The 72089-nt window shown below is 40.1% G+C and overlaps 1 protein-coding gene across 1 annotated transcript; it reads right to left on the bottom strand.

Annotated features, from left to right (window-relative positions):
* Positions 1–15613: 15613 nt before the first annotated feature.
* LOC100801332 (calumenin-A) lies at positions 15614–19962 on the bottom strand. The gene is made up of 6 exons (XM_014771729.2): positions 19407–19962; positions 18165–18267; positions 17956–18021; positions 17515–17670; positions 17304–17400; positions 15614–15779 (listed from the first exon to the last, which is right to left on the bottom strand). The coding sequence occupies exons 1-6, from the start codon at positions 19909–19911 to the stop codon at positions 15657–15659; spliced, it is 1050 nt and encodes a 349-aa protein (XP_014627215.1). The 5' UTR covers positions 19912–19962; the 3' UTR covers positions 15614–15656.
* Between the last annotated feature and the right edge of the window lie 52127 nt (positions 19963–72089).

Here is a 72089-nt window from a genome sequence, read left to right as displayed (position 1 = left end):
TAGTGGTCGTGTGTTCGCACCTCCGGACCTACCAGTCCAACCCGCCGATGTCAAAGGAAAAGGAAAAGTGGTGGAGGAACAAGATGGCGAAGCACCCCACGCTTCGAATAAAGATATTCCAGCAAAGGGGCCCCCGGAGAAAAAGGATGGTAGAAAGGAGGTGTCGCTAGAGGAAGCCAGCGAGTTCCTTCGGATAATTCAGCAGAGCGAATTCAAGGTCATCGAACAGCTCAACAAAACCCCGGCTAGGGTCTCGCTGTTGGAGTTACTTATGAGCTCCGAGCCTCATCGGGCTCTGCTAGTAAAAGTGCTGAACGAGGCTCACGTGGCCCAAGATATCTCGGTAGAAGGTTTCGGAGGGCTGGTCAACAATATCACTGCCAACAACTATCTTGCCTTCGCCGAAGAAGAAATCCCCGCCGAGGGGAGAGGGCATAATAAGGCTTTACACGTATCAGTCAAGTGTATGGACCATATCGTAGCCAAGGTGCTCATCGATAATGGTTCCAGTTTAAACGTGATGCCTAAGAGCACTTTGGAGAAGTTACCATTCAATGCTTCCCACTTAAAACCAAGTTCAATGGTGGTTCGGGCCTTCGACGGCACTCGCCGAGAGGTTAGGGGAGAGATCGATCTCCCAGTACAAATAGGCCCTCACACCTGTCAAGTCACCTTCCAAATAATGGATATTAACCCCCCTACAGCTGCCTGTTGGGGCGCCCGTGGATCCACTCAGTGGGAGTTGTGCCTTCTACACTCCACCAAAAGCTGAAATTCGTAGTGGAGGGGCACTTGGTCATCGTGTCAGGCGAGGAAGATATCTTGGTAAGCTGCCCATCCTCCATGCCTTATGTGGAAGCCGCAGAAGAATCGTTAGAAACTGCTTTCCAGTCTTTTGAGGTGGTCAGCATTTCCTCCGTGGACTCCCTCTTTGGGCAGCCTTGTCTGTCCGATGCAGCGGTAATGATGGCCCGAGTTATGTTGGGGAACGGTTATGAACCCGGGATGGGTTTAGGAAAAAACAATGGCGGCATAACTAGCCTGATAAATACCCAAGGAAATCGTGGGAAGTATGGTTTAGGCTATAAGCCCACTCAGGCGGACATGAAAAGAAGCATCGCGGGAAGGAAGAACAATGGTCAAAGTTCGCGTTGGAGACAAGAAGTGAAGGAAGCCCGCCCTGCCACATAAGTAGAAGCTTTATAAGTGCGGGTTGGGAGACAAAGGTCAAGCGTTCGCGATATGCGAAGATGATATTCCGAGTACTTTGGATTTGGTACGACCATGCCCTCCTGATTTCCAGCTGGGAAATTGGCGAGTGGAGGAACGCCCCGGCATTTACGCAACAAGCATAATGTAAACCTTTACGGTTTTAAAAGCTCTATAGTTGGGCCTAGGCTTTAGAGTTTTCTTTTGTTAAGGCTTTGTGTCTTTTGTTTTTGAATTTATAATACAAGGATCTTTCTTCATCTGTTCCTGGTCTCTACCCATTCTCATTCATTTGCATGTTTACTTCTTTTTCTGAAACGGCAGATCCGATGACGAGTCCCCCGAAGGTACTAATACCTGGGACCCGTCTATCGACTTCGAGCAAGAAATGAATCAAACGGAAGATGAAGGAGATGAGGATGTGGGACTTCCTTCGGAACTAGAAAGAATGGTCGCCCATGAGGACCAAGAAATGGGGCCTCATCAAGAAAAAACAGAGCTAGTAGACTTAGGAATTGGCAGTGGAAAGAGGGAAGTAAAGATAGGTACAGGTATTACCGCACCTATCCGTGAAGAATTAATAATCCTGCTAAAAGACTACCAAGACATCTTTGCTTGGTCATACCAAGATATGCCCGGTTTGAGTTCTGACATTGTACAGCACCGATTACCTCTAAATCCCGAGTGTTCCCCGGTAAAACAGAAACTGAGGAGGATGAAGCCCGAAACATCCTTGAAGATAAAAGAAGAAGTGAAGAAGCAATTTGACGCTGGATTTCTGGCCGTCGCTCGGTATCCAGAATGGGTTGCCAACATCGTACCAGTTCCTAAAAAAGATGGGAAAGTACGAATGTGTGTAGATTATCGGGACCTGAATCGGGCCAGTCCCAAGGACAATTTTCCTTTACCACACATCGATATCCTCGTAGATAACACGGCCAATTTCGCTTTATTTTCCTTCATGGACGGTTTCTCTGGTTACAATCAGATAAAGATGGCGCCCGAGGATATGGAAAAGACTACTTTCGTCACCCTGTGGGGAACGTTCTGTTACAAAGTGATGTCCTTTGGACTCAAGAATGCCGGGGCAACTTATCAACGGGCCATGGTAGCTTTGTTCCATGATATGATGCATCAAGAGATCGAGGTCTACGTGGACGACATAATTGCTAAATCTAAATCCGAGGAAGAACACCTTGTCAACCTGCGGAAATTGTTCGAAAGGCTTAAGAAATATCAATTAAGGTTGAACCCCGCTAAGTGTACCTTTGGGGTCAAATCAGGGAAATTGCTTGGTTTCGTTGTAAGCCAGAAAGGGATAGAGGTAGACCCCGAAAAAGTGAAGGCTATCCTTGAGATGCCAGAACCCCGTACAGAGAGGCAAGTCCGAGGTTTCCTGGGGCGCTTGAATTATATTGCCAGATTCATATCGCAGCTCACCGCCATTTGTGAGCCGTTGTTTAAACTCTTGCGCAAAAACCAAACTGATCTGGAATGAGGATTGCCAAGAGGCTTTTGGAAGGATCAAAAGTGCCTAATGAATCCTCCCGTGCTTATGCCACCAGTACCTGGAAGGCCTCTCATTTTGTACATGACAATCTTGGACGAGTCAATGGGGTGTATGCTGGGGCAACATGACGAATCCGGAAGAAAGAGCGCGCTGTTTACTACCTAAGTAAGAAGTTCACGACCTGTGAGATGAATTACTCCTTGCTCGAAAGAACGTGTTGTGCTTTAGTATGGGCATCCCATCGCCTAAGGCAGTACATGCTGAGCCATACTACCTGGTTGATATCCAAAATGGACCCGGTTAAGTACATCTTTGAAAAGCCAGCTCTCACAGGACGAATCGCCCGGTGGCAAGTCTTGCTATCTGAGTTTGATATAGTCTACGTCACCCAAAAGGCGATAAAAGGAAGCGCTTTGGCAGATTATTTGGCTCAACAGCCTCTTAACGACTACCAGCCCATGCATCCGGAATTCCCGGATGAGGACATCATGGCCTTGTTCGAGGAAAAGTTGGACGAAGATCGGGACAAATGGACTGTATGGTTTGACGGAGCGTCAAACATTCTAGGTCATGGCGTTGGGGCAGTGTTGATCTCTCCGGACAATCAATGTGTACCTTTCACAGCCAGGCTAGGATTCGACTGCACCAACAACATGGCCGAATATGAAGCATGTGCCCTAGCCGTCCAGGCAGCAATTGACTCCGATGTCAAACTACTCAAGGTGTACGGCGACTCAGCGTTGGTAATCCATCAGCTGAGAGGAGAATGGGAAACTAGAGATCCCAAGCTGATACCCTACAAAGCCTACATCAAGGAGTTGGCTGAGACTTTCATGAGATCTCCTTCCATCATGTTCCCCGCGAGGAAAATCAAATGGCGGATGCACTTGCTACATTGGCATCTATGTTCCAGCTAACACCGCACGGGGACTACCCTACATTGAATTTCAGTGTCGTGGCAAACCCGCACATTGTTGCCAAGTGGAAGAGGAACGGGACGGAAAGCCTTGGTATTTCGACATCAAGCGATATGTCGAAAGCAAAGAATACCCGCCAGAGATTGCCGACAACGATAAAAGGACATTGAGGAGGTTGGCAGCCAGTTTCTTCATGAGCGGAGCACTGTATAAGAGAAATCACGACATGACACTCCTGCGATGTGTGGATGCCAAGGAGGCAAATCACATGATCGAGGAAGTCCATGAGGGCTCGTTTGGAACACACGCCAACGGGCATGCTATGGCCAGGAAGATCTAAGAGCAGGTTATTACTGGCTTACCATGGAAAGTGATTGTTGTGTCCATGTGAGGAAGTGCCACAAATGTCAAGCATTCGCAGATAATGTCAATGCCCCACCACATCCTCTGAATGTCATGTCCGCCCCTTGGCCTTTCTCCATGTGGGGAATAGATGTCATCGGGGCCATTGAGCCCAAGGCCTCGAATGGTCATCGCTTCATCCTCGTAGCGATAGATTATTTCACCAAGTGGGTCGAGGCGGCTTCATATACCAATGTCACGAGGAATGTGGTGGTCAGGTTCATTAAGAAAGAGATCATCTGCCGATATGGTTTGCCAAGGAAGATTATCACGGACAACGGCACCAACCTGAATAACAAGATGATGGGGGAAATGTGCGAGGAGTTTAAAATCCAGCATCACAATTCCACACCCTACCGGCCAAAGATGAATGGAGCCGTGGAAGCGGCCAATAAGAATATCAAAAAGATTATCCAAAAGATGACCGTGTCATACAAGGATTGGCACGAAATGCTCCCATTCGCGTTACACGGTTACCGACTTCAGTGCGAACGTCAACTGGGGCAACGCCGTTCTCATTGGTATATGGGATGGAGGCGTGTTACCGTTTGAGGTAGAAGTCCCGTCATTAAGGATCTTGGCAGAATCCGGATTAAAGGAATCAGAGTGGGCTCAAACACGCTACGATCAGCTCAACCTCATTGAGGGTAAGCGCTTAACGGCCATGAGTCATGGGCGCTTTATACCAGCAAAGAATGAAGAGTGCATTCGACAAGAAAGTACGCTTACGCAAGTTCCATGAGGGAGACCTTGTGCTAAAGAAAATGTCCCATGCTGTCAAGGACATCGAGGGAAATGGGCCCCGAACTACGAAGGGCCTTTTGTTGTGAAGAGGGCTTTTTCCGGAGGAGCCCTGGTGCTTACCAACATGGATGGCGAAGAGCTACCTTCACCCGTGAACTCTGATGTCGTCAAACAATATTATGCTTAGAAGCTGGGGCAATTAAGGATGTCGCTGCATGTTCTTATCTTTATGCGTTTTCTGGATTTCCCCCAGGGATTTCCGTCTGTTGTATCTCTCGTTACAATCTTTCAAAAAATGAACGTGGATTCGAGGCTTTAGTCCTCACGTTAGTTTCAAACCTTGCGTTAATTTGTGATCACCTGAGCCCTTCCGCTCAGTTCATGGGATCCCCCAAGCGCTTAATTAGAATTGAACCTGAACCAACTTTCCCTAAATTTTCTGCGTTTGAAAACATTCATGCATACGCATACGCATACGCATGTATATTGTTGTGGTAAAACAGGGGCAGGATCACCTTGGGCTACCTTCTGGGGGGAGACAAAACATGAACGCAGAAACCAATCAAGGTAGGGTAATGATGCGGTCAAGATTGGCCATACCTGGTTGTTTATTACTTGCAGGTACTTAAGGATGAACGCAAGCGGGGATGGGGTCACGACCGACCGATCGTTGCCCTTCTCTGTGCGAAACAAGCAGGGAATGTCGCTGCAAGGCAGCCCCGTATCCTTTGTATTTTGCAGCTTTCTTTTACTTTTTGTTTGTTTTAAAAGGTAAAAAAATAAGTAATCAACGCCTAATTCTAACCTAAGTAAGTTCAAGTTAGGCAAGATGCTAATCCATGAGAAGGGAGGGAACATGGTTAATATTCTCCTCAAAAAAAAAAAAAAAAATGTGCAGGTTAGCTCGCCTGGGCGAGCCACCCCTGCACCAAATTATAAGAATGACGAAAGGGGGGGCGTTTTAACATTCAAAAACTTCTTTTCCCCCCTTTCAAAAGCCATACCCACGGGATTGACGAGTTTGCAGCCCTAGGGCCATCCTTTTTCGCATTTTTGATTCCGTTTTGCGCTTTTGTTCATCACCAACAAGTAAGTGTTCCATCCCTAAGCTTTCTAGCTTTTCATTGGTGTATTTTGATCTCCTTTTGGTGCTCTAAATTATGGGAGTATGCTCAAATATATAGGGCAATTTTGGTTTGTTTTCTTGCTTGATTAGGTTGAATTAGGGGTGTGTATGGGATGGCCCTAGGCCTATAATGCATTTTTGAACAATGGGACATGCCACATTGTCCCCGTTCTCTTGCTATTGACGCCTAAACGCACGCCCACCAAGTGTTCGGTGAAATGCCTCAATGGCATTAGCGCGTGACTTTTGTAAGGAAACAACCCATGGGGCATTTTGGTTTGTACACATTTTCTTTTTTTGGAATATGTATTCATTCCTGAAAGAGGCTAGAGTAATTGCCCCGCATATATCCTAGGCCTAGGAACTAAAATTTTATGCAAAAAGAACACAAGAGGAGGTGCATATTGGGTAAAGTTACCCTTTTTGGCCAGCAATCGGCTCTGGGCCACACTACAATATTTTCCCTACGCCTAGATGTTTAGGAATTTTGCTCGTCATGAATGTGTAGGTTTAGAATAGGTAGCAAAATACCTTTGGCAATTTACACTTTGGGTATGATAGCAAAATACTTGGATGTATGTACATATAATTTTTGGTAGTCAAAATGTCTCACAAAAAAATATATATAAATGTGTTGCATGTTATGTGAAGAAAACATATTACAAAAAATTATATACCTTTTAATTTGAGTACAATTTTAGTCAGCAAAGGAAAATATACTTGAATTTGCATGCGGCTTTAGGTAGCAAAAACTTGAAAAAAGCATGAAATGTAGCACCTTATTGCGAAGGTAGTCAAGATTCATCATGAAGTTTGTATATGTATAGGTATTAGAAATACCAAGATGAGCGCATGTGCAATTTTTGGTACCCCGAAATGCTTTGAGTATGCATGTATGTAAATTTAGCCAAGGAGGCATGTGTGATGTAAATAACAAATACACCTTGGAAGTACATGTAAATAATCTAGGTAATGAAGCTACCTTGATTGTATATGGGTGCATTTTTCTTAGTTAATAGGATGTCTTGTGCAAGTGAACGTTCGTAGGGAAATATGCGCATAAGCTTGCTCTAAATTTACATTGATGTTTGTATTTATGGGAGGAGGTTGTATGTCATTTTTGTTTTAAGAGTAGTGTCCCACTGGTAAAACTAACTTTCCAAATGTTTGCCTTCGCAGGAAATGGCTCCGAGGAAGCTTGCCTCGAAGAGGTCCAGGAAGGACAAGGCAGCCGAAGGAACTAGTTCCGCTCCGGAGTATGATAGTCACCGCTTTAGGAGTGCTGTACACCAGCAGCGCTTCGAGGCCATCAAGGGATGGTCGTTTCTCCGGGAGCGACGCGTCCAGCTCAGGGACGACGAGTATACTGATTTCCAGGAGGAAATAGGGCGCCGGCGGTGGGCATCACTGGTTACTCCCATGGCCAAGTTTGATCCAGAAATAGTCCTTGAGTTTTATGCCAATGCTTGGCCAACAGAGGAGGGCGTGCGTGACATGAGATCCTGGGTAAGGGGTCAGTGGATCCCGTTTGATGCCGACGCTATCGGCCAACTCCTAGGATATCCATTGGTGTTGGAAGAGGGCCAGGAATGTGAGTATGGCCAGAGGAGGAACCGGTCTGACGGGTTCGATGAGGAGGCCATCGCCCAGCTACTATGTATACCGGGACAGGATTTTGCCCGGACTGCTGCAGGGAGGCGAGTGCGAATCATGCGCACCAACATGACCACCCTGACCCAGATATGGATGACGTTGCTCCTCAGCAACATCCTGCCCACCGATCATAATTCCGACCTCCCCATGCCGAAGTGCCAGCTGGTGTACGCCATCCTGACACGGATGAGCATCCATGTGGCTCAGTTGATCGCTGATGCCATCTATATTTTTGCAGGTATGGCGCCCACTAGGCACCCTTTGGACCCAGATAAGTCCAACAGGGCCCTGGGATTCCCCGCACTGATCACAGGACTCTGCCAGTCGTTCGGAGTCCCCGTTGCGCCTACCAAGGTGATTCGGCCGCCCATCACCCGGGCTTTTATTGAGAAGTACTGTACCCAGAGACAGGCTCAGGGTGATGCTCCACAGGCCGCAGGCGCGCCCCCACCACCTCATCAGGCTGGCCAGGCTGGGGCATTTGACATGGAGCAGTATTTACGGCATTTGGTTCGCCAGCAGGCGGCCAACCACCGAGCACATGTACGGACCCATGATTGTCTGTACCAGATGAGCCTTAGCATGCAGAGCCAGGGCTTCGCTTCTTTTTCATGCCCTACTCCAGACCAGTTCAGGGCAGAGGTTGCATGGCCCGGAGATTGGCCCGAGGCCCAAGCAGGAGAGGCACCCCCAGAAGCTCCCGGCGATGGAGAAGAAGCCCACGAGGATGAGGAGATGGCCGATTTGCTTGACTTCTTGGGAGGGAGTGGAGATACGTGACTGGGAGATCCCCAGATTCATGTTTTCTTTCATATTTCTTTTATCATTTTTATTCTATGACTTGAGAGACTAATGTTTGTTTTTGTTGTTTCGATTGTCATTTGTACAGCGCATACATTTTTGTTTAGATTGTTGCGTTAGTATTTATATATCATTACTATCGATGATGTTTGAAATTCTGGAACCGTGTAGAGTTCTTCGTTTAGGAACATCGTCCAAAAGTATATATGTAAAATAAACAAAAAAATCATGATAAAAATAAAAATAGAAAAGAAAAGAAAATGAAATGGAAAAGAGAACAAAAGGGAAAGAAGAGGGCAAGTAAAGAAAAAGAGAGCAAATAAGAAAAAAAGAAGAGGGCAAGTAAAGAAAAAGAGAGCAAATAAGAAAAAAGAAGAAGGCAAGTAAGGAAAAAGGTGGAAAAAGAGAAAATAAGTTGTCTAGCTAAAAACCGACATGCTTTTGAAAAGAGATGATTTCCAACTCTTCTTCGAAAAAAAATTCATTGATCATAACCGATTTTTGAAGAGAAAAAAGTGTGTCTACACCTGAAGGGTGAATGCTGTGAAATTTCCCCGGACGCCCGAAATGGACCCGGATGAATGCACAAATTGATAAAAGAACATATTTTGGAAACGTTGGGTTGACTAAAATAGAGGAAATGAATCCTGAGCCCTAGCATCACATGACCATAAAAATTTGACACTTGAGCGTCCACATAGGTGCATGCATGACTAGTTTTGCATAAAGTTTCCAAATCATCATTTTTGCATTTGTGTCATGGAAATAATGTGGGGCATCCCTTTTTATCCTTGAACCAAACCAAACCCTGACATGTATCATGTCTAGCCATTCTACAAACCTTGAGCCAAAATCCTGACTCACCATAAACCTTGACCCAGGGTGAGAATGTCAATCCTTACCCTCGGAAGCAAAAAAGAAAAAAAGGAAAATTTCCAATCAAAGAGAAAGCAAAAAAGAAAAGAAAGAAAATTCCCAACCAAAGAATGGGAGAAAGTAAAAAAGGAAGGAAAGAAAGTTCCTGATCAAAGAAACTAGAAGAAATGTGCAGAGAGGTCTTTGGACCGGACAATATCTGAACAATACAGAATTGTCACCAAATGAACGAAAAAAGAAGGAAAGGGAACCACGACCTAAAATAGTCTTCTCCCTTTGATTACCAACCAAAATCCCGTGCGCTAGCGACTTTTTTTTCTCGCCCCGCACTAAACAAAAACAGAAAAAGAAAAAGGCCAGAAAAATCAAAAGCCAAAAACACACAAAAGCCGAAAGAAGAAACCACCAAAAGAACCCATTCCCAAGGGAAGCCCTATTGATCCATGATCACGCGTGCAATTTTTGATTTGATAGGAAATAATTTGCAAAGTCAAGTCATGACATATCTATGGTTCGGAATTAGGATGAAACACTTACCTGTGCGAGATTGATACACTTTGAGTGGATTTCTTCTATTTTTGTCGAACCCAGTGTTTCCTCTAAATGATCATTTAGAAACGAAATGCTAACATCCAAAATCTCATTTATGGTTATGGGAGATTTCATCAGCAGACTCTCCTTCCCCGGTAGACGCATTGTTTTTCACTCAAAAAAGCATATGCTGCTCTAAATCAGTTGGAATATTTGTCTCTTTGCTAAAGCATGTTTGCATTTTAGTGGAGAAAACACCGAGACTTTTTCAAGTCTCACAAGTTATCTAGAACTACGTAGGTCTGAGTTCCTCATTGGAGGATACGTAGGAGCAAGAGCCTCGCTTTTGTCGACCACACCGCCTTTTGTTGCCATGACTCAAGAGCTGGTAGCCCGCGGAGACACCTTACGGTTATCCGCACCTCGTCATTCAGTGACCCCAAGTGTGATTCACGATCAGAGACCAATATGGTCATTTGCGCCCTTTCCGGAGATGTCAGCATTTTCCGATGGAGACTTTTCAAGTCTCACAAGTTATCAAGAACTACGTAGGTCTGAATTCCTCATTGGAGGATACGTAGGAGCAAGAGCCTTGCTTTTGTCGGCCGCCCCATAATCTTTGTCATACTGACCCTGAGGTCATGTGACATGCACCCTTGTATCATCCAGAGGCGGCGGGCCCGATGATACGCGGAGATACCTTACGGTTATCCGCACCCTTTTGTCATCCAGAGGCGGCGGGCCCGATGACAAGCAGAGACCAAGTTTGGTCATTCTGCACCCTTGTATCATCCAGAGGCGGCGGGCCCGATGATACGCGGAGATACCTTACGGTTATCCGCACCCTTTTGTCATCCAGAGGCGGCGGGCCCGATGACAAGCAGAGACCAAGTTTGGTCATTCTGCACCCTTGTATCATCTAGAGGCGGCGGGCCCGATGATACGCGGAGATACCTTACGGTTATCCGCACCCTTTTGTCATCCAGAGGCGGCGGGCCCGATGACAAGCAGAGACCAAGTTTGGTCATTCTGCACCCTTGTATCATCAGAGACCAAGTTTGGTCATTCTGCACCCTTGTATCATCCAGAGGCGGCGGGCCCGATGATACGCGGAAATACCCGAGTGGTTATCCGTATAAACATTCTTTTGCTCTCTGTAAGACAGAACGCTTGATAGCATGCAGAGACTGACATAGTCTTCTGCACCTTTTGTTCCTCCGGGAACAACAAGTCATTTACATGCGGAAATTTCATGGTCGCCCGCGACTCTCGTCAACCGAGAGGAGCCAAATTAGTGTCATACACTGATTTTCGGGGACCTTTGCTTGATGACATGCGACCATTCTTTGGTCCTTGTGAGGTGCTTGGCACCCATCATTAGGCAATTTGTGAAATTTTGGGAACAACAAGTCATTTGCATGTGGAGATTTTATGGTCACCCGCGACTCTTGCCAAATCGAGAGGAACGAAATTAGTGTCTTATCTTTACTTTCCTTTTATCTCCAATAAAAGACAAGTAAAGAGGGGCAACTGTCATACCCTAATTTCGTCCGGGGACCTTTGCTCGATGACGTGCGACCATTCTTTGGTCCTCGTGAGGTGCTTGGCACCCATCATTAGGCAATTTGTGAAATTCCAGGACATGCCGGAAAACCAAAAAAATATTGATGCACAATCCGTAAGTTTCCGTGACACACCGGAAATCAAATGGAAGCATCGTTGCATAATTAAGTAAGGTTCCGTAACATTCCGTAAGTCAAAAAGGGGATGATTATGTAATCCGCAAGGTTCCGTAACATTACGGAAAGAAAACAAGTATCGTTACGAAATTCGTAAGTTTCCGTAACTTTACGAAAAAAGAATCACCAAAAAAACAGCAGAGGGGGGTGTACTTAGTAAAAATGGGGGTGCAAATAGCACCCAGGCCCACTTGGGCCCTCCAGAATATTCCTCCAGAAGGCTGTTGCTTCTGGAGGAAGCAACCTGGCTCGCCTGGGCGAGCTGGGCGGCAACCACCTCCCCTATTTTGCTATAAATAGGGGAGGAAGTGAAGAAGAAAAGGGTTCTGCCCCTTTGGCACTTCTCTCTCTTTCGAATTTGCTTGGAAAAATCGTTTCCGTGAAGAAAATCTAAGCCGAGGCGCTTCCGAAACGTTTCCGTAACGTTTTCCGTGAAGAATTTCGCAAAGGTTTCAACCGTTCTTCGACGTTCTTCATTCGTTCTTCATCGTTCTTCGATCTTCAACGGGTAAGTACCTCGAACCAAGCTTTTCGATTCATTCTATGTACCCGTAGTGGTCCACATTGTGTTTCGTGCATTTTTATTCTCGTTTTGTTTACTTTTTATACCCCCTGTTGACGTGCTTAAGCCATTTTACTTAAGTCATTTCTCGCTTAACTTAAAAATAAAATAAATTTCCACCGAACGTTTGAATTGTATTATCCGTTGACTTCGGTTAAAATAAATTCCGACCGTTCGGTCGTGCCGTAACCACGTTGGAAATCAAAAAGAGGTAAAATAATAATATAATAATCAAAAGACATCTTTAGTAAAATAAAGCGAAAAATCAATCGGGCGTTTTCTCTTTGGGATTTCTCATTCTTAATCGAATTGATTAATAACTAAAGTGAAACTAAAGGCTAAAATAAATTCGCCTAGTCAAGCTCGTCCATAAAAATAGGCTTTTGAAGTTTGTCATTTCATTTTCTCGCTAAGTAAAATGGATCATTTTTAAGGTCCAAACGCCTTAAAATGATCACCTCTTAAAGTAAAAAAGAATCACTTGATAAAAAAGAACTACGTAGGTCTGATTTTCTCATCCCAAATTGAGGAATACGTAGGAGCAAAGGGAAACACCCTTGTCGACCACAAAAAGAGAAAATATAAAAAGGGTATAAAGGATATAGAGACATAAAAAGGGAACATAAAAAATCAAAGTCATGTTTGCACATTCGATTAAAGGCTGCCGTCCCTTGGGGCGGACGTGTGGGGTGCTAATACCTTCCCCGTGCGTAAATACAACTCCCGAACCTTTCACTTAAAAGTTCGTAGATCGCGTCTTTTCCGGTTTTTTCGACGTTTTCCTCAAATAAACGTTGGTGGCGACTCCGCGCGTATTCCTTTCGTGGAACACGCATCCCGCGAGTCTCGCGTCGCCCTCCCGCCGAAGGGTAGGTTGCGACAAACAGTTATCAATTAGTTGCTCCAATGGATAACAAAGAATACACTACAGTGTTCTATTTGATAGAGGGTCAGAGTTAAAGATTTTCAATTTAAACTAAAATACAACTAAATCATACAAAGAAACATATAGAAGTGAAGCACATTCGCACAAACCAGTCAAAGCGAGGCTTTCTCAGCCCAGAACTTAGAAGCAGAGGCCATAAACTCTGAATCAAATCCATTATTGTTCCCAAAAATGCTTTTCCTCCATCATCGAGCTCCACCATGCGGCCACGCAAGTGCATGATCTCCTCTATCGTGACGTCAATCTGGTGCTGGAGGCATTTCTCCTCCGCTAGCCACGCGTTCCAATGCGAGGCAAAGAACAAGGGGGTGTGTGGTGGAAGCACATGAAGAAGAAGGTAGCAGTGGTGATGAACGAGGTTAGGATTTGGAGGAGAGGGGGTGTGAAATGTGGGGTTGTTTTGGGAGGAGGGGCTCTAATGCAATGTAACTTAAATGACGAGGAGGAAGAGAGAAAGGGAGGTGGTGATGAAGGAGAAGGAAGACGATAACGGAGTGAAGGAGAAGGTCCTGTGGAAGAAGTAGTGAGTGTGAACATTCTTTGAATACTTGAGGATTAAGCGTCACAATGAGGATATACCAACAATAAGGCTCATGCTCGAGAATGACACTAATTTCAAAGACGGTTTTCTTAAAACCATCTTTTTTGAATACTTGATTTTTAAGACGATTTTTCATTGAACAATCATTTTTAAGACGATGTTGTTAAAACCGTCGTCGTATGTATTTTGTTATCTACAAAATTGTCATTGCTTTATATATTAAGATGGTTTTTCGAGAACCGCCTTAAAAAGCGCATTGTAAAAAATTATTTTTTGGTAGTGTTGGTAAATGCATATTAGTGGGAATTTATTATAGCATTTGTACCGTGTGGTTGGTACCTGTGATGATCGCGAACATTTGTTCGTGGGAGTAGATGAGCAGAAGTAGGTGATGTTGGGGGCAGATTCTTTTGTTGGAGTTGTCAAGCCAACGTGATAACGTTGGAATTTATTTTGGGAAAGAGTTGTATTTTGTTATCAACTCTTCCTTAGTTGGCTCCTTGATTCTTTTTTATTGGATATGTAAATCTCTAGTTTAGATACATGTATAAACTGAATTGTTTTGACATGTGAATGATGTATAATGGTTATTATATATATATATATATATATATATATATATATAGACACACACACACACATGTAATCATTTACGTATTTGTGCATTGTTTGGTGAGTATATGTATTGTAAAAAAAATTTAACCTCGTTTTCATAATTAAATTAATGGAGTTTTCATTTAAAATTGAAATTACGCTTTTTAGAGTAGTGATATCATAACGACGAGGCGGGTCGTTACAGAAGTGACAACGATACCAAGGTTTCGAAATTGAAATTTGGGGAAAATGAAGCCAAGGTTTTCAATTTTGGTTGGACTTTGAAATTGAAGACCAGAGATAAATGGTGTTAAGCATAGGTGCGACGAAAATAAGAACAACGAAAGGGACTAATGAGCCTGTGTTTGTCTATTTGCTCACTTAACATACATTGAAAAAATAGTCCACGTGTTATGTTATTATTGGAGAACAACACAAATAGTACATAAGGTGTTGTTTATAAGTTTTGCCCATTAAAAAAATACGTTCAATTTACAAATTGTCAAACACTTCTGTAATTGATGTATTCAAATCGCCTTTAACGAAAAAAATGCAATTGGCATCAAAACAAATAAGACTATTTTGTGAAATAGTAAATAGAAAAGGGAGAGGGCATGAAGATCAAATGTTGAATATCTCTCTCCATTATGCCTTCTACTCCACTCTTTGCGAGAGCCAGGACAATAATCAAAATGAAAAATCATTGAAGCAAAAGCATTCAGGTGATAACAACCCAATAGAAAAAAAACTAAAACCATAGATGCAGTTTAACTATGCTAATCCACCATTATACTATGCTAGAATCAATTATGCATTATGTTTCAAAGAAATAAAAATAGTTACAAAATTGATACCTTGAGTTATTTGAGCAAAGTCATCGATTGCAAAGTTGAGACATTATAAGGCCTAAGGCAAAATTTACATTTAAATTTAAATATTCATCAAATTTTAATATTTAAATATTTATAATATTTTATTTTCAATATATAAAATGAAAAATTCAATCAACTTATTTTTTGACATAGGTAATGTTATATAAGATTTAAATAATTTTAGTTTTAATTTTTTTAGACAATAATTATAGTTACAAGTATTATTAATAATATTTTAGGAAACGACACATTTTTAAAAAAAAGATAACTTTTTTATATAATGTAATACTTTAATTATAGTATAATTTTCTTAGTATGCATTTTTGCATTGTTTTTAAAAACAAGTCAAAGAGTAATATATTGTTTTTCAATTTTTAGAATTCAAATAAAAAGTTAAACATGATTTCATATTTGAAAATGTATTTAAATTGACTTCCAATTAAAGATGTACACTAATATAATAAAAATACAAAATGACTGATACAAGTATAATTTTAGTTAAATGTATGACTTCTATATTAGAATTTGTTTGACTTCTATATTTTACAAAACCAAAATAATTAAGCAAAACAACTAGATCACTACTTCATTTATATGTTAACGTTAGACTTTTCTGGTAACTAGGTTCATACATCAAAGCTCATCATGATCATCATCACTTTCTTGGTGACCATCTGCATGAACTGTGTTGTAGAAAGTAAACTCATGATCAAGCATCTCTTGGAGTGTCAACTTTCCATCTCCATTATCATCAGCCTGCATCAAACAAAACAAATAATCTCACGTATTGAAAACTACATTTTACTTAACTTAAAAGTAGAATTAGATATTGCAAATGTTGGACCAGCGACCTCAATAACTTAAGAAGGGGTGAATTATTTTTCCACTAATAAGCTTTTAACCCCCTTCTAAATGATAGACTCTGAATGCAGAAGAAGCAGCAATCAATTTAATAATGTTCTTTAAACATACAAGACAAAATTGATTGCAACAAAATAAATGAGATAAGGGAAGAGTGTCAACTTTCCATCTCCATTATCATCAGCCTGCATCAAACAAAACAAATAATCTCACGTATTGAAAACTACATTTTACTTAACTTAAAAGTAGAATTAGATATTGCAAATGTTGGACCAGCGACCTCAATAACTTAAGAAGGGGTGAATTATTTTTCCACTAATAAGCTTTTAACCCCCTTCTAAATGATAGACTCTGAATGCAGAAGAAGCAGCAATCAATTTAATAATGTTCTTTAAACATACAAGACAAAATTGATTGCAACAAAATAAATGAGATAAGGGAAGAGAGAAACGCAAACTCAATTTATATTAGTTCGGCCACTTCTCGTGCCTACGTCCAGTACTTAAGCAACCCACTTGAGATTTTTCACTATCTTTGTAAAACTCCTTTTACAAAATCTGAACCACACAGGGATAACCCTTCTCTTGTGTTCAGAATTCCTTACAACTTATGAGACCCTTAATCCCTTAAACAATCTCTTTGTATAAGAAGAAACAAGAGGAATTCTCTCTTGAAGAGAAGGATATTACAATTGAAGTTCATGGATGAACTCTTAATGGATTTGCAAGTGTTTGTCCAAGAGTTTCTTTTGAGAAAGCATTTGGCAATGAAGTTCTCTTGGAATATCTCTCTCATTGCTTTTTGAAGTCAGACACACACATATATATATAGGTCCTTCGTGCCTTTTCAAAATGGTTTGAAGAGATGTGTCTTTTCAAAAAACTTTTTCTGAATTTCTTCACTGGTAATCGATTACAGGTTTCTGGTAATCGATTACACAATTATATTTTGAAGGGTCATGACTTTTGAATTTGAATTTTAGGAGTTTCGTTGCTGGTAATTGATTACAGACATATGGTAATCGATTACATGTTCAAAATTTAAATTCAAAACCCTTTTCAACAGCTATTTCTCAAACTTCCCTTCTGGTAATCGATTACCAGGAATGGTAATCGATTACCAGAGCCTTGGATGACTTTGAAACCCTTTGTTTTGAGACAAGACTTGATCTTGAAGAAATCTTGAAGCAAGGCTTTGTTTGTTGAAACAATCTTGTATTAATCTTGAAGCAAATGTAACAGTCTTATTTGATTCTTCTTTGGCATCATCAAAATCATGTATACATACATTCTCAGCAAATAATTGGTAATATGTAAGCATGTTATATGTTCCATCCCTATTTCTAGTGATTCTTATTTCACTTCAATATGTATTAATACAATTAACAACACCATGTCAATTCATAGGTAGTTAACTAACCTCATTCATTAAGTAACATGTGAAATATTTAGCATAAGCTTCCTCTCCCGGATACAGATAAGAAAGTATCGGTATCAATTCTTCTGGTGACAAAAATCTGCAAAATATATAGTAATAGTAAATAAGCAAAAGCAACAATTCCTAAACACTTAACCATTAATATTGAATTATTTGGAAAAACATATTTTTAGGTAAAAAAAGAAAAACTTACTTGTCTTTGTTCACATCAAGCTTAACAAATTTATCTTTTGGAGAAGGTACATGTCCTCCATTAATTTCAAAGTTCATATAACTTTCATATGTACTATATAGACGGCCTTCAAATTCATTGAAGTTTAGTTTCCCATCATTTCCATTGTCCATGCGCCTATATCATAAACGAATCAATGTATAAGCTAAGCCAATTTACACATGTATGTAGTTCTATAGGAATTTCAGGAACTTAGAATGTTGGGAATTGCATTCCTCTATTTTCCACAAAGTTTAATTTAGTCCCTTCCTCATTCACAGTCAATTATGGGAATTGAAATTGTGACCATTGCAATACTATTTCTACTTTGATAATCCAAAGTGATTATAATTATAAGCAGAACGACGAGATTTAGAGGTAAAATACAAGAGCTTCCAAATTTATTTAAAAGAGAAAGCTTACATTAGTCTATCTTTCAACATCCATTTCAACATTTCTTGATTTTTGCTATCTTCGGGGTGTAAAAAACTACAAAATGAGACAAGTTTCTTATGATCAATTTTAGAGCATAACTTGTAAACAATTTCAACAAGACGTAACCCACAAATGAATATTGAAAACAACAAAGAACGGAGAAAGAAAAAGAAAAAAGTGATCAATATTATTTATACTCTTTAAGTTCGGTGAAGTTCAGAAGCCTATTGTGATCAATGTCTGCAACTTCAAATCTTTCCATCCACCATCCTGCTTCGCCATATCCCATTTCTTTTTTCTCTGTTTTAGCATAAATTAAGACTTCAATATCAAATCTCTCATTGAATTTATCAGTTATGGTTAGTTGTTCACAAGGTAAACCCATTCAAAAAGATAAAGCAAAAATATTTAAAAAGGGAACCTACAAAATTGTAAGAGGAACCCATTTTCATAAGCATAATAAATTTGGGGTAAAAATTTCAACCTGTCATTCTACTAAATTTTAAGTCTATTAGATAAAATTCCAAATTTTGTTAGCCAAGATTAATTTTGCAACAAACTTGGCTTGCCTATCGCTTTTGCTAGTGTGTTTATTTTATAGGGGTTCTTCCCTATTGTTCATGATGCAAGACATTATTTTTGATCTAGTTATTTTTAATAATATTTGGGATTACGGGAAAATGATTTTCAATCCTCTAGGTGCCAGCTTAGTTGGGGATTGTTTTGATGCTTTAGTAATCCTAGTTTCATAAAAATAAAGAAGAAAATAAAAGTCCATGAATTTATTTATATAGCTATTTAGGCCTCTCGTGTAAGAGTAAGCTCACTTAAGTATTAAGGATAGAACTTTTGACAATTTAATTACATATACTTTTACATCATATCATTACTCAAGTAAAACATAAATTAATTTATTTCATAAAATTGGCATTAATTAATTTAGTCAATAATGATACAAAATAGTAAATTTAGTTATGGATTCTATAATTATAAGACAATTTAGTCTAGCTGTGTACGAAAAAGTAATTCAATCTTGAATTTTATCAATAATCATTTATCAGAAATCAAATTAACTATTAAATAACCAATTAATAAACTAAATTGACTAACATATAATGTTATAGACATAGTACAGGATACCACGACAACCTAATTAATTACATGTTGGCAAAATTGGTGACTGAATTTTTTTTGTTCTAAAACATTAATCAAAATGAATTGTGATCTTAACTATTAGATATTAAATTAATGTTTTACTTTTAAAACTTCAAAAGGTTTAAACTATTAAATAAAAAGTGAAAACTAATAAATGAATAATTTTACATCTCCTATAAGAGATATATTTGATTACCTTAATGAATCTCTCTATAGAAAACTGACTAATTAACATCAAAGTAGTTTAATCAAAGAAGAAAATCCCAATCACGTAAACATATTACCCATATCCTTTTCAGAAAACTGAGGTAAATACTCCTTAAACGAGATGGCCAAATCCCCGTTCTTGTCTTTGGAATCCAACTCAACTTGCGTGAGATAATCTAATCTCTCTATTGCTCGTTGAGTAATCCACGCCTCTAACTCATTGAAACCAATCACCCCATCTTTCGGTTCTCTATCTAACAAAGGGAACAAAATGATCAAACGTAACGTCGTGTTCAATTTACCACCCGAGGTAAGATATTGGTATGTCTCTATAACATCACTAACCGATGTGGTGCTATCCAAATTGGACAACATACGAGGAGCAGGTTCATGATACATTTTCTTTTCAATCTCTTTCTCGATATTTGTCACAAGAGGGTCCAAATTCGGTGCTCGCTCAAGTAGTTTGTACCCAAACCTGCGATTAGGACGACCCTTTGGCTTCTGGAGATTCAATGGGGACATGAATATGAAGAACAACACGGCGGTGGCTATTAGGATATAAACCACCGCCTTTGACATCTTCAGGTGCTTATTGAGTTTTGAGGCTCAAAGAAGAAGAAGTTATGGAGAGGGGATAAAGAAAAATATCCAGAGAAGAATGAGAGGGAAAATAGGTTATTGAAGGTTGGAGGGAGTTTAATTAGGGGTGCACAGAGCACTTGCCAAATGTGAACACCTAAAGTTGTCATATTTTCCAATGTTTATTTATATAACAAATTAATTTGCAAGTACACATGGATGGCTTTAAATTCTTTTGCTTGCATTAGCAATGTGGAATTTACTTCATTAATTTTTTAGTTTATGCTATCTACGTATATATTTTACTCATCAATTTGTAATATTATAACATTTGTCAGTAAGAAAAAATAAACATTTTTTATGAGTTTATATTTCAAATTTTCACTTGAGAAGTTCTACTCCCACCTTCGAAGGACATATTAGTATTGAGAGAAAAAACAATGAGTCAAAATTATAAAGACTTTACATATCTTTAAATGTAAGTGTTTGATTTATATGAAACTTATCTAGTTTTATAATTATTTAATTAACTTTTACATATCATTCTTCAATGTAACATGTGACTTTTCTCATAAGTATCTCATTATTTTCATTTTTTTAATTTTTTAAATACTATTTCGATTATTAATTTTAAAAACTTTATATTAGGGGAATTCACGAACGGAATTGGATTGGTTTTAATGTGATAATCCAATTAATTTTATTTTAAAATCTAATTCAGATGATCCAATCAAATTGATTTTAATTTGGATAGGATTGATCCTTATTTTTGAAAAACAGTTTACAAATATTAAAATAAATGATTAAATATCAACAGCAAACATTAACTCATAACATAGTTCAAAATATACATTCAAATTATAATAAGTTAAAGATAGTTTTATTATCTCTAAAAAAATCACAATAGTAAATAGATTCCTTATTCATGCAGGTTCTTTAATATTTGAAGATGTAACTAATTTTTTAATAATCTCGAATACACAACAAAGTTCTGTTGAATTTGACTTGAATTGATTATTAACATAAAATCTGAAATTCAATCCAAAAAAAAAACTTTTTTTTTTCAATTTTTCATTTTTTATTTATTTTCAATTTGTTCAGTTTGATTAGTGTCATTTGCATTAGATTGGATAATATTGAATGAGACTTTATATATCTAAAAATGTAAGAACCTGATTTTGATATACTATCAGCCTAGAGTTTTCTATACTCTTAACTAATTAAATAACATTCTAATGACTTTTATAATAATTATGATAAGGGGTTAAGTATATTTTTAATTCCTATAAAATCAATAAATTTTGATTTTAATCTATGTAAATATACTCTCAATAACATAGATTTGTAAGAATTAATGTCTCATGTGAGAGGCATGTGACTTAGTAGGGACTAATAAATAAATAATTAACGATTAAAGGCTAAATTGTAATTGGGCTTAATAGGAGAAGTTTCTAGGTTGACTGCTACTTGATGGGAGTAGTGGTTATAAAAGGGGCTTAATACCCACTAACGTGAAATAAGGTCCCCTTCCTGACCAGAAAAGTGTTCTCTCTCACTCATAGCCATCACTAACGGAGAGGGGCATAAAAGAAAGGTCAAAGGAAGTGAAATCTTATTTCTCTCCTCTTTCAAGGAAATCAAAGTGCACCGGAGAGAAGTTCCTATGGAGAAAGGTACAAGTCTTCCTATGGAGAAAGGTACACATCATTATCTATTATTGTTTATTGATTGTTTGTGAGAACCATAGGTTTCAAGATCCTGTTGTTTCCTATCATTGATAGTCTAGGAAACCCCTTAAGACTTTTTACATGTGGTATCAGAGCATGTGTTATGAAATTTATGATTCTCCAAGAATGATTTAATTTCTCCCAATTATGTATGAACCCTAATTATGAAATTTAGGGATAATTTAATTTCTTCCAATTATGCATAAATCCTAATTATGAAATTTAGGAATTTTATTTTCCGCTGCATGTATTGTTTTATTAGCAATATTTTGTTATTGTTGAATACCAATTTTTGGAGAAAGATTATTTGAAAACTTATGATTATCGGAGAGAAAGCTAGAAAGCTACACGACATGTATATATTAAATTTGGAGAAAGTTTTTACTTCTAATGGTGAAAGAAAGGAAGCGTGCCATTAACGTAAAGATTCAATTCCAATTTTGAAAAGCTGCACAGGTACGTTTATTGTAGGGAAGAATATGAAATTTTGGAAATTGCTATTTGCAACCTTATGTTTGCTATTTCCAATCCCACTTGATCCTTTTTTTTCTTTTTTTTTTCAAAAAAAATTATTGTTGAAGGTGATTAAAGGATTGAAAGTTTATATTTTGTAATTAAATTAATGTGAATGTTTTGCAATTATTGGTAGCAGTAAATATATGTATATGCTACTTATTTGCTTGAACGTGTTTGAATGCAAAAACACAAATAAATGCAAATATTATTTTATGGCCTGGAATGAAATTAATAGAATGGCTATGAATTGCTAATAGCAATAAGTATGTGCAGACCATACATATTTGGTTAGAATTAAATGTATGTTGAATTTGTTAGTCACCAAAGTGGCCAAATTTGTAAGGTTATTTAATTCCAAATTAATGATTATTTCAATTATACTTGGTTGGAATTAAATGTATGTCGAATTTGTTAGTCACCAAAGTGACCAAATTTGTAAGGTTATTTAATTCCAACTTAATGATTATTCCAATTACTCATAGAATAATGGATGCTAAATTATATGATTATTGGTTTATGGGTAATTGAAATTCATTGTTATAAGGCATTTATGGATCGCCCAAAGGTTGATTAGTTGTTCTTATAATTAATGAATATAATTGTAGGCAATTTGTGTGTATCATTAGTTTTATTTATATGCCCAAAGGAAATAGATATTACTAATTGGTGCATATTTAATTGTCAAATAATGTTAAAATTTTATTAGCATCATTATGTTTGTATGTTGTGTGTTGGTGTATCACCCAAAGGAGAACATCAATATACATTAACCGTTATCTGAATGAATCATATGTATGACATGTATTTTAAGTCTCAAAACACTTATGTGAACTTTATTATGTAATACATGTTTTGAATTCATTGGATTCTTATGTATCATCTGAGCCAATCTTAATAGGCTTAACTTTTCTGACTGAAATGAGCAAGTCCAATTTCACCTTAGTGTTTTGGATCATGATCTTGCTATGTTGGAAGAGAAGTTTGTTACTTTTATTGATGCTAGTAGCAATGAAGAGAAAGTCCATTATAAAACTTGGGAAAGATCTAACAGACTCAGCCTAATGTTGATGAGAATGACTGTTGCAAACAGTATTAAGACAACTCTCCCTAAAATCGAAAGTGCTAAAAAGTTTATGTGATTAGTGGGAGAGTGTTCTCAAACAGCTGATAAGTCTGTTGCTGGGACATTAATGAGTACATTGATCACCATGAAGTTTGATGGTTTACGTACTATGTATGAACATGTCATTGAGATGACAAACATTGCAGCAAGACTTAAGACCTTGGGAATATAATGGTTGTGAATGAGAACTTTCTTGTTCAGTTTATTCTAAACTCATTATCGTCTGAGTTTGGCCTGTTCTAAATGAACTACAATACCATGAAAGATAAATGGAATGTGCATGAATTGCACAGTATGTTAGTTTAGGAAGAAATGAGGCTTAAGAATCAAGGAAGTTACTCAGTTCATTATGTAAGCCACCAAGGAAATCAAGGAGCTTGAAAAGAAATTTATGAAGAAGCATGATAAAGGCAAAGGGTCATTAAAGAACAATGACGACTCTTTGCAAATCCAGAAGAAGGGTATCAAAGGGCAATAATTGTCAATTTTGTGAAATTAAGACATTTCCAAAAGAATTGCCTAAAGTGTAAGTCTTGGTTCAAAAAGAATGGTGAGCTTAATGCTCATGTATGTTTTGAATCAAACTTAACTGTAGTTTCTCATGATACATGAGGGATTAATTCTGGATGTATGACTCATGTTTCTAACATTATGCAGAGATTTCTTACAATCCAAACCATAAGCCCAAATGAGAAGTTCATTTTTATGGGGAATGAAGTGAAAGCTCCAGTGGAAATAGTTGAGACTTATTGTTTAAAACGCAACACTGGACATCGTTTAGATTTACTGGAAACTCCTTATATACCTAGTTTATCTAGGAATTGAGTTTCATTATCTAAACTTGATGTTACTACATACTCTTTTAATTTTGGTAATGGATGTTTCAATTTATTTAAGCATAATCATCTCATTGGTAATGGTATTCTTGTGATGGTTTATATAAATTGGAAATAGACAGTTTGTGTGCTGAAACTGTTTTAACTCTGCATCATAATGTTGGCACTAAACATAGTTTAGTGAATGAACGATCTGCTTTCTTGTGGCATAAACGTTTAGGTCACATTTCTAGAGAAAGGATGGAAATATTAATAAAGAATGAAATTCTTCCTTATCTAGATTTTACGGATCTAAATATTTGTGTGGGTTGTATTAAGGAAAAACAAGCAAAACATACAAAGAAAGGAGCTCAAGAAGCACTCAGCTTCTTGAAATTGTGCATACTGATATTTGTGAACCTTTTGATGTTAGTTCTTTCGGAAATGAATGATACTTTATCACCTTTATTGATAATTATTCATGCTATGATTATGTCTACTCACTGCATGAGAAATCTCAGGCAGTGAATGCTTTGGAAATTTACTTGAATGAAGTAGAAAGATAATTAGACAGAAAGGTGAAAATTATTAGATCTGATAGAAGTGGTGAGTATTATGGAAGATATGATGAAACTAGGCAACACCCAGGTCCATTTGCTAAGCTCCTTCAGAAACGAGGCATTTGTGCGCAATACACAATGCCTGGTACGCCACAACAAAATGGTGTATCAGAAAGGCGTAACAGAACTTTAATGGATATGGTTAGGAGTATGTTAATCAATTCAACCTTGCATATATCTTTGTGGATGTATGCTTTGAGAACTGCCATGTATTTGTTAAATAGGGTTCCTAGTAAGGCAGTTCCAAAGACACCTTTTGAACTATGGACAAATAGGACACCTAGTATAAGGCACCTGCACGTTTGGGGTTGCCAGGCAGAAATAAGAATTTACAATCCGCAAGAAAGAAAATTGGATGCAAGAACAATCAGTGGATATTTCATTGGTTATCCAGAAAAGTCAAAGGGGTATATGTTTTATTTATCCTAATCATAGTATGAGAATTGTCGAAACTGGAAATACAAGGTTCATTGAAAACGGTGAAATCAGTGGGAGTACAGTTCTACGAGAAGTGAAAATTAAAGAAGTTAGAGTGCAAGTCATTTTAACTTGGGCCTCTAGCAGTAAGGTGATTGCTCTTTTTAAATTGTTGTTACAAAATTAATGAAGAGGAGCAACACAATAATGAACCCATGATGCATAATGAACCTATTATGGAAGAACCACAAGAAGTAGCATCAAGGAGGTCTCAAAGAGAAAGAAGATCAGCTATTTCGAATGATTGTGTGGTATACCTACATGAAACAGAAACAAACTTAAGCATTAATGATAATGATCCTGTTTTGTTTTCACAAGTTGTAAGTTGTGATAGTTCTGAGAAGTGGTTAAATGCCATGAAAGAAAAGATAGATTCCATGGAACATAATGATGTTTGGGACCTTGTAGAATTACCAAAGGGTTGTAAGAGAGTTAGTTGTAAGTGGGTCTTCAAGACTAAACATGACTCTCATGGCAACCTTGAACGTTACAAGGCTAGACTTGTTGCTAAGGGATTTACTCAAAAAGATGACATTGATTATAAAGAGAAGTTTTTACCCGTCTCACGAAAGGATTCTTTCAGAATTATCATGGCATTAGTAGCCCATTATGACTTGGAGCTACATCAGATGGATGTGAAAACTGCCTTTTTGAATGGAGATTTAGAGGAGGATGTTTATATGGACCAACCAATGGGATTCTCAGTTGAAGGGAAGGAACACATGGTGTGCAAATTAAAGAAATCAATATACGGTCTTAAGCAAGCTTCCCGCCAATGGTATTTGAAATTTAATGATACCATTATTTCCTTTAGATTTAAGGAAAATACTGTTTATCGGTGTATGTATCTGAAGGTCAGTGGGAGTAAGGTTATTTTCTAATTTTGTATATTGATGATATCTTGCTTGCAGCTAACGATCTTGGTCTTCTTCATGAGACTAAAAAATTTCTCTCTAGAAACTTTGAAGTGAAAGATATGGGTGAGGTAAGCAATGTGATAGGGATAAAAATATTCCATAATAGATCACAAGGATTGTTAGGCTTATCTCAGAAAGTATATATATCGATAAAGTGCTAGAGAGATTCAAGATGGAAAAGTGTTTAACATCGCCTATTCTAATTTAGAAATGAGACAGAGTTAGTCTCGCATAATGTCCTATAAATGATATGGAACGGAAACAAATGAAAGTAATTTTGTATGCATCAGTTGTTGTTGCATCTGAAAGCTGAATTTGTAGTATGTTTTGAGGCTACAATTCAGGCTAATTGGCTGCGGAACTTTATTTCAGGGCTTGGAATTGTCGACAGTATTGCTAGGCCGCTGAAAATGTATTGTGATAACTTCGCAGCAATATTTTTTGTAAGAACGACAAGTACTCTAAGGGTGCTAAGCATATGAAATTGAGGTACTTTGTCGTGAAGGAAGAAGTTCAGAAACAAAGAGTGTCAATAGAACATATTAGCACAAACCTTATGATAGTTGACCCTTTGAATAAGGGATTATTGCCCAAGACATTATAGAACATGTTGAAAGTATGGGCATTATTATTATTGATGATCATTAAGTGTAATTTACCTTATGTAATTTTGCTGACACTCTGAGCTCAATTATGATATGTTTTTGATTACCTGTTCTCTATGTTTGCATGCATGTTTGTGTTAGAGTAATGTTAACAGGTTTTGTCTTGAAAAAAGACATTATGTTGGACCAATTATGTACTCCTAACTTATGGTCATATTAAGGAGAAGGCTAATTTGTAGTACATGGGAGGGACTATGTCGATTAGATGATGTACAACCGCCATGACTCGAATTGGTTCTTATTCTTAATCATGAAATTATGATGTACCCAATGTATAGAACAATTTAGTTAATTTTAATGCGCATTATGTTAGTTAATCTATTTATTTATTTAGTCCATAATGTTTATTAATGTCACATGAGCCAAGTGGGAGAATGTAAGAATTAATGTCTCATGTGAGAGGCATGTGACTTAGTAGGGACTAATAAATAAATAATTAACGATTAAAGGCTAAATTGTAATTGGGCTTAATAGGAGAAGTTTCTAGGTTGACTGCTACTTGATGGAAGTAGTGGTTATAAAAGGGGCTTAATACCCACTAACGTGAAATAAGGTCCCCTTCCTGACCAGAAAAGTGTTCTCTCTCACTCATAGCCATCACTAACGGAGAGGGGCATAAAAGAAAGGTCAAAGGAAGTGAAATCTTATTTCTCTCCTCTTTCAAGGAAATCAAAGTGCACCGGAGAGAAGTTCCTATGGAGAAAGGTACAAGTCTTCCTATGGAGAAAGGTACACTTCATTATCTATTATTGTTTATTGATTGTTTGTGAGAACCATAGGTTTCAAGATCCTGTTGTTTCCTATCATTGATAGTCTAGGAAACCCCTTAAGACTTTTTACAAGATTAACTGCTTATGTATCTAATGGAATGTTGCATGACCATCCTAGTGACACCCAGTAATGCTTGTGGTTCCATCCATGTTTCTTACAAAATAGTGACGACTAAAACTTGATTTTAAAAGATATACAATGGTAATTTTTATCCGTTATTATTTCAAATTAATTATTTTAAAATTTAAAAAACACTATTATTTTCAATGGAGAAATGATCAAAATAAAACTTTTAAAAACATAAATAATAAAAATAAAACTTTTAGAACTTAATATACCAAAATAAAAATACTCAAACATAAAGGATCAAAAGTGACATTTAGTCTATGATTTATCTTTTTTTAAATATTATTTATTTGTCCAAAAAAAATATTACAAATTAAAAAAATATTTTCAAATTTTGAAATTGTGAAAACCAACTTTTTTATAGAGACCAAATTTATGATTTTAAATTTTAAATATATGAAAAAGAAAGTATTAGCAACCAAAACTAAAATTGATTCATTTTACATGAACTAAAAACATAATTTGATACCAACATAAAATTCAATTTTCAATAATTTTACAACCCAACATTTCCCTGAAAATTTTAGACTTGGAATCCATCCAGATACATCGTGGTTAATTTTTTTTTACAAATGATTAAAAATAAATGAACATGGGTGCATATAATTATCGATATATGGTTAGCAGTATTGTGATTTGTGAGGTTACTCAAATGCTTAATAGTAGTTAAATTTGTATCACAAGTGCTTAATAATGTCGAGTTATATTGACCATCACACGTGATTAATTAAGTGTGTAAATTAATTGCCTCACAAGTGGTGAATAGTGTTATGAAGTTATTGACTACAACACGGGATTAATTATATATGTAGATATGATTAACTTTGTCTCAGTTAAGAGTAAATTAAATGAATATGATTATAACAATTATCAATATGTGATTAATAGTGTCATAATATTATTGAAATGTTGAATAGTAATTAATCACTTACAGAACAAAATTAATTATAGTTACCTGTGTAATTCACCACATGTGCTACATGGACATGCATATGATTTTCTAAGTGTAAAATAATCAATACTCTTTTATTTTAACAAGTCTCACTTATAATTTTTTAGTTTTTAAATTTTTTTAACTAATAATGGTTGCCTCTATTTTTGTATGAAAACTATTTACTATGACCAGATGTAACACCCTAATAGGTATTTCCCTCAATATTACATTTTAATCATCAAAGTGGATAACATGAAATACAAATGATATCATTACTCAATAATTCAAGGATCAAGAAAGTCTACATCATCCTTAAGTAATTACATCATATGCAAAAGAGATGTGACCTTACAAGGAGATACTACATCAAAATGTATAAGTAAATATGTATCTAATCAAGTATCTAAAAGACATTAATAACAAAACATAATGTCTTCAAGGTTTCGTGTTGCCATTCTTCAAACTTGTTCAATTTGGAACATAAACACTAAACTAAACTAATGAGATGAGGTCTTAGTAAGTGTTAAAAACATACAATATGTCAATGTAAGTGTCATAAATTTATTCTAGAGTAAGATCACAAACAACTTCCTCATTTATCTTAATTATCATGAAATTTAACATAAACTATATATTTCTTAATTTGACTTTCATTAATTTCTTCTGTCCTATAACATCTATTAAACTCAATATAATGAAAGGTGTCCCTTTCCTTTTATTCCTTGGACTCATATTATATTCCTCCAACCCTGGGAACTGCACCATAACTTTAAAGGATAAGAAGTAACAGAACGAGTCCCGCTTACCTTTTAAAGAGGGTGTATTTATCTTTTAGGCAAAATTGTAAATTTGGTCCCTTATTTTGTCTCCAATTTCGATTTTGATCCCCCTTTAAAATTATTGACAAATTTTGTCCTCCTATTTTATTCAATCATGCAATTTTGATCCCCTATTCCAGAATTGAACGTTGACCATTAGCAACTTACATTGACTGACATGTGTCAACATCAGAGAGGTACATCAAACGATTCACGATTTTAACTCAGTAACATTTTTACCCCAACCCTAAATGGTAATATCGAAGTGATGCTTTAGAACTGCCCCCTGAAAATCCAAAATTGGAACCACAAACCATAAAGGAAATCTCGTGTGCATGAGATGTCACTGTTGATTGTTCACGATGGTATTCATGTGCGTGAAGTGTCGTTGTTGATTGTCGTAGGAAGATGGAAGTGCCTTTTGTTTGCAAGTAAGTTAGGTTATTTTATTGAAATTTTGTTTATATTATAATGGCGGATAGTTGTGGTCCATTTGTGGGGTTTGTTTGTTGATGTGGTCCACAGAGTGTTTTCCAGTGTGAATTTGTGTTGAGGTTTTGGGGTCCATGAGGTGTTTAGTGGGTTTTTGTTTGTTATGGTGGTCCCTTATCTCTTCGTTGGTGGTGTGGTCCCGATTTTGTCTTTGACGGGGTGTGTGCTGATTTTTTTTTATCAAAAACCCTTCATTGGTTATCGTTTCACCTGGAAACATGAATGGTGCTTTTTTTTTTGTTGTGGTGGTCCCCGATTTTGGCTTTTGTTTTTCTTTTGTTCTGAAAACCTTTGGTGGGTGTTGTTTTTATTCATTTTTTGGGCTTTGTTGTCGTTCATGTTTTTTGCAGGCCAACCGAAGAACAAACAGTGAGGTTAAAGATTCACCATGGAGGGATGTTTATTTATAATCCATTTATTGTGTATGTCAATGGTCAAATCGTTGAAGAAGAATGGGGTTGGGATGTGGATATTGTGTCGTATATTGACGTCACGAAGGTGATTAACTCTCTCGGGTACAAATCATTCAATGTGCCTCTATGAAATGTGATTAACTCTCTCGGGTACAAATCATTCAATGTTGACAACATATTCATTTATTGTCTATCCATGTAATAGACTGAACTTATGGTCTCCTTTACAAACACCAGTGATGCTTCGACCAGTGATGAGGAGAGCCCCTGGAAGACCAAAGAAAGCAAGGAGCAAGAGAAATGATGAGTCTACGAATAGGTTCAAGCTACCAAGACAGTCAAAAATCAGTTGTTTGTAAAAAATGTGGGAGAATTGGTCACAACAAAAGGACACGTAAAGGAAAGACATTTGCAGATAGGAACATTCCAAAAGGGGGAAATAAGGTAATTTTCCTTCAATATGTGTTTTCCATTGCATTTAACAGAGCTTGTGACTTTCACCATTCTTATAATATTTGTGTTCAATATTAACAGAACTTGAAGAGACAAACAACATCTCCCACCAATGATGTAACAAAGAAACAAAAGAATGTTTCATGCACAAGTTAGACCACATCTGCAGGAATTCAAGGAGGTGACAATATCAATGAAACACAACAATCACAAATCAGTTAAGGCAACCGACTAGGAGGACTTGAGCACAAATGGATTATTAGTTTAAGATTTTAGGATGCAGAACTTATATATTTTGTGGCTCTGTTCAATGAGGCTTTGTAATGCACTCTTTATGTTATTAATTACTCAGTTTATGTTTAAGTAACTATTTAAAGAGGCTATGTAATGCACTCTTGTGTAATTATGTTTAAGTTTTTAGGATGCAAAACTTATATATTTGGTGGCTCTGTTCAGTGAGGCTTTGTAATGCACTCTTTATCTAATTAATTATTCAGTTTATGCAGAACCTATATGTTTTGTTGTTTAGTTCAAGTTACTGCTTTGTTTAGTACAAAAAACCAATGAAATTTCAGTGAAAACCAACTGTACAAACTACTAACGAAACATAATTTGTCAAATTTCAATGAAAACAAATTTCAAGTTACTGCTTTGTTTAGTTCAAGTTACTACTTTGTTTAGGCTTTTGGAACTTGCTTTTAACTTATCTATACAAAAAACCAACTGCACAAACCACTAACGAAACATAATTTGTCAAATTTCAGGGAAAACAAATTTCAAAGCTGAATACCAAATCAATACCAAACTTCAAAATCAATGAAATCTTCTTTCATTGACATAATTCAGCAATTACAGTGGGCATACGAAAAACCAACTTATCACCATTACTTTCAAACTAAACCATTATAGTGGGTAGAGTACAATAAACCAAATTACCACCAATAAATCACATTCCCCTGCAACAGAATAAAAACACCGGCAAGCAAACACAGACCCAAGAAAAAATCAATCCAATTCCTAAAAATTTTCCCTTCATCTTCATGTCACTGATCTTGGTTTGCAAATCCTTTTCCCTCAAGTTCAATTCATCAACCTTCTTCATCAATGCTACAATGATCCTTTTCTAACGGCTATTGACAACTGGATCGTGCCACTAAAAATAATTACACCTTTTCCTACTTGTAACCTATATGCCCAAAATAACCAAAAATAATCAACAAATAAACCATAACATAACCCCCACGATATGCATTATTCCTTACCTTGTATAGACCACAACCATAAAAATGCCTCCCTGGATTATCCTCAATCCACGATGTCACCAGTGGAGCCTCTATGTTACACAAACACATCACGCGACTTCGGGCCTCTGAGGTGTACAATGAGGAACTCCTTTCCATGGGAATGACGATGTGCTTCAGGGGTTTTAGGGACGACACCCAAACAGGACGAGACTCTAGCTTCTAAAAACCAACCAAGCGACGACGAGGAGGTAGCGACAACGAGCAGGCAGCGACGCCGAGGAGGCAGCGACGAACAACAAATGAACCCACAACGGTGCTTCAGGGGTTGTGATTGCTCGCGAAATCATGCGACAATTTTGAGGTCACCTCCAACAATCCATAACCTTCGTGAGCTTCGTCTTTGCCATTGGTCGCATAACGTTTTAGGGATTTCGTGGTATGAGACTTTTAGGTTTTAGGGTTTTTTTTAGGGTTACCCTAAATAAAAAATTTATCACACTCAATTAAAAATCACGAACCATTTGACGTACCTCTTAGACGTTGACACGTGTCAATCAACGTAAGTTGCTAATGATCAACGTTCAATTCTGGACTGGGGGACCAAGATTACGTGATTGGATAAAATAGGAGGACAAAATTCATCAATAATTTTAAAGAGGGACCAAAATCAAAATTGGAGACAAAATGGGGGACCAAATTTGCAATTTTGCCTATCTTTTACCTTAATTTACTTGTCTTCGTATACTTTATTGTTGAAGTTTCAAGTAATAAACTCATTTAAACCAACATTCATACAAGCATAGTAATAAGGGAAAATAACTTGGAGGTTCATAGAAACAAACATGATATTCTAGGAGTCAGCGCTTAAACAAGTTTAACCCAAGCTTAAGCGGCATGAAATGTTAAGAATTTTATGATTCCTAATTAATAAATATGGGCTACATATTATATTATAACATTTATATTATTTATTTACATTTAGATGGGTTCAATATAAAGTGATCTAATTCAATGAGCCCATTAGACTGCCAATAGAAAATTGATATTGGCTTAATGAGCGGAAACAAGTTTGGCCCATTAGGGGATAATGGGAACCCTAATAGATTAAAACCTAAGGCATGGTTATGGTCTCCAAGACACCAAATCAAGAAACAGTTTCTCCTCTCCCCATCTGAAGAGAAAACAAAGGTCCCATAAGGAAGAAGGTGATTTGGTTGTGAGGAATGTCATTAAACCAATTGTTCGTGACCGCTGTAAGATTTCCCAGCGTGTTGATCAAGCTCTATGGATTCAGGTATTCCTTAAAACCTCTTGATAATCTGACGTAATGTGTTTTGGTGCTCATTTGGTATTTTATAAGGTTTATTAAAAAATTCCAACAAGTGGTATCAAAGCCACCATTACTGTTAAATTATTGGGATTTAAAGTTGTTGATATGTATTATATCTGGATCGTTTTAGTTATATGAACCCTAATTTTATTTTGGGGAGAAACTATTTCGATCAATAAAATTGTAAAACCCTAAAATTTTTTGTGTTATGGTCGTAAAGTTTTTTTTTCCAAATGAATAAAAGGCTTCTGCATTTGATTTACGGGTTTGTACACAGTTTTTTGTTTGTGTCGCGTGTGCTTACATATTATTCTATTTGGGATAAAGGTTCTACGTATCCGGCGTTGGTTTTCTTGAACAATATATATTTCGTGAGCAAGAAAGTTTTTTTTATACATATATGGTTTTCGAAAACTCTTTACGTCGAATACAAAGCTATAGGGACTTATATTTTTATATAAGGTACTTGTGTGCGATTTGTGAATCTATACGTATGCCATTATCATGATGTTTTATACGTGGCACAATTTCATATATATATATATATATATATATATATATATATATATATATATATATATATATATATATATATATATATATGAATTAGTAATAAGCCAATGGTCTTTTGTCTTATATGAATAATTTATTGTTTTTCTTTTTTTTGCCAACTGTTTTTCCTTCATGAATCGGTGATAGGCTGATAGTTTATGATATTCTTGTGGTTAGTATAAATTTGTGATAGTACCGTGGTATGTTCGTTTTGGATGCGTAATTAGTTTACCATGATGTTGTTCTCAAATATTTACTGCTATCATAATTTGGTGCAAATTTAACCATTACGGATCCTTTCCATTTATTTGTGTGTCCGGTAATTTTAATTAAATTGATTGAACCATTATGTTGCCAAATTAACCTCTATTGTGTAAATTGATTTAATTAAATTGCATGGATGTTAGTATGGAATTGTTTATGCGAATTGTGTTCGGCCCAAAGGAAGACACAATTTGGCCAAATAATAACATACCTGCGATGATAAATATGTGACAATTATAAAGTTTTTTTTCATGAGAATAATAGTCGGTCCAAAGAAAGGCTATTATTAGTCAGAACTAATTGTCAATATTTAATCATTGCGTTGAAAGTACCAATTACAAATTAATTTCTCTGTCCAAAGACTAGAATTAATGTTGTACTGGGTATCTTGTGATGGATCTGTTGTGGGAAATATTTGCATGTCTTGTTATATATAATTTATATGACTTGCTTGATTATTTGTGAACATGTTATTAGTTTTTGTTCTCTCTTTAGTTAATATTTCCAGTGCTACAAATGTTACAGCCCAAGTGAATTCTATCCCAATGCTAAATAGGACAAATTTTAAGGTCTGGAAGAAAGCTGTAGAAATTGTTCTTGGCTGTATGGATTTGGACTTGACACTGAGGACGGAACGACCCATTTCCACTCTGGAAACCTCTAATAAGATAAAAATTGAGAAGTGGGATCGGTCCAACCGAATGAGCCTTATGATCATGAAGTGCTCTATTTCAGAGGCGTTTCGGGGCTCTATTTTTTAGGGTCAAAGTGTAAAGAAATTCCTTGAGAAAATTGAGCAATACTTTACCAAAAATAAAAAAAGCGGAGACGAGTAACCCTTTGGCTAAACTTATCTCCATGAAGTATAAAGGCAAAGGGAACATAAAGGAGTACATTATGGAGATGTCCAATCTCGCATTGAAACTCAAGTCACTTAAGTTAGAGCTTGGTGAAGACCTACTCGTGCACTTGGTTTTGATCTCGCTTCCTGCACACTTTGGGCAATTCAAAGTGAGCTATATCACTCAGAAAGAAAAATGGTCCCTCAATGAGCTTATATCTCACTATGTGCAAGAGGAGGAGAGGTTGCAGAGAGATAGGACTGAAAGTGCTCACTTGACTTTGACCTCTCAGAATAAGAAAAGGAAGAAGACTAAGGGTGTTGCGGAAAAGACTTCTCAGAAAAGGAAACAAAAGAAGGATGAGGAATTTACCTGTTACTTCTGCAAGAAGTCGGGACACATGAAGAAAGAGTGTCCCAAGTATGCCGCATGGCATGTGAAGAAAGGTAAATTTCTTACTCTAGTTTGTTTTGAAGTAAATTTGGCTTTTGTACCTAAAGATAATTGGTGGATAGATTCTGGTGCTACTACTCACATAAGTATGACTATGCAGGGTTGCCTATGGAGCCAACTGCCAAGTGATGATGAAAGGTTCATCTTTGTGGGTGATGATGAAAGGTTCATCTTTGTGGGTGATGGCAAGAGGGTTGAAGTGGAAGCTATTGGAACTTTTAGATTACAGTTAAAAACTGGATTTTATTTGGTTTTATTTGAGACTTTTGTTGTACCATCCTTTAGACGGAATTTGATTTCTATTTCTAGTTTGGACAAATTTGGATTTTCTTGTACATTTAGAAATAATAAAGTTAGTCTCTACCAAAATTCAAATATGATTGGTTCTGGTTCTTTAATTGATAATCTTTACATGCTTGATGTTGTTAGTTCCTATAATGAAATACTAAAAATAAGTTCACGTGGCACAAAATGAAAGTTGAATGAGAATTCAGCCACCTTATGACATAAGCATTTAGGCCATATCTCTAAACAGAGAATTCAGAGACTTGTGTTGGATGAAATTCTTGACCCTTTGGATTTATCGAATTTTGAGGTCTGTGTTGAATGCATAAAGGGAAAATGAACAAACATAAGGAAATTAGGTGCCGAAAGAGCTAAAGACGTCTTAGAACTAGTGCATACAGACATTTGTGGTCCTTTTCCTACAACTTCTTGGAATGGAAAACAATATTTTATTACGCTCATAGATGACTACTCTAGATACGGTTACCTATATTAGATACATGAGAAATCCCAATCCCTAGACATTTTTAAGACTTTCAAGGCTAAGGTTGAACTTCAACTTGGAAAGAAAATTAAGGCTATCAAATATGATCATGGTGGTGAGTACTATGGCAGATATGATGGATCAGGAGAACAACGTCTAGGACCGTTTGCGCTTTTCCTCAAAGAGTGTGGAATTGTTCCGCAATACACTATGTAGGGCAAACCTAGCATGAATGGTGTAGCAGAACGAAGAAATCAAACTCTTAAGGATATGGTGAGAAGTATGATTAGTCATTCCTCTTGTAAAGCAGTTAACAAAACCCCTTATAAACTTTGGACTGGTAAAAGATCAAGCATTAAACATTTGCACATTTGGGGTTGTCTAGCTGAGGCACGACCTTATAGGCCACATGAAAGAAAGTTGGACTCAAGAACAATTAGCCGCTATTTTGTTGGCTATGTTCAATGCTCTCGGGGCTATAAATTTTACAATCCCACCTTAAGATCCTTTTTTGAGATGGGAAATGCGAGATTTCTTTAGAAAGTTGAATTTGGGAAGGAAGAGAACATAAGGAATGTTGTCTTTGAGGAAGAACCTATTATTTACAGTGATTGATGAGGACATGACCAAGAGCAAGGGCAAGGATCCACTTGAAGGACTTGGAGGACCTATGACAAGGGCTAGAGCAAGGAAAGCCAAGGAAGCTCTTCAACAAGTGTTGTCCATACTATTTGAATACAAGCACAAGTTTCAAGGAGAAAAGTCCAAGGTTTGAGTTGTATCATGGCCCAAATGGAGGAGGACTAAATGGCACCACTTTGTCTGACTTTTAGAGTGTTTAGTTTGTCTAAATAATGGCCCAATCCTTGTAAAGTTGGCTGACCAAAAATATGTTTTGGGTTAATCAACTAAAATGGATTTAGTCAGGTTTAGTTCAAGTTGTAATAAGGGTCCAATTGGTAACCTAGGCATCAGCCTTTTGGGAGATCAAATGGTGGCTGACTTGATGGCTATTGCGGGTGACTTTTGGTTGCCACAATTTCAGTTACACTCAGCCATTAAGTTCTTTTAATTCCTTAGGTTAATGGCATTAAGTTCTTTTAATTCTAGGTTAGTGGATCATTACTAAAATCTGATGTAAAGCTTCTATATAAGCTGAACCATTTTATCAATAAACACAAGTTGAGTTTTATTCAGAAAATTAGAGTTTATCTCTTTTATCTTAGTGAGAGTGATTCTCCTAAGTTCTTGAGTGATTCAAGAACACCCTGGCTATATCAAAGGACTTTAACAACCTTTATGTGTTGCTCTCGCCGGAAAGAGTGATTCTTTCCTTCTTTTCATCTTCAACCTTGTTCTATCAAACCACAATTCCAAAAAATCCACTTCTGCCCAGAATTATTCCGTGGCCATAACTCCCATTTTATGTGCTCAAATTAAGTGATTCTTGAGCCTAAATTGAATTTCAAAATGAGATCTTTCACCTCATTTTGGAATCACCTCATTTGGAGCCCTGTAGCTTGAGTTATTGCCATATCTATATTTTTGTCCAGTCACCACTTAACCTACGTTTTATTTTCATTTCATTCTTCCATTTTATGCCAAGAACCACCTTATTAAGGCCCACGAAATTAGCCACCGCCCAACCCTTAAATCTTGCCAATTTTCCATCCTTTCCTTAATCAATTTCCGCATTTTCCATCAAGGTTTAATCCTAGACGATCCTAAGTCAGCCTTTGTGCAATGAAGGTTCATATCATTTGGTAATCAGAGCTCCGGTTCTAGGATCAACACTTCCTTTGTTGGAAATATTGGGTAACATCCTTCTTTATTCTCTTTGCCATTTATATTACCTTCTTATTCATATTTTTTTTAGGCTGAACCATTGCAAAAGTTAAGCCTTTTGATCTCTTTATTACAAAAAAAAAAAAGCAGAAATTCGTATAAGCAAATTTAAAAAAAAAAATTGGGCTGAATGGTTCATGCTTGAAGAACTTTTAAAAACAAAATCTCTTTAAGGTAATATATTGGTTGTATGAAGGATTGTTACTTGAATTCCTAAATTCTGAATTTTATTTCCTTCATTTGTGCCTAAAAACATTGTTAGCCTTTTTCTTGGTTAACCTTTTCCTTGTCTCTCTAGCCTTACCTTACACATATAGGTGAATTGTTCTTTGTTGTGGCCATAATCTCTTGAATTGCCTAAGAACTCAAGGGGAATTAGAGTGGTAAAAGGCAAGAGTGTTTTCATTAGAGAAAAGCCATAATTGTGTGATAAACTTGAGTGAGTCAGGTATTCAAACAGCAACTATAATTGTCTTGTTATGTTTGATTTGTTTGTTTGAGATGGCAGGAACAAATCCTAATGATGGAGTGGGGCTTTCGCAATTCCAAATGCAAGCTTTGATGCAACATTTGGAGAGGTTAATGAAACAATGAGATGATGTGCTCCATGAGAGGTTGGATCAAATGGAGAATAGAGATCATAGTGGAGAAGAAAGGAGGAGAAGAGGGAATGATGGTGTTCCTAGACAAAACCGAATTGATGGTATTAAACTCAACATTCCTCCCTTTAAAGGAAAGAATGATCCGAAGGCCTACTTGGAGTGGGAGATGAAAATAGAGCATGTTTTCTCATGCAATAACTATGAGGAGGACCAAAAGGTGAAGTTTGCCGCCACGGAGTTTTCCGACTATGCTCTTGTGTGGTGGAACAAGATACAAAAGGAGAAAGCAAGAAATGAAGAGCCAATGGTTGATACATGGGCGGAGATGAAAAGGATCATGAGGAAGCGGTATGTGCCGGCTAGTTACTTAAGGGATTTGAAATTCAAGCTCCAAAAACTATCCCAAGGCAACAAGGGGGTTGAGGAGTATTTCAAGGAAATGGATGTGCTCATGATTCAAGCAAAGATTGAAGAAGATGAAGAGGTAACTATGGCTCGATTTCTTAATGGTTTGACTAATGATATCCGTGATATTGTTGAGTTGTAGGAGTTTGTTGAAATGGATGATTTGCTTCACAAAGCAATCCAAGTAGAGCAACAATTAAAAAGGAAAGGAGTGGCTAAGAGGAGTTCTACCAACTTTGGTTCTTCTAGTTGGAAAGACATAGGAAAGAAAGATGGGGCTGCTACTTCTAGTAGTTCCACACCTACCCCATTAAAAACTCGCTCAAAGTCCCAAGAGGAACCCTATAAAAGGAGTAGAGATGTGAAGTGTTTCAAGTGCCAAGGCCTAGGACACTATGCTTCTGAGTGCCCTAACAAAAGGTCCATGGTTCTTAGAAATGGAGAATATATAAGTGAATCCGATGTTGAAGTGGAAGAGGAGAGTGAGTACGTAGAGGAAGAGGAGACTTTGGAGGGAGATTTGTTAATGATTAGACGGTTACTTGGTGGTCAATTGAAGCATGAGGAGGAGAGCCAAAGAGAAAACATCTTTCACACTAGATGTTTAATCAATGGCAAGGTGTGCATGGTGATCATTGATGGAGGTAGTTGCACCAATGTGGCTAGTGCTAGATTAGTGTCAAAGCTAAATTTAGCTACTAAACCACATCCTAGGCCATACAAACTTCAATGGCTTAGTAAGGATAGGGAGGTACAAGTAAGGCAACAAGTTGAAGTGGACGTTTCCATTGGGAAATACAATGATAAGGTACTTTGTGATGTTGTTCCTATGGAGGCCAGTCGCTTACTTTTGGGGAGACCATGGCAATTTGATAAAAGAGTCAATCATGACGGTTACACCAACAAGATCTCTTTCATGCACCAAGACAAAAAGATTGTGCTTAAACCATTGAGTCCACAAGAAGTTTGTGAGGATCAAAAGAAAATGAGAGAAAAACTTCTTCAAGAGAAAAGAGAAAAGGAAAAAGTGAGCAAAACACTTGAGAGTGAGAAAAAGAGGGAAACACTTGAGAGGAAAATGAGTGAACAAAAGAAGAGTGAAACACTTGAAGTGAGGGAGAGCTATTTAGTCACAAAAAGTGAGGTCAAGAGGTTGTTTCGTGCTAAACAGACACTATACATCTTGTTTTGCAAAAATCAGATTTTGACCACTAACACTTTTCATGATTTTGAAGTGCCTTCTAGTGTTAAAACTCTTTTGCAGGATTTTCAAGACATGTTTCCATCAAATGTGCCAAGTGGACTACCACCTTTGAGGGGAATTGAGCATCAAATTGATCTCATTTCGGGAGCATCTTTGCCCAATAGGCCAGCCTATAGAAGTAATCCACAAGAAACCAAAGAGATTCAAAGACAAGTGGATGAACTCATTAGCAAAGGTTGGGTAAGAGATAGTTGTTGGATCAAATGGCCTCAAAATAATTAAGAAGGGGGGTTGAATTAATTATTCCTAAACCTTTACTAATTAAAAATTTACTCTTCTTAGGCTTTTACTATGTTGTTAAGAAAATAATGAATAGAAAAGAAACTTAACCAAAAGTAAAAGCGGAAATTAAAGTGCACAGCGGAAATTAAAAGAGTAGGGAAGAAGAAGACAAACACACAAGAGTTTTATACTGGTTCGGCAACAACCCGTGCCTACATCCAGTCCCCAAGCGACCTGCAGTCCTTGAGATTTCTTTTCAACCTTGTAAAAATCCTTTTACAAGCAAATATCCACAAGGGATGTACCCTTCCTTGTTCTCTTTGAACAACCTAGTGGATGTACCCTCCACTAGAACTGATCCACAAGAGATGTACCATCTCTTGTTCTCAGTCAACAACCCAAGTAGATGTACCCTCTACTTGTACCACAAAAGATGTACCCTCCAATGTGTTAAGACAAAGTTCTCAGGCAGTTAGTTCCTTGAAACTTTGTGAAGGGGGAAACAAAAGAATTCTCAAGCGGTTAATCCTTTGAAATCTTTTGCTTATGGGAAAGGGAAGAATCAAAAGAATTCTCAGACTGTGTCGTTTTGAATTCTTTGAAAAGGGAGAAGGGAGGCACAAAAGAATTCAGGCGGTTAGTCCTTCCTTCTTTTGGAAAAGGGAGAAGAGAGACACAAAAAGAATTCAGGCTGTTAGTCCTTGGCGAATTCTTTTTGGCAAAGGGAGAAGAGAATGAAAAAGATGAATAGCACAAGTTTTTTTTATCAAAGAACATTTCTTGAAAGAAAAAGTTTTGAACAAAAACTTTTAGAAAGATGAAGAGAAATGAAACCAGAAAGTTCTGTTGAAAGAAATGAAAGAAGATGTTGAAAGATAGATTGAAAGATAGAATGATTGAAAGAGATGATTGATATGAATGTAATTGTTGTTCTTTTGTTTCATGCCGAGGTCACATATTTATAGTTTCTTGATGAATCAAGTCAAAACTTGTAAGTCTTGGCAATTCCTTTAAAAACTAATCACTTAAAAAGATATGGCTTTTGAAAGAATCTTCAAAAACAAGTCACTTGAAGAAATGTGACTTTTGGAAATCAATTTTTCGAAATCAATCACTCGTAATCGATTATCATAAAGGTGTAATCGATTACACATTGTCATACCCTAATTTCGTCCGGGGACCTTTGCTTGATGACATGCGACTTTTCTTTGGTCCTTGTGAGGTGCTTGGCACCCATCATTAGGCAATTTGTGAAATTCCAGGACATGCCGGAAAACCAAAAAATATTGATGCACAATCCGTAAGTTTCCGTGACACACCGGAAATCAAATGGAGGCATCGTTGCATAATTAAGTGAGGTTCCGTAACATTCCGTAAGTCAAAAAGGGGATGATTATGTAATCCGCAAGGTTCCATAACATTACGGAAAGAAAACAAGTATCGTTACGAAATTTGTAAGTTTCCGTAACTTTACGAAAAAAGAATCACCAAAAAAAAGCAGAGGGGGTGTACTTAGTAAAAATGGGGGTGCAAATAGCACCCAAGCCCACTTGGGCCCTCCAGAAGATTCCTCCAGAAGGCTGTTGCTTCTGGAGGAAGCAACCTGGCTCGCCTGGGCGAGCTGGGCGGCAAGCATCTCCCCTATTTTGCTATAAATAGGGGAGGAAGTGAAGAAGAAAAGGGTTCAGCCCCTTAGGCACTTCTCTCTTTCGAATTTGCTTGGAAAAATTGTTTCCGTGAAGAAAATCTAAGCCGAGGCGCTTCCGAAATGTTTCCGTAACGTTTTCCGTGAAGAATTTCGCAAAGGTTTCAACCGTTCTTCGACGTTCTTCATTCGTTCTTCATCGTTCTTCGATCTTCAACGGGTAAGTACCTTGAACCAAGCTTTTCGATTCATTCTATGTACCCGTGGTGGTCCACATTGTGTCTCGTGTATTTTTATTCTCATTTCATTTACTTTTTATACCCCCTGTTGACGTGCTTAAGCCATTTTACTTAAGTCATTTCTCGCTTAACTTAAAAATAAAATAAATTTCCACCGAACGTTTGAATTGTATGATCCGTAAACTTTGGTTAAAATAAATTCCGACCGTTCGGTCATGCCGTAACCACGTTGGAAATCAAAAAGAGATAAAATAATAATATAATAACAAAAATATACCTTTTAGTAAAATAAAGCGGAAAATCAACCGGACATTTTCTCTTTGGGATTTCTCATTCTTAACCGAATTGACTAATAACTAAGGTGAAACTAAGGCTAAAATCAACTCGCCTAGTCAAGCTTGTCCACAAAAATAGGTTTTTGAAGTTTGTCATTTCAATTTCTCACTAAGTAAAATGGATCATTTTCAAGGTCCAACGCCTTAAAATGATCACCTCTTAAAGTAAAAAAGAATCACTTGATAAGAAAGAACTACGTAGGTCTGATTTCCTCATCGCAATTGAGGAATACGTAGGAGCAAAGGGAAACACCCTTGTCGACCACAAAAAGAGAAAAATATAAAAAGGGTATAAAGGATATAAGGACTTAAAAGGGAACATAAAAAATCAAGGTCATGTTTGCACATTCGATTAAAGGTTGCCGTCCCTTGGGACGGACGTGTGGGGTGCTAAAACCTTCCCCGTGCGTAAATACAACTCCCGAACCTTTCACTTAAAAGTTCGTAGATCGCGTCTTTTCCGGTTTTTCCGACGTTTTCCTCAAATAAACATTGGTGGCGACTCCGCGCGTATTCCTTTCGTGGAACACGCATCCCGCGAGTCACGCGTCGCCCTCCCGCCGAAGGGTAGGTTGCGATAGTTGGCGACTCCATTGGGGACTGTTTTTAGAGAGTTAGGCCATTTAATCTTGTGCAATGTTTTACCGTGACTTATCCCTTTGTTGGTTTCCCTTCATTATGTTCTTGTGTATATAAATTCTTTGTTGCTTTTAGTGCGTTTTAAATGTATGCATGAGGTAAATACTTATTCATTTGATGCACACAAACACCAACACTATTTGCACACACTGTGAGTGAAAAAGGGCCCTATACCCGGGTTCATGGGAACATAAGGAGCGGAGGTGAATCTGTGATCATGCTAGGTCTCCGACTTGCTTAATTACAGTGAACCCTCATCTAGAGCTTTTCTCTTTGAAAACTTATTGTTGCTAGTAGTCCCTACTGCTGCAATATGTTCTTCGAAGAGAATGATACCTCTAGAAACTATCAAAAGAGATATGACCACCTTGGGAATTATCACTAAAAGCCTTGTTAGCTCCCTCCCATATAGGTCCTTTGAATAGGGGCACAGAGCAAACATGCTGCGTGCCATTTTTCACACTGCCATGCATAAGTATCATATACCCTTTTGCTTATATTTGTTTGTGAATATTGTCGTACTATGTACATCCCCGTGTTGTGCCTTTCGCATATGCATCATGCGTGGGTTTCGTCTTTGATCCCTTCACTTTAGCAAACCGACGGAGGGTCCGTGTCGCCTTCTTAAAAACATATGTTGGGTGCCATGCTGCCCAAACGTTGTATCCAAGAAGGAAACAATTTCTCGGGCTCCCGTATTCGTAAATTGCATCTGTGTCATATGCATTTCTTCATGCATTCATCCATTCCACCCATGATAGATGTCGGAGTTTTGATTCGCACTAGATTTTATTTCACTTTAGTAAAACATGGGATCAAGTCAAAAGCCTTCGCTTAAAAAGAGGTTCTATCAAGTCAAAATCAAGAGCTTAGAGGTCACTAGTTTACGAGAGTTGGGGCAATTAATGGGTCAACTTCAACGGCAAGCCTTCCGCAAAGCCTATGGTAAGATTTGGGACCTAGCTAGGGTAGAAGTCTCCATGGAACCGATTGCATCCCTTTCCCAGTATTATGACCAGCCCCTAAGGTGCTTCACATTTGAGGACTTCCAGCTAGTGCCGATTGTGAAAGAGTTTGAAGAAATCCTGGGATGCCCACTGGGAGGAAGGAAGCCATATCTTTTCTCTGGGTTCTATCCCTCCACGACAAGAGTTGCCAAGGTAGTGAAAATCTCAGCACAAGAGTTGGACCGTGTAAAGCAAAACAGAAATGGAGTAGTCGGAGTATCAAGGAAGTGTTTGGAGGAAAGGGCAAAGGCCTTGGAAAATCAAGGCGAATGGGCTTTCTTTTATTGACATCTTGGCGCTTTTGATCTTTGGAGTTGTCCTATTTCCGAATATGGAAGGGTTAGTGGACCTAGCAGTGATTGACGCTTTCCTCGCCTTTCATCATGGCAAGGAAAGCCCGGTCGTCGCCATTTTGGCCATGTATGACACGTTCGACCGGGGATGTGAAAAGAGCGACGCAAGAATTTTTTGTTGTGCACTGGCTCTCTATGTGTGGCTGGTTTCACACCTTTTTTCTCCAAGAAGGTAGGCCCGTCTATCCGCTACAAGGTCATCGCTCGTGCGTCGAAAAAGGAAAGGCGAATTGGGACCAACTCTTGGCTAGCATGGAGGGGCGTCTGTTAATTGGTTCCCTCGCTAGAAGGAAGGAAGAATCAGGATTCTATCTTCATGCGAAGGATGTCCAAATGTTCCCTTGATGGGAACAAGGGGTTGTATTAATCCCGTCCTCGCCATAAGACAGCTTGGCTACCCCATGAGAGGAGTGCCATCAGACGAAAGCATCACGCCTTTCATCGCACGGGGTTTCAGTGACCACAACGCGAGGGTACTCCAAGGAGTTCGCAAGGCATGGGATGCGGCGTGAAGAAAGGACAGAGAGCTTAGGGGAAGCAGTAATGGGATCATCGGCGGCTATCATAAGTGGCTAAGAGTCCGGACACAAGGATTGGATTGGCTCCCAAATCTAAAGACTGTGAGAGACAATGAGGTTAAAGCTTCGGAAGAAAGTGATGAGGTACAAGCCCTAAAGGCAAAGCTTGAAAGAGCTCGGGTAGTCAAAGAGAAGTTCAAGTCCATAGCCATCAAAGTCTGAAGAGAGTATGATGAACTAAGGGACGTCAATATGGCCACCGATGAAGCCTTGGAATGAGAAACCAAGAAGGCCCGAAAGGAAGAACACGACCAAAACAAGTTTTGAGGGGCTTTATAGGGCAGCAATAGTGAGCTCAAACTCCGAAGAGGTGAAAGGAATCATCACGGGTCAAAGGAATGATCTGGAAGGACGAGCTAAAGGCTTGCCTTAGGTCGAAAAGAAATTTGTCCCAACAGTTAAAGTGAGACTGAAGGGAATATGTGGGCCATCATCGATGAGTGCAAAGAGAAGCTAAATCTAGCGGCGACTCACGAGCAAAGGCTAGAGGATGAGTACGCCAAGATATCAGCAGAAAGGGAAGCAAGGGAAATGGTAATTGATTCATTGCACCAAGAGGCAACAATGAGGATGGACCGATTTGCTCTTACTTTGAATAGGAGTCAAGAACTTCCCCGATTGCTAGCCAAGGCCAAAGCAATGGCGGACACCTACTCCGCCCCCAAGGAGATCCACGGACTTCTCAGCTATTGTCAGCATATGATAGACTTAATGGACCATATGATTAGAAACCGCTAGGAAGTTTGTATTGTCGCTCAGATCTTGACTAGTTATAAACTTTCTGAATAAAATGAGTTTATCCCACGTTTTTACTCCAAAAATCAGTGCGAATCAAGTCACTCCCACATTTTATCTCTAGCATGCATTGTATGTTGGTCTCGTCCTTTGTCACGGGAAGCCGGAAGGTCCATATCACCTTCTTAATTGTACACATGGGGCACTGCGCCCCCAAATGCACAAGTAAGAAGAGATAATTTTCCGGGCTCTCGTGTCCGTAAAATGCATTCATATCATGCATCACATAAGCATCTCTTCATAACATCATAATGAACATATCGTTCCTGCATTTGTCTGTTATCATATTCCAGCCTCACATTTTGCATGAGTCATTGCATCATCATACATATGCGTTCAACATACTTTTTGTTCTACAAACTGCATACCTTTTGTTTTCATGTTTGCTCATGCATGAGCCTTGCATTTTCCTCTACAAAACAAAAACAAAAAAGGAAGCATGAAAATTCATGATGCATTCTTGGTTGCATATATTCGGTACCATGAGCCAACCATGTTGGGATCATAAACCCGTTTCACTTAAAAACAAAATGAGTGAACATGGTACCTAATGCATAGTTAACTAAGAAAAGATGTTTCTTCGGGCATCTCAATTTGATAATTACATTCTCCATGCATAGTATGCGAATTCTCGAGTCTTTCATCCCTATGAAATGTTGTTGAAGTATTGGCGATCAAAATTGCCATTCCCTGGGTTATGGGGTTGAACCAAGCTCATGCTTTTTCGAAAAAAGTTCATCAAGTCAAGTTGAAGTATGGAAGTAACTATCTTGCAAAAATTGGGGCAAAAGATGAATCGAGTCACATCACTGCTTCGTCTACTGCCAAACATATTTAGGATTGTTGATGTCCTTGTTACTTCCAGTTTCACCTTGACAAAGATGTCATGGACCATGTTGAAAATCTAAATTGATTCAACCCCGTATCCTGCGTAAAAATTTGCAATACTTCAACTGTACATCATTCGCATACATCCATGCTTTTCATTGGTTGCATTGCTCATTGCATTCTGTCATACCCTAATTTCGTCCGGGGACCTTTGCTCGATGACGTGCGACCATTCTTTGGTCCTCGTGAGGTGCTTGGCACCCATCATTAGGCAATTTGTGAAATTCCAGGACGTGCCGAAAAACCAAAAAAATATTGATGCACAATCCGTAAGTTTCCGTGACACACCGGAAATCAAATGGAAGCATCGTTGCATAATTAAGTGAGGTTCCGTAACATTCCGTAAGTCAAAAAGGGGATGATTATGTAATCCGCAAGGTTCCGTAACATTACGGAAAGAAAACAAGTATCGTTACGAAATTCGTAAGTTTCCGTAACTTTACGAAAAAAGAATCACCAAAAAATAGCAGAGGGGGGTGTACTTAGTAAAAATGGGGGTGCAAATAGCACCCAGGCCCATTTGGGCCCTCCAGAAGATTCCTCCAGAAGGCGGTTGCTTCTGGAGGAAGCAACCCTGCTCGCCTGGGCGAGCTGAGCTCGCCTGGGCGAGCTGGGCGGCAACCACCTCCCCTATTTTGCTATAAATAGGGGAGGAAGGCAAGAAGGAAGGGGTCCAGCCCTTTAGGCACTTCTCTCTCTTTCGAATTTGCTTGGAAAAATTGTTTCCGTGAAAAAAATCTAAGCCGAGGCGCTTCCGAAACGTTTCCGTAACGTTTTCCGTGAGGAATCTCGCAAAGCTTTCAACCGTTCTTCGACGTTCTTCATTCGTTCTTCATCGTTCTTCGATCTTCAACGGGTAAGTACCTCGAACCAAGCTTTTCGATTCATTCTATGTACCCGTAGTGGTCCACATTGTGTTTCGTGCATTTTTATTCTCGTTTTGTTTACTTTTTATACCCCCTCTTGACGTGCTTAAGCCATTTTACTTAAGTCATTTCTCGCTTAACTTAAAAATAAAATAAATTTCCACCGAACGTTTGAATTGTATTATCCATTAACTTCGGTTAAAATAAATTCCGACCGTTCGGTTGTGCCGTAACCCCGTTAGAAATCAAAAAAAGGTAAAAAACAATATAATAATCAAAAAGACATCTTTTAGTAAAATAAAGCGGAAAATCAATCGGACGTTTTCTCTTTGGGATTTCTCATTCTTAATCGAATTGATTAATAACTAAAGTGAAACTAAAGGCTAAAATCAATTCGCCTAGTCAAGCTCGTCCATAAAAATAGGCTTTTGAAGTTTGTCATTTCAATTTCTCACTAAGTAAAATGGATCATTTTTAAGGTCCAACGCCTTAAAATGATCACCACTTAAGTAAAGAATCGCTTGTTCCGAAAGAACTACGTAGGTCTGATTTTCTCATCCCAAATTGAGGAATACGTAGGAGCAAAGGGAAACACCCTTGTCGACCACAAAAAAGGAAAAATATAAAAAGGGTATAAAGGATATAAGAACATAAAAGGGAACATAAAAATCAAAGTCATGTTTGCACATTCGATTAAAGGCTGCCGTCCCTTGGGACGGACGTGTGGGGTGCTAATACCTTCCCCGTGCGTAAATACAACTCCCGAACCTTTCACTTAAAAGTTCGTAGATCGCGTCTTTTCCGGTTTTTCCGACGTTTTCCTCAAATAAACGTTGGTGGCGACTCCGCGCGTATTCCTTTCGTGGAACACACATCCCGCGAGTCTCGCGTCGCCCTCCCGCCGAAGGGTAGGTTGCGACAGTTGGCGACTCCACTGGGGACCTTTTTTAGAGAGTTAGGCCATTTAATCTTGTGCAATGTTTTATCATGACTTTCTCCTTTGTTGGTTTCCCTTTATTTGTCTTATGTTCTTGTGTATATAAACTATCTGTTGCTTTTAGTGTGTTTTAGAATGTATGCATGAGGTAAATATTTATTCATTTGATGCACACAAACACCAACACTATTTGCACACACTGTGAGTGAAAAAGGGCCCTATACCCGGGTTCATGGGAGCATAAGGAGTGGAGGTGAATCTGTGATCATGCTAGGTCTCCGACTTGCTTGATTACAGTGAACCCTCATCTAGAGCTTTTCTCTTTGAAAACCTATTGTTGCTAGTAGTCCCTACTGCTACAATATGTTCTTCAAAAGGGATGATACCTCTAGAAACCATCAAGAGAGATATAACTACCTTGGGGATTATTGCTAAAAGCCTTGTTAGTTCTCTCCCTTATAGGTCCCTTAAATAGGGGCACGAAGCAAACACGCTGCGTGCCATTTTTCACACTGCCATGCATGAGTATCATATACCCTTTTGCTTATGTTCGGTAAATATTGTCATACTGTGCACATTCCCGCATTGTGTCTTTTGCATAGGCATTGCATATGGGTTCTGTCTTGATCCCTGCTGTAAACCAACCAACGGAGGGTCCGTGTCGCCTTCTTAAAAACGTGCGTTGGGGCATTTCGCTACCCCTAGACGTCGTATCTAAGAAGGGGACAAATTCCCCGGACCCCCGTATTCGTAAATTGCATCTGTGTCATATGCATTTCTTCATGCATTCATCCATCCCACCCATGAGATATCGGAGTGTTGATTTGCACCAGCTTTTGTCTCACTTTAGTAAGCATGGGAACCAATCAAACCGGCAAGAGGTTCTACCAAGTCAAGGTCAAAAGCCCAGATACCACCAGCATCAAGGAATTAGGGCGGTTGATGGAACCCCTCCAAATGCAAGCCTTCCGCAAGACTTACGGAAAGATCTTAGAGTTGACCATAGCAGAAGTGTCCATAGAAGCTATTGCATCACTCACCCAATACTACGACCAGCCTTTGAGATGCTTCACATTCGGAGACTTCCAATTAGTACCAACCATTGAAGAATTTGAAGAAATTCTAGGATGTCCTCTCGGGGGAAGAAAACCATATCTTTCCTCCGGATGTCTCCCCTCCTTGAGCAGAATTGCAACTGTGGTCAAGGATTCCGCAAGAGGTTTGGACCGCATAAAACAGACTCGGAACGGCATAGCGGGCCTACCACAGAAGTACCTAGAAGACAAAGCGAGGGGTATGGCCAATCAAGGAGAATGGGTCCCGTTTATGGATGTGTTAGCTTTGCTAATTTTTGGGGTCGTCCTCTTCCCAAACGTGGATGGTTTGGTAGGCCTAGCAGCAATCGACGCTTTCCTTGCCTACCACCATAGCAAGGAAAGTCCGGTGGTAGCTGTCTTGGCAGATCTATTTGACACATTTGACCGAAGGTGCGAGAAGAGTAGCGCACGGATCATCTGTTGCTTACCCGCCCTCTGTGTTTGGTTGGTTTCACACTTGTTCCAACAAGACACAAGACATCCATGTCCGCTCCTGAGCCATCGCTCGTGTACTGAAAAGAGGAGAATGGATTGGGACCAGCTCTTGGCCGGGATAGGAGGTAGAACAATCAGTTGGTTCCCCCGATGGAAGGAAGGAAAAGAAGGAGTCCTTTTCTCATGTGGAGGATACCCAAACATTCCGCTGGTAGGAACGAGGGGTTGTATTAACTACAATCCCGCGCTCGCTATAAGACAACTAGGGTACCCCATGAGGGGAGCACCGACGGAAGAAAGCATGTCTCCTTTCCTTGTGAGGGATCTCGGCGCACAAAGTTCCAAGACTATACAAAGAATCCATAAGGCCTGGGAAACCCCGTTAAGGAAAGATCAAGAGCTTAGAGGCATTCGTAATGGCATCATTGGTGGGTACCACGAATGGCTGAAAGTTCATATACGAGGTTTAGATTGGCTCGCCAAGTTAAAAGTCGTCAGCGAAGAGAGTTTTGAAGCACCGGAAGAGGACGAAGAAGTCCAAACTCTCAAAAGCGAGTTAGGAAAGGCAAAACTTGCCAAGGAGAAGTTCAAGTTGGCCGCTACACACGTTCGGAAGGAGTGTGCCGGGTTACGGGAAGAGAATGCAATTACTGCAAGAGCCCTTGAACAAGAGACCAAGAGGGCTCGCAAGGAAGAGTATGGCCGGAACAAAATTCGCGGAGCTCTATGGGGTAGCAATAGTGAACTCAAGTTGCGAAGGGAAGAAAGGGACCAGTCGCGAGCACATAGCATGGTTCTGAAAGAGGAGTTGATTGCTTGTTCAAGGTCCAAAAGAAGCTTGTCTCAGCGTTTATGCGAGATAGAGACCAACATGTTAGCTATCATCGCCAAGTACCAAGAAGAGTTAGGTCTAGCCACGGCCCACGAGCATAGAATCGCGGATGAGTATGCTCAAATATATGCGGAAAAAGAGGCTAGAGGAAGGGTGATCGACTCTTTACACCAAGAGGCAACCATGTGGATGGACCGGTTTGCTCTTACCTTGAACGGGAGTCAAGAACTTCCCCGCTTGTTAGCCAAAGGCCAAGGCAATGGCAGACACCTACTCCACCCCCGAAGAGATTCATGGGCTTCTCGGCTATTGTCAGCATATGATAGACTTAATGGCCCACATAATTAGAAATCGTTAGGAAACTTGTATGGTCTCTCAGACCTTGACTGGATACGACTTCTTTTTTGAAATAAAATGAGTTGGTCCCATGTTTCTACTCCAAAAAGCTTGTGCAAATCAAATCACTCCTACATTTTATCTTTAGCATGCATTGTATGTTGGTCTCGTCCTTTGTCACGGGAAGCCGGAAGGTCCATATCACCTTCTTAATTGTACACATGGGGCACTGCGCCCCCAAATGCGCAAGTAAGAAGAGATAATTTTCCGGGCTCTCGTGTCCGTAAAATGCATTCATATCATGCATCGCATAAGCGTCTCTTCATAACATCATAATGGACATATCCTGCATTTGTCCGTTATCATATTCCAGCCTCACATTTTGCATGAGTCATGGCATCATCATGCATATGCGTTCAACAAACTTTTTGATCTGCAAAATTGCATACCATTTGTTTTCATGTTTGCTCATCCTGGCGTTTTCCTCTACAAAACAAAAACAAAAAAGGGGGAAGCGTGAAACTTCACACTACATTCTTAGTTTCATGTGTTAGGCACCACGAGCCAACCATGTTGGGATCATAAACCCGTTTCACTTTAAAAAATAATTGAACATGGTACCTAATGCATGGTTAACTAGGAAATGGTGTTTCTTCGGGCATCTCAATTTCATAATTACATTTTCCGTGCATAAGCTTAAAGTATGCCCGAGTCATTCATCCCTATGAGATGTTGTCGAAGTATTGGCGATCAGAATTGCCATTCCTTGGATTATAGGGTTGAACCAAGCTCATGCTTTTACAAAAAGGTTCATCAAGTCAAGTTGAAATATGGAAGTAACCGTCTTGCAAAATTGGGGCAAAAGATGAATTGAGTCACATCACTGCTTCGTCTACTGCCAAACATATTTAGGATTATTGATGTCCTTGTTACTTCCAGTTTCACCTTGACAAAGATGTCATGGACCATGTTGAAAATCTAAATTGATTCAACCCCATATCTTGCGTAAAAATTCGCAATACTTCAACTGTACATCATTCGCATGCATCCATGCTTTTCATTGGTTGCATTGCTCGTTGCATTCTTTCCTTGAAAAATAAAATAAAATGAACTTAATCATTGTTATAAAAAAGAAAGGGACACGCTTTACGACGCCCTTACCGAACTCGTGCTAGAGCTAGAATAATGGGTGAAGTAGAGGAGATACAAGAGAAGATGAAGGCCGACATGGAGGCCATTAAAGAGAAAATGGCCACAATGATGGAGGCCATGATGAGCGTGAAGAAGATAATGGAAGCCAATGCGGTTGCAATTGCCGCTACCAGCGTTGTTGCTAAGGTGAACCCGACGTCCCCATCCGGCCTCAAGCAAATGAATCATCCAACCTCAAATATGGTAGGCAAAGATTTAGGAAGTACGGGCGGCCCCCATGATGTGCAAATTCAAAACGAGCACGCCTTCCCGTCATATGGCTTGCCTCTCAACTATACGCCACCCAATGTGGCGTACACTCCCAATAAGAATGTCAATAACTCCACTCCTATACCCATTGAAAGCCAGCAACCCCAAACTGATCATGCACATGTCTCTTAAACCGTGGAAGAGACTCATGAAATTCCCCATCACAATCTAGCCGACTTCGAGCCTTGGCTTGGATATACCACTGAAGGGCAAGCAGTTGGTGGTATACCCCTACAAAACCCTTTGGAGGGCCCTCAGTATCACCCACAACTGCACCTCTTGCATTCCACAGCGGTTAAAAACCCTCATGACTATGGCAGGAATGGGAAAGTTGGATCATCTAGAGGAAAGGCTCAGGGCCATTGAAGGAGGTGAAGATTATGCCTTTGCTAACCTAGAAGAGTTGTTCCTAATACCCAAACATGGTCATTCCCAAGTTCAAGGTGCCGGACTTTGGCAAGTACAAGGGGACTACTCGCTCCAAGAACCATCTAAAGATGTACTGTCGGAAGATGGGGGCATACGCAAAAGATGAGAAACTGCTGATACATTTTTCCTGAGAAAGTCTTACTAGGACAACTGTTGCCTGGTATACTAACTTAGGAACCTTCTTGAGTCCATTCTTGGAAGGACCTAATGGTTGCCTTCATTAAGCAGTGTCAGTACAATTCTGATATGGCTCCGGATAGGATGCAACTACAAAAAGTGTGCAAAAAGGGGGCACGAATCTTTCAAAGAATACGCCCAAAGATGGAGAGACTTGGCAACTCAAGTAGCACCCCCAAAAACAGAGAAAGAGATTATCATAATGATAGTAGACACGTGACCGGTGTTCTACTATGAAAAAAATGGTGGGTTACACACCTTCAAGTTTTACAGATTTGGTCTTCGCCGGCAAAAAGATCGAAGTGGATCCGAAAAGAGGCAAATTTGATCATCCTACTAGGACGACTGAGAAAACTGGGGCAAATGAAGAGGGTGAGAAAGAGGGAGAAACCCATGCTGTGACTGCCATTCCTATACGGCCAAGTTTCCCACCAACCCAACAATGTCATTACTCAGCCAATAACAAACCTCCTCCTTACCCCACCACCCAGTTATCCACAAAGGCCATCCCTAAATCAACCACAAAGTCTGTCTACCGCACTTCCAATGACGAAGACCACCTTTAGCACAAACCAAAAAAAAACACCAACAAAAAGGAATTTTGCAGCAAAAAGCCTGTAGGGTTCACCCCAAATTCCGTTGTCATATGCTAAACTTGATCCCATATCTACTTGATAATTCAATGGTAGCCATAACCCTAGCCAAGGTTCATCAACCTCCATTTCTCCGAGAATACGACTCGAACGCAACGTGTGCTTATCGTGGAGGAGCCCTGGGGCATTCCATTGAGCATTGTATGACCCCGAAGCATAAAGTGTGAAGTCTAATTGATACGGGCTGAAATTTGAGGAGAATTGCGTGTAAATCCTGACATTGACAAGAAATGCCACACATGGGGCAATTTTGAAAGCTATTGTTAGGTGTCCCTAATGACTCATCAGGGTTTCCAAGTTTATGCCATTATTGTAAACCACAGCTACAATGTTAAATGAAATGGATAAAGTTGATATCTTTGTCCCTCATCCTCTCACAAACGCATGTTTGCTTATTCAACTTTCACCGGAATGTGGGTGTAAGCCATTGGTCTGTTTGCTCAAGCAACCTGCGCTCCTGAGTGTTGACTTCCAAGACCGTTCAATCAGAGATTACTCATCTTGCATGTTGGTGGGGGTGCCGTAAAACAACGAGCAAAGTTCAAAAAAATAAGTTTCAAAATAAAAAATAAAAAGGCATTTGATTGACTGTGTTTTCAAGTAAAAATATAGACGTTCATGTGACCTCATTTTGTCTTTTTAGAGAGAAGTGAGTTATCAAGAATAGGATGTTGGACAAATGGCCTCAGTTACCTTAAGAAAAAGGGGGGTTGAATTAAGATGCAAAGACTATTCCCCAATTGAACTATCAATCTCTCTTTTCGGATTAACAATGCACACAGGGATAACCCTTCCCTTGTGTTCAGGAATCCTCTACAACAAGAGACTCTCAGTCTCTTAATCCCTTTTCAGAAATAAGAAGAAGAAATCTCTCTTAAAAGAGATAGATTGTACAATGAAGATCAATCAAAATTCCTTATTGAATATGCAAGTGGTTGACCAAAGAATCTTTTTGAGAGGATAAGACATTTCAGTTCAGAAAAACTCTCTTAATCTTTTGAGAGGATAAAACTTTTGGGCAATGAAAACTCTTTTTAATGGCCATAGATGTGACCCTTGGAAATTATTTTCTGAAAATCCCCTCTGGTAATCGATTACAAGACTTGTGCAAACGATTACAAATTTTCAAAAAAAAAAAAAAAAAAAAAAAAAAAAAAAAAAAAACTGTTGGTAATCAATTACCACCCATGTGTAATCGATTACACATTATAAATTTTGAGTTCAAATTTCTAGTGACTGTTATAAACATTTTCAGCTGCTGGTAATCGATTACCAGAGAGCAAATCTCAATTTGAAATGATAGAATTCTTTGGTCAAACCTTTTGTTTTTTTTCAATTTGGAAACTTCTTCCAAAAGATTCTAGAAATCAACTTGATCATATATCTTGACTTTCTTGGATTCTTGTCTTGAATAAAACTTAGAAGCACTTGATCCTTTAGCATCATCAAGACATCAAAACATCTTGCTTCTACATAGGAGTCATTTGACTTAATCTATCAGCTGAAAAATCCTTCAACTATTTCTCGTCCTTGGAAAATTCTTTTTGCAAGAATCAATTGCGTCTTTCATTCTTCCTCACTACGAGGTTATGAAAACAAGACAACAATTGGTACCTCTAAGCCCTACACTGGGGCAATGAAAGGCCCCATGCATAAACCTCAAACGAACCTAGGGGCAGATTAGAAGTTCTCACTCAATAGGTTCCCAGCTACAAGGTCATGACGAAAGACAACGATTGGTACCTCAAAGCCTTACACTGGGGCAATGAGGGGCACCGTGCATGAGCCTCAAGTGAACATAGGGGCCGATCAAAAGTTCTCACCCATCGATGTTTTTAACAAAAAAAAGGGGACAAACCCTAGGATTTCAATGGATTTATTAAACATCAAACGACTCCATTGTCGTCACTCCAAAATGGTCAAGTGACTAAATCAAAAAGAACACACACTCTGAGGGAGTTCCCGGAGAGATTAGCAAAAAGATAGGATGAGGTTGCATGAATTATCACCTTTTTCAAAAGGGCAGTCAATCTGTGTTTTCCAAAAAAAAAAAAAAAAAAAAAAAAAAAAAAAAAAAATCAAATCAAAATCACAAAATAGGGAAAGAATGCCATGAACATTGTACAACTTTCCATTACATTGCATTGTTTCATATAAAGTCCGTATTTACCCAAATTTCACAACAAAGGTTGCATGCATTTGCATCCCTCAAAATCATGTTAACTACATAGATTCCCTACATCTAAATGTCCAAATCTTTTGAATTAGGGATGACCGACTCTCTCGATGAGTCGATCTCTTGCTTTCTCATAAGGATGGACCCTCGGGTACTAGTACCCTGGTCTTCAGAGGACTACACTCCTCGCCAACAGAGGGCTGCACGCCCTCACCTTAAGAGGACTGTGTGTCCTCACTTTCAGAGGACTGCATGTCCTCACCTTCAGAGGGCTACACGCCCTCGCCATCAGAGGACTGCGTGTCCTCACCTTCAGAGGGCTACACGCTCTCGCCATCAGAGGACTGCGTGTCCTCACCTTCAGAGGGCTACACGCTCTCGCCATCAGAGGACTGCATGTCCTCACCTTCAGAGGGTTACACGCCCTCGCCATCAGAGGACTGCATGTCCTCACCTTCAGAGGGCTACACGCTCTCGCCATCAGAGGACTACATGTCCTCACCTTTAGAGGACTACACATCCTCGCCAACAGAGGGCTGCACGCCCTCACCTTTAGAGGACTACACGTCCTCGCCAACAGAGGGCTGCACGCCCTCACCTTGAGAGGACTACACGTCCTCGCCAACAGAGGGCTGCACGCCCTCACCTTGAGAGGGCTACATGTCCTCACCTTCAGAGGGCTGCACGCCATCACCTTCAGAGGACTACACGTCCTCGCCTTGAGAGGGCTACACGCCCTCACCTTGGGTACTAGTTACCCTCACCGTTGAGAGGACTACACGTCCTCGCCATCAGTGGGCTGCACGCCCTCACCTTCAGAGGACTACACGTCCTCGCCTTGAGAGGGCTGCACGCCCTCACCTTCAGAGGACTACACGTCCTCGCCTTGAGAGGGCTACACGCCCTCACCTTGGGTACTAGTTACCCTCACCGTTGAGAGGACTACACGTCCTCGCCTTGAGAGGACTACATGTCCTCACCTTCAGAGGGCTACATGTCCTCGCCATCAGAGGACTTCATGTCCTCGCCATCAGAGGGCTACACGCCCTCACCTTGGGTACTAGTTACCCTCACCGTTGAGAGGACTACACGTCCTCGCCTTGAGAGGACTACATGTCCTCACCTTCAGAGGGCTACATGTCCTCGCCATCAGAGGAGTTCATATCCTCGTCATCAGAGGGCTACACGCCCTCACCTTGGGTACTAGTTACCCTCACCGTTAAGAGGACTACACGTCCTCGCCTTGAGAGGACTACATGTCCTCACCTTCAGAGGACTACACGTCCTCGCCTTGAGAGGACTACACATCCTCGCCAACAGAGGGCTGCACGCCCTCACCTTCAGAGGACCACATGTCCTCGCCTTGAGAGGGCTACACGCCCTCACCTTGGGTACTAGTTACCCTCACCGTTGAGAGGACTACACGTCCTCACCATCAGAGGGCTGCACGCCCTCACCTCCAGAGGACTACATGTCCTCGCCTTGAGAGGGCTACACGCCCTCACCTTGGGTACTAGTTACCTTCACCTTCAGAGGACTACACGTCCTCGCCTTCAAAGGATCATGTACCTTCAACTTCAGAGGACTACACGTCCTCGCCGTCAAAGGGTCATGTGCCTTCACCTTTGTAGGGCATGCCCTCACCTTCAGAGGATTGCACGTCCTTGCCATCATAGGACTACACTCCCTCGCCTTCGAAAGGTGACACGTCCTGAACTTCAGAGGGCTACACGCCCTCGCCTTTAGAGGACTACGCGTCCTCACTTTCAGTGGGCTCCATATCCACACCTTAAGATAATTTAAGGTCCTCTGTCCTTAAATGCTTAACCGAGACTTGCACTCCCGGTTAAGGGACCAGTAGTTTCCTTTTAAACGGTTCCTGGGCCACCCCCTGATATTGGAGGAGGGCCAACTGTGCGAGCACAACCAGAGAGGGAGGCTATCACACAGCTACTATGCATACCGGGGCAAGATTTCACCTGTGCCGCTGCAAAGAGACGAGTGCGGATCATGCGCACCAACATGACCACTCTTACGTAGATATAGATGACGTTGCTACTTAGCAACATTCTGCCCAGCGACCGCAATGCCAATCACCCGCTGCAAAAGTATCAGTTGGTTTGTGTCGTCCCGACATGGGTAAGTATGCATATGGTTCAACTGATTTCTGATACCATCTATTGTTTGCAGGAATCGCACCCACAAGACACCCAGTGGACCCGGAAAAGTCCCACAGGGCCCTGGGGTTTCCAGCTCTGGTTACGGGCCTCTATCAGTCCTACAGGGTGCCCGTACCCCCCCGGCAAGGTCACGTCATCATAGGTAAGTATGCACATTGCTCAACTGATTTCTGATTTCATCAATTGTTTGCAGGGATCGCACCTGCAAGACACCCAGTGGACCCGAAGAAGTCCAACAGGGTCTTGGAGTTGTCAAGCGCTAATTACGGGTCTCTGTCAGTTCTACAGAGTACCTGTAACCTCCAGCAAGGGCATCAGGCCCCCTACTGATCGAGCTTTCATCAAGAAGTACTGCGTCCCTAGGCAGGCGCAGGGCGAAACACCACAGCAGCATTGGGATGGCTGGTAGCGGGCAATAGACACACCACCACCACCTCTAGAGTTCACCTCAGCTCATCCGCAAAAAGGTTAGAGCGTTGCCTACGACACATGGCCGACCAGCAGGCTACCAAGTCCAAAGCCAAAGGTAAGCAAAGTACTAGGTCAGTGACTGACAAGTCATAAGGCGTCCAGCTAAAGACGTTAAAGAAGCGCTACTAGGAGGCAACCTAGTACCTTTTGAATCTGTGCTTGTTATTTGATCACTTTTCATAGTAAGACACACCTAGTTGCTCATGATCCTAGGAATTTAAATAAGACGAGCACAAGCTCGGAAGGTAGTCATACCTCACAAAATATATATATGTATGTTTAGGTAGTGAAAGATACCTTAGATATGCATGTATGTAAACAAAAAAATACTTCACAAAATATATATATGTATGTTTAGGTAGAGAGATACCTTAGATGTGCGTGTATGTAAACAAAAAATACCTCACAAAACATATATATGTATGTTTAGGTGGCAAGATACCTTGGATATGCATGTATATAGCAAAAATACCTCACAAAAATATGCACATGTTTAGGTAGCAAAATACCTCATGAAAAAAAAAGGAAAAAAAAAAAAAAAAAAAAAAACAAACAAGAAAAAAGAAATAAACAAATGATAATAAGAAAAAAAAAGAAGGAGAAAAAAGAAAAATAAGTTGTCAAGCTGAAAAACCAACATGCTTTTGAAAGAGATCACTTCCAACTTTTCTTTGAAAAAATTCATTCATTGATCATAACCGATTTTTGAAGAAAAAATGTGTATACACCTGAAGGGTGAATGCTGTGAAGATTTTCCCCGGACGCCCGAAATGGACTCGGATGAACGTACAAATTGATAAAAGAACATATTTTGGAAACATTGGGTTGATTAAAATAGAGGAAATGAATCCTGAGCCCTAGCATCACATAACCATAAAAATTTGACACTTGAGTGTCCGCATAGGTGCATGCATGACCAGTTTTGCATAAAGTTTCCGAATCATCATTTTTGCATTTGTGTCATGGAAATAATGTGGGGCATCCCTTTTATCCTTGAGCCAAACCAAACCCCGACATGTATCATGTCTAGCCATTCTACAGACCTTGAGCCAAAATCCTGACTCACCATAATCCTTACCCTCGGAAGCAAAAAGGAAGAGAAGGAAAATTTCCAATCAAAGAGAAAGCAAAAAAAAGGGAAAGAAAGGAAATTCCCAATCAAAGAGTGGGAGAAAGCAAAAAGAAAAGAAAGAAAATTCCCAATCAAAGAATGGGAGAAAGAAAAAAAAAAAAAAGAAGAAGAAAAGAAGGAAAGAAAGCTCCTGATCAAGGATCGAAAGGAAATAGAAGAAATGTGCAGAGAGGTCTTTGGACCGGACAATGTCTGAACAATACAGAATTGTCACCAAATGAACAAAAAAGGAAGGAAAGGAAACCACGACCTAAAATGGTCTTCTCCCTTTAATTACCAACCAAAATCCCGTGCGCTAGCGACCCTTTTTTCTCGCCCCGCACTAAACAAAAAAACAGAAAAAAGAAAAAGCCAGGAAAATCAAAAGCCAAAAACACACAAAAGCCGAAAGAAGAAACCACCAAAAGAACCCATTCCCAAGGGAAGCCCTATTGATCCATGATCACGCATGTGATTTTTGATTTGATAGGAAATAATTTGCAAAGTCAAGTCATGACATATCTATGGTTCGGAATTAGGATGAGACACTTACCTGTGCGAGATTGATACACTTTGAGTGGATTTCTTCTATTTTTGTCGAACCCAGTGTTTCCTCTAAATGGTCATTTAGAAACGAAATGCTAACATCCAAAATCTCATTTATGGTTATGGGAGATTTCATCAGCAGACTCTCCTTCCCCGGTAGACGCATTGTTTTTCACTCAAAAAAGCATATGCTGCTCTAAATCAGTTGGAATATTTGTCTCTTTGCTAAAGCATGTTTGCATTTTAGTGGAGAAAACACCGAGACTTTCTCAAGTCTCACAAGTTATCCAGAACTACGTAGGTCTGAGTTCCTCATTGGAGGATACGTAGGAGCAAGAGCCTCGCTTTTGTCGACCACACCGCCTTTTGTTGCCATGACCCAAGAGCTGGTATCCCGCGGAGACACCTTACGGTTATCCGCACCTCGAGTGTGATTGATAAGAAGAGGCCAATATGGTCATCTGCGCCCTTTCCAGAGATGTAGGCATCTTCTGGTGGAGACTTTTTCAAGTCTCACAAGTTATCCAGAACTACGTAGGTCTGAATTCCTCATGGGAGGATACGTAGGAGCAAGAGCCTCGCTTTTGTCGACCACACCGCCTTTTGTTGCCATGACTCAAGATCTGGTAGCCCGCGGAGATACCTTACGGTTATCCGCACCCTTTTTGTCATCCAGAGGCGGCGGGCCCGATGACAAGCAGAGACCAAGTTTGGTCATTCTGCACCCATGATACGCGGAGATACCTTATGGTTATTCGCACCCTTTTGTCATCCAGAGGCGGCGGGCCCGATGACAAGCAGAGACCAAGTTTGGTCATTCTGCACCCATGATACGCGGAGATACCTTACGGTTATTCGCACCCTTTTGTCATCCAGAGGCGGCGGGCCCGATGACAAGCAGAGACCAAGTTTGGTCATTCTGCACCCATGATACGCGGAGATACCTTACGGTTATTCGCACCCCTTTTGTCATCCAGAGGCGGCGGGCCCGATGACAAGCAGAGACCAAGTTTGGTCATTCTGCACCCATGATACGCGGAGATACCTTACGGTTATTCGCACCCTTTTGTCATCCAGAGGCGGCGGGCCCGATGACAAGCAGAGACCAAGTTTGGTCATTCTGCACCCATGATACGCGGAGATACCTTACGGTTATTCGCACCCTTTTGTCATCCAGAGGCGGCGGGCCCGATGACAAGCAGAGACCAAGTTTGGTCATTCTGCACCCATGATACGCGGAGATACCTTACGGTTATTCGCACCCTTGTATCATCTAGAGGCGGCGGGCCCGATGACACGCGGAGATACCTTACGGTTATTCGCACCCTTTTGTCATCCAGAGGCGGCGGGCCCGATGACAAGCAGAGACCAAGTTTGGTCATTCTGCACCCTTGTATCATCCAGAGGCGGCGGGCCCGATGATACGTGGAAATACCCGAGTGGTTATCCGTATAAACATTCTTTTGCTATCTGTAAGACAGAACGCTTGATAGCATGCAGAGGCTGACATAGTCTTCTGCACCTTTTGTTCCTCCGGGAACAACAAGTCATTTACATGCGGAAATTTCATGGTCGCCTGCGACTCTCGTCAACCGAGAGAAGCCAAATTAGTGTCATACACTAATTTTCGGGGACCTTTGCTTGATGACATGCGACCATTCTTTGGTCCTTGTGAGATGCTTGGCATCCATCATTAGGCAATTTGTGAAATTCTAGGAACGACAAGTCATGGTCACCCGCGACTCTCGTCAACCGAGAGAAGCGAAATTAGTGTCATACACTGATTTTCGGGGACCTTTGCTTGATGACATGCGACCATTCTTTGGTCCTTGTGAGATGCTTGGCATCCATCATTAGGCAATTTGTGAAATTCTAGGAACGACAAGTCATGGTCACCCGCGACTCTCGTCAACCGAGAGGAGCGAAATTAGTGTCATACACTGATTTTCGGGGACCTTTGCTTGATGACATGCGACCATTCTTTGGTCCTTGTGAGGTGCTTGGCACCCATCATTAGGCAATTTGTGAAATTTTGGGAACAACAAGTCATTTGCATGTGGAGATTTTATGGTCACCCGCGACTCTCGCCAAATCGAGAGGAACGAAATTAGTGTCTTATCTTTACTTTCCTTTTATCTCCAATAAAAGACAAGTAAAGAGGGGCAACTGTCATACCCTAATTTCGTCCGGGGACCTTTGCTCGATGACGTGCGACCATTCTTTGGTCCTCGTGAGGTGCTTGGCACCCATCATTAGGCAATTTGTGAAATTCCAGGACGTGCCGAAAAACCAAAAAAATATTGATGCACAATCCGTAAGTTTCCGTGACACACCGGAAATCAAATGGAAGCATCGTTGCATAATTAAGTGAGGTTCCGTAACATTCCGTAAGTCAAAAAGGGGATGATTATGTAATCCGCAAGGTTCCGTAACATTACGGAAAGAAAACAAGTATCGTTACGAAATTCGTAAGTTTCCGTAACTTTACGAAAAAAGAATCACCAAAAAATAGCAGAGAGGGGTGTACTTAGTAAAAATGGGGGTGAAAATAGCACCCAGGCCCATTTGGGCCCTCCAGAAGATTCCTCCAGAAGGCGGTTGCTTCTGGAGGAAGCAACCCTGCTCGCCTGGGCGAGCTGAGCTCGCCTGGGCGAGCTGGGCGGCAACCACCTCCCCTATTTTGCTATAAATAGGGGAGGAAGGCAAGAAGGAAGGGGTCCAGCCCTTTAGGCACTTCTCTCTCTTTCGAATTTGCTTGGAAAAATTGTTTCCGTGAAAAAAATCTAAGCCGAGGCGCTTCCGAAACGTTTCCGTAACGTTTTCCGTGAGGAATCTCGCAAAGCTTTCAACCGTTCTTCGACGTTCTTCATTCGTTCTTCATCGTTCTTCGATCTTCAATGGGTAAGTACCTCGAACCAAGCTTTTCGATTCATTCTATGTACCCGTAGTGGTCCACATTGTGTTTCGTGCATTTTTATTCTCGTTTTGTTTACTTTTTATACCCCCTCTTGACGTGCTTAAGCCATTTTACTTAAGTCATTTCTCGCTTAACTTAAAAATAAAATAAATTTCCACCGAACGTTTGAATTGTATTATCCATTAACTTCGGTTAAAATAAATTCCGACCGTTCGGTTGTGCCGTAACCCCGTTGGAAATCAAAAAAAGGTAAAAAACAATATAATAATCAAAAAGACATCTTTTAGTAAAATAAAGCGGAAAATCAATCGGACGTTTTCTCTTTGGGATTTCTCATTCTTAATCGAATTGATTAATAACTAAAGTGAAACTAAAGGCTAAAATCAATTCGCCTAGTCAAGCTCGTCCATAAAAATAGGCTTTTGAAGTTTGTCATTTCAATTTCTCACTAAGTAAAATGGATCATTTTTAAGGTCCAACGCCTTAAAATGATCACCACTTAAGTAAAGAATCGCTTGTTCCGAAAGAACTACGTAGGTCTGATTTTCTCATCCCAAATTGAGGAATACGTAGGAGCAAAGGGAAACACCCTTGTCGACCACAAAAAAGGAAAAATATAAAAAGGGTATAAAGGATATAAGAACATAAAAGGGAACATAAAAATCAAAGTCATGTTTGCACATTCGATTAAAGGCTGCCGTCCCTTGGGACGGACGTGTGGGGTGCTAATACCTTCCCCGTGCGTAAATACAACTCCCGAACCTTTCACTTAAAAGTTCGTAGATCGCGTCTTTTCCGGTTTTTCCGACGTTTTCCTCAAATAAACGTTGGTGGCGACTCCGCGCGTATTCCTTTCGTGGAACACGCATCCCGCGAGTCTCGCGTCGCCCTCCCGCCGAAGGGTAGGTTGCGACACATTCTTTCCTTGAAAAAGAAAATAAAAATAAATAAATAAATAAAATAAAATAAAAATGAACTTAATCGTTATTATCAAAAAAGAAAAGAACATGCTTTACGGCACCCTTACCGAACTCGTGCTAGAGCTAGAGTAATGGGTGAAGCAGAGGAGGTGCAAGAGAAGATGAAGGCCGAAATGGAGGCCATGAAAGAGCAAATGGCCACAATAATGGAGGCCATGATGAGCATGAAGAAGATAATGGAAGCCAATGCGGTTATAGTTGCCGCTACTAGCGCTGTCGCTAAGGTGAACCCGATGCTCCCATCTGGCCTCAAGCAAATGAATCATCCAACCTCAAATATGGTAGGCAAATATTTGGGAAGTACGGATGACCCCATGATGTGAAAATTCAAAACAAGCACGCCTTCCCGCCATATGGCTTGCCTCCCAAACTATACACCACCCAATGTGGCGTACATTCCCAATGAGGATGTCAAAAACTCCACTCCCATACTCATTAAGAGCCAACAACCTCAATCTGATCATGCACATGTCTCTCGACCCATGGAGGAGACACATGAAATTCCCCACCACGATCTAGCCGACTTCGAGCCTTGCCTCGGATATGCCACTGAAGGGCAAGCAGTTGGTGGTATACCCCTGCAAAACACTTTGGAGGGCCCTCAGTATCATCCACAACCACAACCCTCACGTTCCACAGCGGTTAAAAACCCTCATGACTATGGCAGGAATGGGAAAGTTGGATCATCTAGAGGAAAGGCTCAGGGCCATTGAAGGAGGTGAAGATTATGCCTTTGCTAACCTAGAAGAGTTGTTCCTAGTACCCAATATCATCACCCCTCCCAAGTTCAAGGTGCTGGACTTTGACAAGTACAAGGGGACTACTTGTCCCAAGAACCATCTAAAGATGTATTGTCAGAAGATGGGGGAATACGCAAAAGATGAGGAATTGCTGATACATTCCTTCCAAGAAAGTCTTACTGGGGTAGCTGTTAACTGGTACACTAACTTGGAACCTTCCCGAGTCCATTCTTGGAAGGACCTAATGGTTGCCTTTGTTAGGCAGTATCAGTACAATTTTGATATGGTTCCGGATAGGATGCAACTACAGAACATGTGCAAAAAGGGGGACGGATCTTTCAAAGAACCCGCCCAAAAGGTGGAGGGATCTGGTGGCCCAGGTGGTACCCCCAATGATGGAAAGGGAGACGATAATCGTGATGGTAGACACATTATCGATACTCTACTATGAAAAGATGGTGGGCTACGCACCCTCAAAGCTTTGCGGATTTGGTCTACTATAGACGTTCATGTGACCTCATTTTATCATGCCGGAAAGTTTGTCTTCTTAGAGAAGCGAGTTGTCAAGAATAGGATGTTGGACAAATGGCCTCAGTTATCTTAAGAAAGAGGGGGGTTGAATTAAGATGCAAAGACTATTCCCCAATTGAACTATCACTCTTTCTTTTTGGATTAACAATGCACCCTTAACATGAATTACTCAAAAGACAATTCAAAATAAACTTCTTTAAAGCAAAAGATAAATGGCGATAAATAAAAGAAGTTTAAAGGAAGAGAGGAATGCAAACTTGATTTATACTGGTTCGACCACTTCCCGCGCCTACGTCTAGTCCTCAAGAAACCCACTTAAGATTTTCCACTCTCTTTGTAAAACTCCTTTTACAAAGTCTGAACCACACAGGGACAACCCTTCCCTTGTGTTCAAGAATCCTCTACAATAAGAGACTCTCAGTCTCTTAATCCCTTTTCAGAAGTAAGAAGAAGAGAAGAAGAAATCTCTCTTAAAAAGGATAGATTGTACAATGAAGACCAATCAAAATTCCGTATTGAATATGCAAGTGGTTGACCAAGGAATCTTTTTGAGAAGATAAGACATTTCAGTTCAGAAAAACTCTCTTAATCTTTTGAGAGGATAAAACCATTTTGGGCAATGAAAAACTTTCTTTAAATTCGTGCTTCCAAGCCACCTTTGATGGCCATTCATGAACCATTTGAATAGATGTGACTCTTGGAAATTATTTTCCGAAAATCCCCTCTGGTAATCGATTACAAGACTAGTGTAAACGATTACAGGTTTTGAAATTTGAGTTAAAACGTTTAAAAAAAAAAACTGCTGGTAATCAATTACCATCCGTGTGTAATCGATTACACTTTATAAATTTTGAAATTTCAAGTGACTGTTATAAACATTTTCAGCTGCTGGTAATCGATTACCAGAGAGCAAATCTCAATTTGAAATGATAGAATTCTTTGGTCAAACCTTTTGTTTTTCAATTTGGGAACTTCTTCCTAAGATTCTAGAGATCAACTTGATCATATATCTTGATTTTCTTGGATTCTTGTCTTGAATAAAACTTGGAAGCGCTTGATCCTTTGGCATCATCAAAACATCAAAACATCTTGCTTCTACATAGGAGTCATTTGACTTAATCCATCAATCCTTCAACTATTTCTCGTCCTTGGAAAAATTCTTTTTGCAAGAATCAACTGCTTCTTTCATTCTTCCTCACTACGAGGCTATGAAAACAACACAACGATGGTTACCTCAAAGCCCTACACTGGGGCAATGAAAGGCACCATGCATGAACCTCAAGCGAACCTAAGGGCAGATTAGAAGTTCTCACCCAGTAGGTTCCCAGCTACAAGGTCATCAAACAAGACAACGATTGGTACCTCAAAGCCTTACACTGGGGCAATGAGGGGCATCGTGCATGAGCCTCAAGTGAACCTAGGGGCAGATTAGAAGTTCTCACCCAATAGGTTCCCTCCTACAAGGTCATGACGAAAGACAACGATTGGTACCTCAAAGCCTTACACTGGGGCAATGAGGGGCACCGTGCATGAGCCTCAAGTGAACATAGGGGCCGATCAAAATTTCTCACCCATCGATGTTTTTAACAAAAAAAGGGGGACAAACCCTAGGATTTCAATGGATTGATTAAACATCAAACGACTCCATTGCCGTCACTCCAAAATGGTCAAATGACTAAATCAAACAGAACAACACTCAGAGGGAGTTCTCGGAGAGATTTGCAAAAGATAGGATAAGGTTGCATGGACTATCACCTCTTTCAAAAGGACAGTCAATTTGTGTTTTCCAAAAAAAATTAAATCAAAATCAAAATCACAAAATAGGGAAGGAATGTCATGAACATTGTACAACTTTCCATTGCATTGCATTGTTTCATATGAAGTCCGCATTTACCAAATTTCACGACAAAGGTTGCATGCATCTGCATCCCTAAAAATCATGTTAACTGCATAGATTTCCTACATCTAATGTCCAAATCTTATGGATTTGGGATGACTAGCCCTCTCGATGAGTCGATCTCTTGCTTTCTCATAAGGGTGGACCCTTGGGTACTTGTACCTATCACCTTTAGAGGACTACACGTCCTCGCCAACAGAGGGCTGCACACCCTCACCTTCAGAGGACTACACGTCCTCGCCTTGAGAGGACTACACGTCCTCACCATCAGAGGGTTGCACGCCCTCACCTCCAGAGGACCACACGTCCTCGCCTTGAGAGGGCTACCCGCCCTCGCCTTGGGTACTAGTTACCCTCACTTCCAGAGGGCTACACGCCCTCGCCATCAGAGGACTGCATGTCCTCACCTTCAGAGGGCTACACGCCCTCGCCATTAGAGGACCACACGTCCTCACCTTCAGAGGGCTACACGCCCTCACCTTTAGAGGACCACACGTCCTCACCTTCAGAGGGCTACACGCCCTCGCCATCAGAGGACTGCATGTCCTCACCTTCAGAGGGCTACACGCCCTCGCCATCAGAGGACTGCATGTCCTCACCTTCAGAGGGCTACACGCCCTCGCCATCAGAGGACTGCATGTCCTCACCTTCGTAGGGCTACACGCCCTCACCTTTAGAGGATCACACGTCCTCACCTTTAGAGGGCTACACGCCCTCGCCATCAGAGGACTGCATGTCCTCACCTTCGTAGGGCTACACGCCCTCACCTTGAGAGGACTACACATCCTCGCCAACAGAGGGCTGCACGCCCTCACCTTGAGAGGACTACACGTCCTCGCCAACAGAGGGCTGCACGCCCTCACCTTGAGGAGGACTACACGCCCTCGCCATCAGAGGACTGCATGTCCTCACCTTCGTAGGGCTACACGCCCTCACCTTTAGAGGACTACACGTCCTCGCCAACAGAGGGCTGCACGCCCTCACCTTGAGAGGACTACACGTCCTCGCCAACAGAGGGCTGCACGCCCTCACCTTGAGAGGACTACACGTCCTCGCCAACAGAGGGCTGCACGCCCTCACCTTGAGGAGGACTACACGTCCTCGCCAATAGAGGGCTGCACGCCCTCACCTTGAGAGGATTGCACGTCCTCGCCAACAGAGGGCTGCACGCCCTCACCTTCAGAGGACTACACATCCTCGCCTTGAGAGGGCTGCACGCCCTCACCTTCGGAGGGCTGCGTGTCCTCATTTTCAGTGTGCTCCACATCCACACCTTAAGAGAATTTAAGGTCCTCTGTCCTTAAATGCTTAACCGAGACTTGCACTCCCGGTTAAGGGGCCAGTAGTTTCCTTTTAACGGTTCCTGGGCCACCCCCTGATATTGGAGGAGGGCCAACTGTGCGAGCACAACCAGAAAGGGAGGCTATCACACAGCTACTATGCATACCGGGGCAAGATTTCACCCGTGCTGCTGCAAAGAGACGAGTGCGGATCATGCGCACCAACATGACCACTCTTACACAGATATAGATGACATTTCTACTTAGCAACATTCTGCCCAGCGACCGTAATGCCAATCTCCCCCTGCAAAAGTATCAGTTGGTCTGTGTCGTCCCGACGTGGGTAAGTATGCATATGGTTCAACTGATTTCTGATACCATCTATTGTTTGCAGGGATCGCACCCACAAAGACACCCAGTGGACCTGAAGAAGTCCAACAGGGCCCTGGGGTTTCCAGCTCTGGTTACGGGCCTCTGTCGGCCCTACAGGGCGCCCGTTCCCCCCAGCAAGTTCATGTCTTCGTGGCATAGGTAAGTACGCACCTCCCCCCAACTAATTTCTGATGTCATCTATTGTTTGCAGGGATCGTGCCCGCAAAACACTCTGTGGACCCGGAGAAGTCCAATAGGGTCTTGGGGTTGCCAGCTCTGATTACGGGCCTCTGTCGATTCTACGGGGTGTCTGTCGCCCCCAGCAAGGTCATCAGGCCCCCTATTAACCGGGCTTTCATCAAGAAGTACTGCGCCCCCAGGCAGGCGCAGGGCGAAACACCACAGCAGCATTGGGATGGCCGGTAGCGGGCAATAGACACATCACCACCACCTCTAGAGTTCACCTCAGCTCATCCACAAAAAGGTTAGAGCGTTGCCTACGACACATGGCCGACCAGCAGGCTACCAAGTCCAAAGCCAAAGATAAGCAAAAGTACTAGGTCCGTGACAAACAAGTCATCAGGCGTCCAGCTCAAGACGTTAAAGAAGCGCTACTAGGAGGCAACCTAGTAACTTTTAAATTTCTGCTTGCTATTTGATCACCTTTTGTTTCTCAAGTCTTATTGGGACACACCTAGTTGCTCATGATCCTAAGAATTTAAATAAAATGAGCACAAGCTCGAAAGGTAGTCATACCTCACAAAATATATGTATGCGTGTTTAGGTAGTGAAAGATACCTTAGATATGCATGTATGTAGCAAAAAGATACCTCACAAAATATATATATGTATGTTTAGGTAGCAAGATACCTTGGATATGCATGTATATAGCAAAAATACCTCACAAAAATATACACATGTTTAGGTAGCAAAATACCTCATGAAAAAAAAAACAACAAAAACAAACGAGAAAAAGAAATGAATAATGATGAAAAAAAAAAGAGAAAAAAGAAAAATAAGTTGTCTAGCTGAAAAACCGACATGCTTTTGAAAAGAAATGATTTCCAACTTTTCTTTGAAAAAAATTCATTGATCATAACCAATTTTTGGAAAATGTGGCTACACCTGAAGGGTGAATGCTGTGAAATTTCCCCGGACGCCCGAAATGGACTCGGATGAATGCACAAATTGATAAAAGAACATATTTTGGAAACATTGGGTTGAAATAGAGGAAATGAATCCTGAGCCCTAGCATCACATGACCATAAAAATTTGACACTTGAGCGTCCACATAGGTGCATGCATGACCAGTTTTGCATAAAATTTCCAAATCATCATTTTTGCATTTGTGTCATGGAAATAATGTGGGGCATCCCTTTTATCCTTGAACCAAACCAAACCCTGACATGTATCATGTCTAGCCATTCTACAAGCTTTGAGCCAAAATCCTGACTCACCATAAACCTTGACCCAGGGTGAGAATGCCAATCCTTACCCTCGGAAGCAAAAAAAAAAGAAGAGAAGGAAAATTTCCAATCAAAGAGGAAGCAAAAAAGGAGAGAAGGAAAATTTCCAATCAAAGGAAAAAAGAGAGGAAAGGAAATTCCCAATCAAAGAGTGGGAGAAAGCAAAAAGAAAAGAAAGAAAATTCCCAATCAAAGAATGGGAGAAAGAAAAAAAGAGAAGTAAAAAAGAAGAAAGCTCCTGGTCAAAGAAACCAGAAGAAATGTGCCGAGAGGTCCTTGGACCAAACGATATCTGAACAATACAGAATTGTCACCAAATGAACAAAAGAAAGAAAAGGAAACCATGACCTAAAAGTGGTCTTCTCCCTTTGATTACCAACCAAAATCCTGGGCGCTAGCGACTTTTTCGCCCCGCACTACACAAAAACAGAAAAGGAAAAAGCCAACCAAAAATCAAAAGCCAAAAACACACAAAAGCCGAAAAACCCACCAAAAGAACCCATTTCCAAGGGAAGTCCTATTGATCCATGATCACACGTGTAATCTTTGATTTGATAGGAAATAATTCGCAAAGTCAAGTCGTGACATATCTATGGTTCGGAACTAGGATAAAACACTTACCTGTGCGAGATTGATACACTTTGAGTGGATTTCTTCTATTTTTGTCGAACCCAGTGTTTCCTCTAAATGGTCATTTAGAAACGAAATGCTAACATCCAAAATCTCATTTATGGTTATGGGGGGTTTCATCAGCAGACTCTCCTTCCCCGGTAGACGCATTGTTTTTCACTCAAAAAAGCATATGCTGCTCTAATCAGTTGGAATATTTGCCTCTTTACTAAAGCATGTTTGCATTTTAGTGGAGAAAACACCAAGACTTTTTTAAGTTTCACAAGTTATCCAGAACTACGTAGGTCTGAGTTCCTCATTGGAGGATACGTAGGAGCAAGAGCCTTGCTTTTGTCGACCACACCACCTTTTGCTGTCATGACCCAAGAGCTGGTAACCCGCGGAGACACCTTACGGTTATCCGCACATCGTCATTCAGTGACCCCAAGTGTGATTGATGAGCAAAGGCCAGTGTGGTCATTTGCACCCTTTCCGGAGATGTCGACATCTTCCGGTCGAGACTTTTTCAAGTCTCACAAGT

Source organism: Glycine max, chromosome 19 (assembly GCF_000004515.6).
Source record: "Glycine max cultivar Williams 82 chromosome 19, Glycine_max_v4.0, whole genome shotgun sequence".
Taxonomy (NCBI): domain Eukaryota; kingdom Viridiplantae; phylum Streptophyta; class Magnoliopsida; order Fabales; family Fabaceae; genus Glycine; species Glycine max.
Note: the sequence above shows the minus strand (reverse complement) of the source record. Positions and strands in the feature narration are given on the sequence as shown.

Bases quoted from the DNA above. Each gene is read 5' to 3' on its own strand.
- LOC100801332 (XM_014771729.2), bottom strand. From the start codon at position 19,911: ATGTCAAAGGCGGTGGTTTATATCCTAATAGCCACCGCCGTGTTGTTC. The intron at 18,022-18,164 runs GTATAAATAATA...CTCATTTTGTAG, and splicing joins AACTTCACCGAACTTAAAGA to TTTTTTACACCCCGAAGATA. The intron at 17,671-17,955 runs GTAAGCTTTCTC...TTTATGATATAG, and splicing joins ATGTTGAAAGATAGACTAAT to GCGCATGGACAATGGAAATG.